The sequence below is a fragment of the Leucopleurus acutus genome (genome assembly GCF_964270905.1).
Source record: "Leucopleurus acutus genome assembly, chromosome: 8".
Taxonomy (NCBI): Eukaryota; Metazoa; Chordata; class Mammalia; order Artiodactyla; family Delphinidae; genus Leucopleurus; species Leucopleurus acutus.
Window position 1 is genome coordinate 100,247,525 of NC_139151.1, and position 65,585 is coordinate 100,313,109.

General features: G+C 48.5%; 1 protein-coding gene across 1 annotated transcript; it reads left to right on the forward strand.

The window, feature by feature from the left end:
* Window positions 1-23,642: 23,642 nt before the first annotated feature.
* Window positions 23,643-50,560, forward strand: INCENP (inner centromere protein; the record flags this gene model as incomplete). Its single annotated transcript, XM_082844048.1, has 19 exons — window positions 23,643-23,705; window positions 26,813-26,963; window positions 27,350-27,463; window positions 28,280-29,073; window positions 33,272-33,323; window positions 34,160-34,217; window positions 34,295-34,412; window positions 35,483-35,534; window positions 35,981-36,098; window positions 36,168-36,299; window positions 36,806-36,817; window positions 43,270-43,379; window positions 43,450-43,570; window positions 43,945-44,067; window positions 45,327-45,457; window positions 47,086-47,164; window positions 47,351-47,458; window positions 48,703-48,853; window positions 50,346-50,560. The coding sequence occupies exons 2-19, from the start codon at window positions 26,824-26,826 to the stop codon at window positions 50,558-50,560; spliced, it is 2,628 nt and encodes an 875-aa protein (XP_082700174.1). The 5' UTR covers window positions 23,643-23,705; window positions 26,813-26,823.
* Between the last annotated feature and the right edge of the window lie 15,025 nt (window positions 50,561-65,585).

Below are 65,585 nucleotides of genomic sequence, written 5' to 3' on the forward strand. Positions count from 1 at the left end.
ATTTTTCCATAATTTTTATAATATTTTAATTAATTAATTTATTTTTGGCTGCGTTGGGTCTTTGTTGCTGCACGTGGGCTTTCTCTAGCTGTGGCGAGTGGGGGGCTACTCTTTGTTGTGGTGGCTTCTCTTGTGGAGCACGGGCTCTAGGAGCATGGGCTTCAGTAGTTGCAGCACGCGGGCTCAGTAGTTATGGCACACGGGCTTAGTTGCTCTGTGGCATGTGGGAACAAACCCGTGTCCCCTGCATTAGCAGGCAGATTCGTAACCACTGCACCACAAAGGAAGTCCCTATAATATTTTTAAGCACACAAAAAAGCATAGATAATGATACAATAGACATTCATGTATTTATGATTCAGTTGAACACCTAAAATATAGATTTATTTGAAATCCCAATCCTATTTCCCTTTCTGCTTAGAGGTAAAAATAAAACTCAGGATAGTGTTTTTCAGACCCATGTGTGTATTTATACTTGTACAGTCTTTATTAATGAACACATATAGTGTTGACTTGTGTGTTTCAATTTTTTTCAGGAAATTGGCATCATATGGTATCATTCTGAAGGTCTTGATTTTATTGATCAACATTGTCTTAAGAGTTATTTATGTTAATACATATGTATGTATGCACATATGTAAATGTGTATATATGTTAATACGTAGTTGATTCATTTTTTTTTTACTGCTGAAAAGTTCCCTATATAATTCTGCCCATTTTATTTACCTAATCTCCTTACAAAAAGTAATGGTAATTAGATAATTCATCTTTTTCTTTTTCTGTTTTTTTTTGAATTTTATTTTATTTTTTTATACAGCAGGTTCTTAGTTATCCATACACATCAGTGTATACGTGTCAATCCCAATCTCCCAATTCATCACCCCACCACCACTTTCCCCCCTTGGTGTCCATACGTTTGTTCTCTACATCTGTGTCTCAATTTCTGCCCTGCAAACTGGTTCATCTGTACCATTTTTCTAGGTTCCACATATATGCGTTAATACACAATATTTGTTTTTCTCTTTCTGACTTACTTCACTCTTTATGACAGTCTCTAGATCCATCCATGTCTCTACAAATGACCCAATTTCGTTCCTTTTTATGGCTGAGTAGTATTCCATTGTATATATGTACCACATCTTCTTTATCCATTTGTCTGTCAATGGGCATTTAGGTTGCTTCCATGTCCTGGCTATTGTAAATAGTGCTGCAATGAACATTGGGGTGCATGTGTCTTTTTGAATTGTGGTTTTCTCTGGGTATATGCCCAGTAGTGGGATTGTTGGGTCATATGGTAATTCTATTTTTAGTTTTTTAAGGAACCTCCATACTGTTCTCCATAGTGGCTGTATCAATTTACATTCCCACCAACAGTGCAAGAGGGTTCCCTTTTCTCCACACCCTCTCCAGCATTTGTTGTTTGTAGATTTTCTGATGATGCCCATTCTAACTGGTGTGAGGTGATACCTCGTTGTAGTTTTGATTTGCATTTCTCTAATGATTAGTGATGTTGAGCAGCTTTTCATGTGCTTCTTGGCCATTTGTATGTCTTCTTTGGAGAAATGTCTATTTAGGTCTTCTGCCCATTTTTGGATTGGGTTGTTTGTTTTTTTTAATAGTGAGCTGTTTATATAATTTGGAGATTAATCCTTTGTCCGTTGATTCGTTTGCAAGTATTTTCTCCCATTCTGAGGGTTGTCTTTTTGTCTTCTTTGTAGTTTCCTTTGCGTTGCAAAAGCTTTTAAGTTTCATTAGGTCCCATTTGTTTATTTTTGTTTTTATTTCCATTACTCTAGGAGGTGGATCAAAAAAGATCTTGCTGTGATTTATGTCAAAGAGTGTTCTTCCTATGTTTTCCTCTAAGAGTTTTATAGTGTCCCTTCTTACATTTAGGTCTCTAATCCATTTTGAGTTTATTTTGGTGTATGGTGTTTGGGAGTGTTCTAATTTCATTCTTTTACACATAGCTGTCCAGTTTTCCCACCGCCATTTATTGAAGAGACTGTCTTTTCTCCATTGTATATCCTTGCCTCTTTTGTCATAGATTAGTTGACCATAGGTGTGTGGGTTTACCTCTGGGCTTTCTATCCTGTTCCACTGATCTATATTTCTGTTTTTGTGCCAGTACCATATTGTCTTGATTACTGTAGCTTTGTAGTATAGTCCGAAGTCAGGGAGTCTGTTTCCTCCAGCTCCATTTTTTTCCCTCAAGACTGCTCTGGCTATTCGGGGTCTTTTGTGTCTCGATACAAATTTTAAGATTTTTTGGTTCCAGTTCTGTAAAATATGCCATTGATAATTTGATAGGGATTGCACTGAATCTGTAGATTGCTTTGGGTAGTATAGGCATTTTCACAATATTGATTCTTCCAATCCAAGAACATGGTATATCTCTCCATCCATTTGTATCATCTTTAATTTCTTTCATCAGTGCCTTATAGTTTTCTGCATACAGGTCTTTTGTCTCCCTAGGTAAGTTTATTCCTAGGTATTTTATTCTTTTTGTTGCAATGGTAAATGAGAGTGTTTCCTTAATTTCTCTTTCAGATTTTTCATCATTAGTATAGGAATGCAAGAAATTTCTGTGCATTGATTTTGTATCCTGCAACTTTACCAAATTCATTGATTAGCTCTAGTAGTTTTCTGGTGGCATCTTTAGGATTATCTATGTATAGTATCATGTCATTTGCAAACAGTGACAGTTTTGCTTCTTCTTTTCCAATTTGTATTCCTTTTATTTCTTTTTCTTCTCTGATTGCTGTGGCTAGGACTTCCAAACCTATGTTGAATAATAGTGGTGAGAGTGGACATCCTTGTCTTCTTCCTGATCTTAGAGGAAATGCTTTCAGTTTTTCACCATTGAGAATGATGTTTGCTGTGGGTTTGTCATATATGGCCTTTATTATGTTGAGGTAGGTTCCCTGTATGCCCACTTTCTGGAGAGTTTTTATCATAAATGGGTGTTGAATTTTGTCAAAAGCTTTTTCTGCATCTATTGAGATGATCATATGGTTTTTCTTCTTCAATTTTTTAATATGGTGTATCACACTGATTGATTTGCGTATATTGAAGAATCTTTGCATCCCTGGGATAAATCCCACTTGATCATGGTGTATGATCCTTTTAATGTGTTGCTGGATTTTGTTTGCTAGTATTTTGTTGAGGATTTTTGCATCTATATTCATCAGTGATATTGGTCTTTAATTTTCTTTTTTTGTAGTATCTTTGTCTGGTTTTGGTATCAGGGTGATGGTGGCCTCACAGAATGAGTTTGGGAGTGTTCCTTCCTCTGCAATATTTTGTAAGAGTTTGAGAAGGATGGGTGTTAGCTCTTCTCTAAATGTTTGATGGTATTCACCTGTGAGGCCATCCGTTCCTGGACTTTTGTTTGTGGGAAGATTTTTAATCACAGTTTCAATATCATTACTTTTGATTGGTCTGTTCATATTTTCTATTTCTTCCTGGTTCAGTCGTGGAAGGTTATACCTTTGTAAGAATTTTTCCATTTCTTCCAGGTTGTCCTTTTTTTTTTTTTTTTTTTTTTTTTTGCGGTACGCAGCCCTCTCACTGTTGTGGCCTCTTCTGTTGCAAAGCACAGGCTCCGGACACGCAGGCTCAGCAGCCATGGCTCACGGACCCAGCTGCTCCGCGGCATGTGGGATCTTCCTGGACCGGGGCACAAACCCGTGTCCCCTGCATTGGCAGGCAGGCTCTCAACCACTGCGCCACCAGGGAAGCCCAGGTTGTCCATTTTATTGGCATAGAGTTGCTTGTAGTAGTCTCTTAGGATGCTTTGCATTTCTGCGGTGTCTGTTATAGCTTCTCCTTTTTCATTTCTAATTTTATTGATTTGATTCCTCTCCCCCTTTTTCTTGATGAGTCTGGCTAATGGTTTATCAATTTTTTTCATCTTCTCAAAGAACCAGCTTTTAGTTTTATTGATCTTTGCTATTGTTTTCTTTGTTTCTATTGCATTTATTTCTGCTCTGATCTTTATAATTTCTTTCCTTCTATTAACTTTGGGTTTTGTTTGTTCTTTCTCTAGTTCCTTTAGGTGTAAGGTTAGATTGTTTATTTGAGATTTTTCTTGTTTCTTGAGGTAGGCTTGTATTGCTATAAACTTCCCTCTTAGAACTGCTTTTGCTGCATCCCTAGGTTTTGGATCGTCATGTTTTCATTGTAATTTGTGTCTAGGTATTTTTTGATTTCCTCTTTGATTTCTTCAGTGATCTCTTGGTTATTTAGTAACGTATTGTTTAGCCTCCATGTATTTGTGTTTTTTACGGTTTTTTTCCCTGTAATTGATTTCTAATCTCATAGGGTTGTGGTCAGAAAAGACGCTTGATATGATTTCAATTTTCTTAAACTTACTGAGGCTTGCTTTGCAACCCAAGATGTGATCTGTCCTGGAGAATGTTCCATGTGCACTTGAGGAGAAAGTGTAATCTGCTGTTTTTGGATGGAATGTCCTATAAATATCAATTAAATCTATCTGGTCTATTGTATCATTTAAAGCTCTTCTTTCCTTATTTATTTTCATTTTGGATGATCTGTCCATTGGTGTAAGTGAGGTGTTAAAGTCCCCCACTGTTATTGTGTTACTGTCGATTTCCTCTTTTATAGCTGTTAGCAGTTGCCTTATGTATTGAGGTGCTCCTGTGTTGGGTGCATATATATTTATAATTGTTATATCTTCTTGGATTGATCCCTTGATCATTATGTAGTATCCTTCCTTGTCTCTTGTAACATTCTTTATTTTAAAGTCTATTTTATCTGATATGAGTATTGCTACTCCAGCTTTCTTTTGATTCCATTTGCATGGAATATCTTTTTCCATCCCCTCACTTACAGTCTGTATGTGTCCCTAGGTCTGAAGTGGGTCTCTTGTAGACAGCACATATATGGGTCTTGTTTTTGTATCCATTCATCGAGCCTGTGTCTTTTGGTTGGAGCATTTATAGATAATTCACCTTTTTCTTACTAACACGATTGAATTCTTTTATACTCTGAATACTAATCTTTTGTTTGGTTATCTGATTCTCAAATTACTTCTTTCAGCCTGTGGCTTATCTGTTCTCTTTGTTTATGGCATCTTTTCAAACACAAGATTTTTACACATCAAAGGCAAATGTATTACCTTTTATGGTGTATGCATTTCGAATCTCATGAGATCCTTCCATATCCCAAGGTCATGTGGTAGTTTTTACCTTTTTAACATTTAGATGCTTAATCCCCCTTGGTTTTACGTGTATATTTGGTGCCAGGTGGATGTCTCTTTGTCTGTGTGAGTTTCTCTCTGCCAGAGTGCACATTAGAATAGCCTTGGGAGCTTTGTAAAAAACCATTTTCTGGGCCTCATCCCAGAACTGATGAAATCTTAATCCCTGAGGGTAGAGCTGAGACATTAGCACTTAAAAAAACCCCAACTCCCCCAGGTGGTTCTAACATGCAATCAGGGCTGAGAACTTCTGCTCCAAGGTCAGACCAAGAATAGAATTGCTGGGGTGTCTATCATGGGGTGGGTATTACACTGTTAGCTATACTGGATATTGCCAGTGCTCTGTAAAGTGATTATAACTATTTACGGTCCTTCCAGCAGAGAGGTCCAGTTGCTTCACATCTTTGAAAACACGTGGGCATTATTATCCCAATTAAATAATAAGGAAGCCACACCCAGAAAGTTTAGGTCATTTGGGGACTTGCCTAAAAATCACACAGCAGGTGCAGCTGTGTCTCCACCACCTTTGACATCCTGTCTCTCTGTTTACACATATTGCTTCTGTCCAATGTGCTTCCTTCACTAGCATCCCTGGACAAGGACGCTGGCAATATTTACGGTTCTGTATATACCCCCATTTGGCTCCTATTTGGACTCCAAATTCAACCTCAGCGTGGAGAGATTCACCCTACAACTGACTTCTCCTAAAAATCTTACGGAGTCAGCCACTCCCATAAGCCCCAGCTTTCAAAACACACAGAAACATCAAATTAAGAGGGCGGGGTGGGGGGGGGCTGGATATTAACCAATGTGTTACTCTTCAAATGCCCGTTGACAATTTGTCAAGTTTACAAAAATGTATGTATTCCTGACTCTGTGCCAAGGAGCAGGCGAGATGTCCTAAGAGCTTCGGAAGCACAGGGCAGGGTTTCTGCTCCTGGGAGATACGAGAGGCTCTAATGCAAATGAGACAAGGCTTAGGCAACTCAGTTTTAAATTATCAGTAGAGAGTTTTAGGTGATATGATTTCAAAGATGTGATTCCTGTGAGCTAGATGTTTGGACTAACCTTGGCATTTCCTTCCTACTCTGCCTCTCTAGGGATCTATGAGATAAGGAAGGCTTTAAGGCTGAAGACTAGATAGAACCTTCTCCTTGGTCCTGGTAGGCAGCCTCTAAGATAGCCCCCCAGTGGTCCTGTTATTCATGCCCTTCTATAGTCCACTCCATGCTGAGCAGGGCTGACCTGTGTAGCCAGTTGGCTGTGTGGACACGATACTACGTGACTTCTGAACTAGGTCATAAAAGGCCCTGTGGTTTCTGCATTGCTCTCTCTTGAACTGCTTGCCCTGTGGGAAGCCAGCTGCCAGGTGGTAAACACACTCAGCAGCCCTATGGGGAGATCCTTGAGATGAGCCATGACTTCCTGCCAATAGTTAGCACTAACTTGTCACCCATGTGAGCGAGTCACTTTGGGAGTAGAACCTCGGCCTTAATCAAACTTCAGATCAACCGCACCATATCCGACACCATGACCACAACCTCAGGAAAGACTTGGGGCCAGATCTACCCAGACAAGCTGCTCTTGAAATCCTGACCCACAAAAAGGATGTGAGATGATGTGAGATAATAAATATTTGTTTTGTTTTAAGTCACTAAGCTTTGGGGTAGTTTGTTTTGCAGCGATAGATAACGTATACAATGGTTTTCTTATAGAAGCATCACCAATCTGATAACAAGAAAACAATTCTAATTGCTTAAAAGCCTTTAAATATTGTTATTACTCCCACAAACTCTGAAAGAGGCAGACAGTGAAAAGGGAAGTCTTAGAGAAGGTGAGTTATTTCTTTAATTCACAGGGACTAGATGGCAGGGATAAAAAGATAGCTCAGATTTCAATTATTTTTTGTCCAGTACTTGCACTATCAGGTTACAGCTATTTCGAAAACAGTCCGGCAATTCATTTATGGCCGTACAATGTTAGGTTTATAGGTGCATACATGGTATATGTGTAATTTAGAAAAAACTTTTTTTAAAGTACTTTAAAAAAAATGCTGAAAGTACACTAGCTAGCATTCTACACACTCCTGTCACTACCAATCTGTGTTCCCACTTTAATAAATGGTCACCACTTATTTCTAGAGAAAGGGTCCACTTGGGGGCAAATGCACGGTTGACAGTCTTTCTCAGCTCCACACACAGAAAAAGAGGGGGAGGTTTAAAATAATCAAAAAGAAAACAGAGCAGCAACATCAGAAAAACAAAGATAGTTTCCTATTACTGCTGTAACAAATTACTGAAAACTTTGTGGCGTAAAACAACACAAATTCATCTTACAGTTTTGGAGGTCAGAAGTGCACGTTAGGTCTCACTGAGCTCAAAATCAAGGTGTCATCAGGCCTGCGTTCACTCTGAAGGCTCGCGGGGAAAATCTGTTCCCTTGCAGCCTCTAGAGGTTGCCTGCATCCCTTGGCTCTGGCCCCATCCTTCATCTTCAAAGCCAGCAGTGTAGCATCTTCAAATCTCTTTCTCTGACCTCTGCTGTTTCCATCGTCACATCTTCTCTGACTCTCCTGTCTCCCCCTTTTCGTTATAAGGAACCCCTGTGATCACATCAACCCACTGGCAGAATTCAAGACAATCTCCCCATGTCAAGATGCTGAACTCAATCCCATCTGCAAACTCCCCTTTGCCATGTAAGGTAGCATACTCACAGCTTCCTGGAATTAGAATGTGGACACCTCTACGGGCCATTATTCTGCATATGGGGGGCTCAGAACCACGGATGAGAAGCAGGATGAAAATGCACTGCAGTAAGTGGGCTGAAGAGCTCCAGGCCCAGACATTCAGTGGGAGCCCCAATTTTCATTCCTGGAGGGGGGGGTCATGGGAACTAAAAGTCTCAAATTAGATGGGGGATGGAGTTGGATCCCTGCTTAAAGTTGTGGGCTGGGCCAGGCTAGGCTAGGGGCTGAACTAAATTGTTGCTGAAACCTGCCTGGGCTAAGGTGTATAACAAGCTGCAAGTCCAGGGACGTGGGTCGACCAGGATTCAGCCTGCAGTCCAGGGAGTGAGCCAGGCTGCCTGCTGGCTCAGTGCCTGGATCTGTGTCATCCTTAATCGCTCATTGGGCAGCCCAATTGTCATAATAAGAGCCAGTTCTGGACTAGAGCCTTGAGGATGGGAGGGAGGCAAATGCAAAAGCATAGAACTGGGAGGGGTGAGCACAGAAGGAGAGAGACAAAGAGAAACACACCAACTCTGAACATGGTCCATAAACCAGTATTAGAAAACACGGAGGGGCTTCCCTGGTGGCGCAGCGGTTGAGAGGCCGCCTGCCGATGCAGGGGACACGGGTTCGTGCCCCGGTCCGGGAGGATCCCACGTGCCGCGGAGTGTCTGGGCCCGTGAGCCATGGCCGCCGAGCCTGCGCGTCCGGAGCCTGTGCTCCGCAACGGGAGAGGCCACAACAGTGAGAGGCCCGCGTCCCGCAAAAACAAACAAACGAACAAGAAACACTGAAAAGATGTAATACTAAGGCAGTCAACAAAATCAGTAATTAGAATATGAGTTTATTTCAGATGAAATTAGTCTAATAAAATAATCTGACAAAGACTTTAAACTGAGCACGTTTAGTTTTTGTTTTTCATTTTTTAAAATTTTGTTTATTATCCTTGTTTACCAATGGGGAGACGCAGTTTATTTACACCAGCAGTCATAGGGGCAAGGGGAATACACAGCAGTTAGCAGCCTGTATAGGATGGACTACTTATGCAAAAATAAGACTCTCCAAAACAAAGGACAGTGGTGAGCTCCACTGCCTTTTAAACTGAGCATGTTTAGTTTGCCCAAAGAGATAAATGAAGTGGTTCCAGGGGACCCCAGGATGCTGAGGTCCTGTTTGAGTTTGGCAGGAGGTTACCAACACTGCAGTCTGGACTTTGTTAGGGAAAAGGGGTATGTCCTTACCTTGGAGCCCGTTTGTTAGGAAGATCTCACTGGGATTTTAAGGTCCAAGCTTGAAAAGGTGGTCCCTTTGCCAAGTGTATAAAAATGTCCTGAGAGGCCACATTACCCACAGACAGACCCAGATGTGTCAGGTCCAAACAGGGAAGCAATTCGGAGGCTACAACATGAACATCATTTCACCTAGAAAACAGGACAAAATTTTGTCTTTGCAAGTTGAGGGATGTTAAGTATCCTACCCTTGGCTATATTCCCACTACACAGTTTATCCACAACTTATTGGTTTTTCTGTACTAAAGAGTTTCTCAGGTCAAAAATTCTGTTCTATTCTCATTCAGGTCATTCCAAAGACTCAGATGCTCTAGTCCACTGCAGCCCCAAGGAATTTTCCTATGAATCCTCAACGATGAGTTTATAGTTTGTAGAGAGGCAGAGAAACTACCTCGTTTGGAGACATAAAATCTTTTATTTTTTTTTCATTTTTTTGGAGACATAAAATCTTTTAAACAGGTAGATCCTCTTTTTACTCAGCAAGGATTTTTAAAAATAAATTTATTTATTTATTCATTTATTTAATTTTTGGCTGTATTGGGTCTTCGCTGCTGCACGCGGGTTTTTTCTAGTTGCTGAGAGCAGGGACTACTCTTCGTTGCGGTGCGCAGGCTTCTTACTGCGGTGGCTTCTCTTGTTGCAGGGGCTCTAGGCACGTGGGCTTCAGTAGTTGTGGCTCACGGGCTCTAGAGTGCAGGCTCAGTAGTTGTGGCGCACGGGCTTAGTTGCTCCGCAGCATGTGTGATCTTCCTGGACCAGGGCTCAAACCCATGTCCCCTGCAGTGGCAGGTGGATTCTTAACCACTGCGCCACCAGAGAAGCCCCTCAGCAAGGATTTTAATGAGCATCTACTATGTACAAGTGTTCGGCCATATGGCGTGAGATTTCAGAGTACAGTACTTTTTCAGGACCTTTGGGGTTAAACTGCAGGTTTGAGGTGACATGTTTTAGTAGCTCTAGAATCAGCACCTGAGTTCAAATCCCGGCCACTCCCCAGGCACCTCCTCTGGGTCCAGAGCAAGTTGGCTCATCTCTTTGAGACTCTGCCCACATTTGTAAACTGGGAATAATACTGGTAACTACCATATAGGGTGTTGTAAAGATTAAATGAGTAATGCCTGAAAAGTACTCAGCCCCATGCCTGTACCAATAGAGGTCAGTTAGTAATATAAAACAAATAGCCATTATCTGAGAAAGAATTTATGGTGCTGATAAACTGAAAAGGTGCAAACAAAGGTGACAATGTGGCAGAAGAGTGATGTCAGAAATCTGAGGGTCAGGCCAGTCAGACAGCCTTCAAACCAGACGAAGGACATTCAACAGCAGCAGAAAAGGACCTAGGATTATACCTTTGGAATCTTTTTTTTTTTTAATTAATTTATTTATTTTTGGCTGTTTTGGGTCTTCATTGCTGCGCGCAGGCTTTCTCTAATTGCTGCGAGCGGGGGCTACTCTTCGTTGCGGTGCACGGGCTTCTCATTGCAGTGGCTTCTCTTGTTGCGGAGCACGGGCTCTAGGTGCGCGGGCTCAGTAGTTGTGGTGCACATGTGGTGCATACGTGGGATCTTCCTGGACCAGGGATCGAACCCGGGCCCCCTGCATTGGCAGGTGGATTCTTAACCACTGTGCCACCAGGGAAGTCCCCTTTTGGAATCTTTGAATATGTGAATCTTTTATTCAGAGGGGCCCTCAGTTAATAGCATTGTATGTAACTGCTTTCTGGTCTTCACTGACCATGAGAGGAAGTAGACAAAAAACTAACTAGTTCAATTCACATGGAGATGCATTGAACGTCAAGTATATGTGCTGAACCAAATTAAAACTACTCTGAGAACAAAGAGGGGGAGGTGTTTCAGTCTTTCATTTTATTTTATTTTTTAATTTAATTTTTATTTTATTTTATTTATTTATTTTTAAAATATTCATTTATTTATTTGGTTGCACCGGGTCTTAGTTGCGGCAGGCGGGCTCCATTATTGTGGCATGTGGGCTCCTTAGTTGTGGCATGAGAACTCTTAGTTGTGGCAGGCATGTGGGATCTAGTTCCCCGACCAGGGATCGAACCCAGGCCCCCTGCATTGGGAGCACAGAGTTTTAACCACTGCGCCACCAGGGAAGTCCCTAACTTTTATTTTATATTAGAGTATAGTTGATTTACAATGTTGTGTTAGTTTCAGGTGTACTGCAAAGCGATTCAGCTATACATATACATATATCCATTCTTTTTCAGATTCTTTTCCCATTTAGGTTATTACAGAATATTGAGTAGAGTTCCCTATGCTATACAGTAGGTCCTTGTTGATTATCTATTTTATATATAGTAGTGTGTATATGTTAATCCCAAACTCCTAATTTATCCCTACTCCCACCTTTCCCCTTTGGTAACCATAAGTTTGTTTTCTAAGTCTGTGAGTCTGTTTCTGTTTTGTAAATAAGTTCATTTGTATCATTTTTTTATATTCCACATGTAAGTGATATCCTATAATATTTGTCTTTCTCTGACTTACTAGTCTTTCATTTTAAAATAACATTTCATCTATTTATAATTGTATTTAAAGTAGAATATTTGATAATTACTATCATGTATTTTAGCCCTCTCACTCTCACTCTCTATGGAATGCTCCCCCTTTGAACGTTTACTGCTAATCTCTAAAAGATTATCAATGGGAATCATCCTTCTAATTGGTTCTGCCTGAAGGACTTAACCAGGATGTCACCAAAACACAAGGTGTGGGCTTCCCTGGCAGCACAGTGGTTAAGAATCCGCCTGTCAATGCAGGGGACACGGGTTCGAGCCCTGGTCCGGGAAGATCCCACATGCCACGGAGCAACTAAGCCCATGAGCCACAACTACTGAGCCTGCGTGCCACGACTACTGAAGCCCACGCGCCTAGAGCCTGTGCTCCGCAACAAGAAAAGCCACCACAATGAGAAGCCCATGCACCTCAAGGAAGAGTAGCCCCCGCTCACCGCAACCAGAGAAAGCCTGCGCACAGCAACGAAGACCCAACACAGCCAAAAATAAAAAAATAAATTAATTAAATAAATAAAATTTTTAAAAAGACACAAGGTGCAAACAAAAGAATATGGGAAAGTGTTCAACTTCACTGGTAATCAAAGAAATATGTATTAAACATGAGCTGCTATTTTCATTCAATTAATAAAGATTTTGAACAAAACAGTGGCTAACATAGACAAGGGCCTGGCAGAATGAACACTTTCATAGATTTCTGGTGAGTAAAAACAAAAGCCATACTGTCCACAAGCTCAACAAGGAGATATTTAACTAAAACGTGCCACCCACAAGAAGGAATTTCACAGCCAGTGAGACTCATGAAGTGGTGACATGGTAACACACACACACACATACACACACACACACACCAAGTAACAGAAGAATACGAGATAGTTAGGATGCCATTACAGCTGCACCTAAAAAATACCCAGGAGTCATAGGAAGAAATACAGCCATGGTGTGATCAGACGGGGAGATTACAGTGATCACTTTCTATTTCTGTTTGTCTCAAAGTTCTTATAATGAGGACATATTATTTTTAAATATTTTCGTTTACTTTACAGTTTATCTTAAAATTTATTTTAATTATTTAAAAATCTAGTGGTCAAACATAATCTAGTGGTGAAACATCACAGCTCTCAGTCCCCGGTTCATATCCAGTTAAAAAAAAAAACAAAAACAAGCAAACAAAACATCACAGCTCTCAAGGTGACAAAAGGCCAGGTTGCGGGGACAGTAGAACTATCGATACCATTCTCCTGAAGGATTCTAGAACATTTCTAAGAGCCTCAGAGCCTACCTGGTGAAAAAGTCTTTACTAGTAATCTGTACTTATCTTTGGGGAAAAATGCACTGACCCACCAGAGCTTCACAGTGTAGCAGAGACTATAATCCTCAACAATTTGTCTTCTTATTTCACCTTCTCCCCCTTGCTCAGTTTTTCCGAGGAAATAAGATCTTCAGGCACAACTTCAAGTTCTGGAGAGATGTCATGGCAAGAACCCCTCTCCATTCCAGTGGTTATGGTTTCCTATTTTCCTGTGGGGAGAAATTCCCTGGGCTCCTACTTTTTCCAGGAGCACACAGTGCCTAGGGAGCATCCTGAATGCCCCTACCATCTGGGAAGAATCTTAGATTGATTTTTACCTGTCTCTTTGAAAAAGAGAGGCAGAGTATATGAGAGAGAGCAAAATGGGGTATTATTGGTAAAGCAGAACATAGGTACAGTCTTATGACCTAAAGGAATGTTGGGAATTATACTCTGACTTGTATATACCCAGGAAATCCCACAAAAGGATGAAGGTTGTTTTTTGTTGTTGTCGTTTTGTTTTGTTTTTTAAAGTATATCTTTTCTCAGACAATATAATTTAAGAGACAGAAAAAGTGAAGGGCACCAATTGCTGTGAAGAACACGGTTTGTTAACCATGGAACATTGTTTAAAAAGAAGAGCCAGGACCTCCCTGGTGGTCCAGTGGCTAAGACTCCACGCTCCCAATGCAGGGGGCCCGGGTTCGATCCCTGATCGGGGAACTAGATCCCGCACGCATGCCTCAACTAAAAGATCCCGTGTGCCGCAACTAAGACCCGGTGCAGCCAAAATAAATAAATAAATAAATATTAAAAAAAAAAAAAGAAGAGCCAGCATTATCTGAGCGAATATTGCTAATAATTGTATGATGTCCTTTTTTTTTTTGGCCGTGCTGTGCTGCAAGAGGGATCCCAGTTCCCTGACCAGGAACTGAACCCGCGCCCCATGCAGTGGAAGTGCAGAGTCCCAACAACTGGACCACCAGGGAAGTCCCTGTCCTTTAAAACTGTGGACTGGGATTAGATTGTTTGCCAAAGAGCCACTGAGTAAACAAAAGCAGGAATTCTGATTTCTCTTTGGGATGATTACCTGTCCCTTAGCCACCTTCTCTGCATCTGCTGACTCTGAGTGTGAGGGCCCACACAGCAGCTGTCTATACCATCGGACTAGGACTTAACCTACCTCTAACTGGTCCAGCAAGTTTACATGCACAGAAGGAAACGTTTTCTCTTTTTCCCTCCCCCCACCCCCATTCAACTTCTAGTGCAGTTTAAGTCTCAGGAGTGTTTTATCATATAGAAACCGAAGTTACAAATCTTCTCCCGGGAAGTTCCTTGCAGGTTCAGCTTTAGAAGACCTACTTTCCCACCTTCACTGTTTTCTCTTGCAGCTTGGAGATGCCTTCAGCCTCCAAGACCTCTTGAAGGGAGCCATTCAGAGGCAGAAGAACTCTTTTGTAGAGGAATTTTGGTCACGTTGTCTAGTTCCTTAAAGCAGTGGTTTCCAAGGCTGATGTGTAGGCTGGGTTTGGTGGGTGACAAGGATTCTACTGATTTGTGCAAAATGAGAAAAATAAGAACAATGCAGGAGTTTTTCAAAGAGGAACTAATTTATCCGGCAGTGATGTATTCTGAAATTGTGTACTCCTTTAGTTTTTGAGTTAAAATGTCTTTTATAGTAGTAGGATAATAATAAATTGTAGGTTTCAGATAAAAACATGCATATTTACTCAGTAAAATTAACACAATGTAGCTGCGCAAACATTTTTGTTAATTTTACACCTTTGTGAAATCCAAAAGTCCAGAGAACCATCACTTTAATAGATTTAATCAGAGATTTAACTTGAGATAATGGACTTAATGAGACTTAATTGAATTTCATTCTGATGAGGAAAGTTTTGAATAATCTGTCTCTGGACACTCAAAAAGTCAACCAACTTGAAAGCAACCAAGGTGTCCTTCAGTAGGTGAATAGATAAATAAACTGTGGTCCATCAGACAATGGAATATTATTCAGCAGTAAAAAGAAATGAGCTATCAGGGCATGGAAAGACATGGGGGAAACTTAAATGCATATTACTAAGTGTAAGAAGCCAATCTGAAAAGGCTACGTATTCTGGGATTCCAACTATATGACATTCTGGTAAAGGCAAAACTTTGAAGATGGTAAAAAATACCAGTTGCTGGCAGGGAGGAATGAATAGGGAAAGACAGAGGATTCTTAGTGCTCTGTTTGATTCTATAATGGCAGATACCTACCATTATAATTTTATCTAAATCCATAGAATGTACAACAACTAGAATGCGCCCTAATGTAAGGTACAGACTTTGGGTGATAATGATGTGTCAATGCAGGTTCATCAGTTGTAACACATGTGCCATCTGGCAGGGGATGTTGACAACTGGGAAGGCTATGCATGTGTGGGGCAGGAGGTATATGGGAAATCTCTGTATCTTCCACTCAATTCTGCTGTGAACCTAAAAATGCACTTAAAAATAAAGTTATTTTTAAAAAAAGTCAACCTACCAAGCAAAATTAATGATTAGTTAGAACCATCATGCGGGAGCAAAGATCACTGGCCAGATAATGAAGACCAATACATCAGTCTCTTAAGCCTAAAGCTTTAGAACTTCAGAGATCACCTCTCATATAGCTGAGAAAACTGATTTCGGTGGCTTCTAGTCCTGGCCCTACCACTAAAATTGTGATATGACCTTTAACTAGCCACTTACCACTCTGGTCAGTTTCCTCGACTGTAAAGAGCCCCTTCTGGGTCTGAAATTCTGTGACTTAACAAGTTTGTGATCTCCAAGTTCAACATGTTAAGAAAAACAGAGGGTTCCTCGTGGGTAAAGGGTCAAGTCTGGGGAAATTCAGACTGATTGCAGAAAGCAGCAAAACACTCAGTGAAACAAACAACTGAGAAACACTCAGTTTTTCTTATTGCCTTAAACGGCCGACTTATAAGTTGTTATTCTAGAGTGGTTTGATAGTGAGGGGGAAATTAAGAAGAGATTCCTACCCCATCCCCTCTCTTTTTTAAAAAAAATTATTTATTTATTTTTGGCTGTGTTGGGTGTTCGTTTCTGTGCGTGGGCTCTCTCTAGTTGCAGCAAGCGGGGGCCACTCTTCATCGCGGTGCACAGGCCTCTCACTGTCGCGGCCTCTCTTGTTGAGGAGCACAGGCTCCAGACGTGCAGGCTCAGTAGTTGTGGCTCGGGCCCAGTTGCTCCGCGGCATGTGGGATCCTCCCAGACCAGGATTCGAACCCGTGTCCCCTGCATTGGCAGGCAGATTCTCAACCACTGCGCCACCAGGGAAGCCCTCTTTTTTTTTTTTCATTAACTGACTTCTGTAAATGAGGCATCCTGCTCAAAGGGCAGTGGATCCAATGCAGACAGTCTCCCGGCCTCCTAGCAGGCACACAGCATGGGATTCGTCTCTAGACTCAGAGACTACCACCCGATTCCCCAGCAGCTGCAAGAATCATTAATACTGGAGGGACCTTAAAAAGCTGCCTGTTTTACCTCCTTTACTTTGCAGATGGGGATGTTGACACTTGAAGTCACACAGTGGGGCCCAGGGCGTTTTGTCCCAAGTCCAGGGCCCATGCCCCTACATCACACAGCTGCTTAATTAGGCTGCACGGACTCCACCTATTTCTGTCGACGTCCTGAGAGCAGGGGAACTACTATTCATTACCTGTGGCAGGAAAAGAAAGATCCCACCCCATGTCAGTCGGCCTCCCACTGGAACATCGGCAGCAGGAGGATGTCTCAGACACAGCCACGTGACCTAATAAGGCTAGCACAGAGGGAGGAGGTCATGGAACATGAAGACTGAGATGGGGTGTGCCAGGATGCCCGGCAAACCACCCGGCACTAGGAGAGCAGCAGGGAACAGATTGTCCCTCAAAGCCCTCGGAAGGAACCAACCTTGTGGACACCATCTTGAACTTCTGGCCTCCAGAATGGTGAGACAATAAATTTCTGTCATTTAAGCCACTCAGTTTGTGGTACTTTGTTATGGCATCACTAGCACAACAGATTTTGCAGCTTTCTCTGTCAAACACCTTCCATTTGTCAAACAGACTTTGATTTTTGCAGAACCAAACGAAGTTGCCTTTTCTCCAAAGTAGCCAATGACTGTGAAATTTCAAAATGTGAAAAGGGCATGCGTATTTAGAATTTCAGAATCATTCATTGGAAGCGACACAGTTCAACCACTCATTCTGAATAGGAATTCCTTATACAGTATCTCCTTCAGCCAGGGGCAGAAAAGAGTGCTATACCCCTAGGGGAGGGGTCCCCAACCTTTTTGGCACCAGGGACTGGTTTTGTGGAAGACAATTCTTCCACAGAAAGGGGGCGGGGGGGACTGTTTCGGGATAATTCAAGCACATTACATTTATTGTGTGCTTTATTTCTATTATTATTACATTGTAATATATAATGAAATAATTATACAACTCACCATAATGCTGACAGGAGGCGGAGCTCAGACGGTAATGCAAGCGATGGGGAGCGGCCGTAAATACAGATGAAGCTTCGCCTGCTCACCCTCTGCTCACCTCCTGCTGTGCAGCCTCGTTCCCAACAGGCCAAGGACCAGTACCAGTCCATGGCCCGGGGGTTGGGGGCCCCTGCCCTAGGGCACAAACAAGGCAGGGCAGCCCAGATGAGATATTCTGTAATAGAATATTCTGTAGTAGAATAGAGGTGTCACCTTAGAACACAACAAAGGATTAGTGTGCTCGACTACCTTCCATCCTTGAAGCTACAGAGAGGAGGGCCTTGCAAACCTTAAATGAGGAAAATGGGGCTGCCGTCTGTGAGCTCAACTCTAAGACCACTCATAAGGGATCAGAGCGGAGACAAGCAAAGTCCCCCAAGCAAAGCAAAAGGAACATAAGTGGCCAATGCTTCCTATTCCAGGGCTGTACGCTTCCTATCCAAGGAAGGATGAGTTTTAGTCACCAACTTTAAGCATTTCCTGTTCCAAAGGAAAGGTTCTCTCTGTTGACCTGAAACAAACAGACTGCCAGATATCTTTCCAGCTAGGATGGGTTTATCCGGGATAGCAGAGAATTGCGATTTAGCGTCGGCCTCGATGGTGAGCTCTGTGCAAGTCCCCACACAGCAAGGGAAAAGGGATCATCTTTATAGGGAAGGAAAGGAAGTTGGGAGGGCTAGTGTAAACAAAGGGTCCGTGGCTTTTCATTGGCTGAGTCCTTGCCAGGAAAGAGGAGTCTTTCCTTCTTTCTGTTGGGCTCCGCTGTTGCTGCAGGGTGTGAGAGCTCCCCCTGCTGGTCTCCCAACTCTATTTAATTGAGGTATGTATTCAGGGAGTATGGCGGACCTTCTGTATTTCTGAACCCGCCAGCAAGGCTCTCCCTGTGATAAGCTGGATGCCTCAGGCTGCCATAGCTGGCTGCCACTAACCATTCGTCTAATTTCCCGTGCTGATTGCATTAGCAGGACAACTTTCGGGTTACAACGTGGCTTCTACTGTACCTTAGAGAGAGAACGCACTCGATTAACCTCCAGACTAAAACTGGCTACCCAAGACCCCGATTCCTCATACTAAATCCTCAATAAAAGAGCTTCTGATTGTGATTTCACTCAGTGCCCTGCTAGGAGGGAGACTGCACAGATAACACTTACACAAGGATTTCGTTTGGTGATATTTATTCTTCACTGCACGTTGATTGAGAGGTACTCTTTCAATAAGTTTTGGTCTGCACATTTCTTATTTCACATAAATGAGTTTCTCAGCCATCAGGATCAGAGAGCAACAACAAAAAAGACTGATTCTTTGAGACTTTAATATATAGCACCCCCCCCCCGAAAAAAACACAGCATGGAGGACTTCGGCGTCCAGCTATGACGGAGGAACTAGTACAGAATAAGCCCTGCTATGGTAAACAGCAGTAAAGCTGGAGTCAAAAATATAAGCAACTCTTCTTAGGTGTTAGACCACAGGAGAAGGCAGACTGTAGTCCCGGAGAGAAGGGGCACAGCTGGGGTTGAGCCCCAGGACCACTCAGCCTCTGTCTCCTTGGGGTGCAGCCAGCTGGAGCCCCGCTGAGCTGAACAGGCAGGTATCAGACCTAGGGCCAGCTGGAGCGACTGGAATTTCAGAGCAGGGTCAGAAAACTGTGGGGTCTTCTACGAAGTAGGGAAGATGGGGAGCAAGTGGAATATGCATCGACTGCTTGTGGAAGTGTGAAATGGCGCAACAACTTTGGAAAACTGTATCTTATAAAGTTACATATACGTTAGCTATACGCCTCAGCAATTCGACTCCTACATATTTACACAAGACAAACATAAACGTAAATCCACAAAGAGTTCTCTATGAATGTTCGTAGCAGCTTTCTTCATAATAGCCCCACACTGGAAACAGCCAAAATGATGAATGAATAGACACGTTGTGGTATATTTACACAACTTAATATTATTCAGCAATAAAAAGGGAACCAAATACTGAGACCCACAATATGGGTGACTCCCCAAAATATAAAGCTGAATGGAAGGAGTGAGACACAAAGCCCATTTTGCAGTACGAAGCGGCAGGGGGGACATTTCTGAGGGGCTGGAAGTGTGCTTATTTTGATCACAGGTGCCTACATTTGCCCAAACTCACTGAGCTGGACATTTAAAATATAGTCATATAAACAAGGTCCTACTGTATAACACAGTGAACTATATTCAGTATCCTGTAATAAACAATAATGGAAAAGAGTACAAAAAAGAATGTATATGTATAACTGAATCACTTTGCTGTACACCAGAAACTAACACAACATTGTAAATCAACTATACCTCAATAAATAATAAAATTAAAAAATAAAATATAGTCATATATAATTATACCTCAATAAAGTTGGTTAAAACAAAAGAACAAGGAGGGCTAGCCCCTGGCATTGGTAGCTGATCAGAGGTCCTCCCTGACAGGTGCTGCTAACTTCCACACTCCTCTAGTAACTTCTACACAGAAAGATTCTGGAAGCTTCTCAGGAGGCAGAGTCTGCAGTTAAAATCTGACTCCCCCACTCACTAGTGTCATAGTCTTGAGGAAATGACTTAACCTTTCTGAGATGGTTTTCCTCAACCCTAAAAAGGGATAATGCTATTTTTTTTCCCAAGAGCTGTTGAGAGTGTTAAAAGATTTATAGCAGCGCTATTCATAATAGCAGAAATTTGGGGGGAAAAAGCCGTATCCCAAATATCCATCATCAGTAGAATGAATCAAAATTGCAAAATACTCATAAATTGTACTTTTATACAGCAGCAATAAGAATGAAGGAACTAGAGCCACGAACAACAGCATGGATGAATCTCACATAATATTGAGCAAAAGATGCCAGACACAAGAGCAAACTGTGTAACACTTTATTTTTTTTTAAACACAAACAAAACTATAATGTTGAGAGATGCATGTTTTGGGGTGGTAAATCTATACGGTAGTCCCCCTTATCCATGGGGGATACCTTCCAAGATCCCCAGTGGATGCCTAAAACCTCAGACAGTACCAAACTCTATATATACCAAGTTTTTTCCTATACATACATACCTATGATAAAGTTTAATTTATAAATTAGGCACCGTAAGAGACTGACAATAATAAAATAGAACAATTATAACAATATACTGTAATAAAAGCTATGTGAATGTGGTCTCTCAAAATATCTTATTGTACAAATTTAATGCTTTTTCCAACCTAACTAAGCAGTTATTGGGCACTGTGGCTGTAACATTTGCACTTTGAGGTGTGACAGCAAAACTAGCACGAGTTCCTTTTTCCTTCTTCACAACTTCACAGATAGAAGATTCATTCTTACCATAGATCTTAGTAATCTTAGTATACGATTTTTTTTTCTTATTAAATTGAGAACTTTCACCTTTCACTTAAAGGAAGCACTTTATGGCTTCTCTTTGTCATATCCGAATTGCTCGCATCACTACTCTTTGGGGCCATTATTAAGTAAAATAAGGGTCACTTGAACACAAGCACTGCGATACCTCGACAGTTGATCCTCTAACCAAGACAGTAAGTGACTAATGGGTGGGATACACAGGACAAGGGTTGATTCTTGTCACCAGCTGGATAGAGCAGGTGGTGTGAGATTTCAACACCCCACTCTGAACACAGCACAATTTAAAACTTATGAATTATTTACTTCTGGAATTTTCCATGTAATATTTTTAGACTGCATTTGACTCCAGTAATTGAAACACGGAAAGTGAAACCATGGATAAGGGGAGACTACTGTACAAGCAATACAATACAATGATTACCATACTTTTTTAAAGGTTTTACTTTGGGGGAGGGAGCAGGGGGGTTTCTGGGAAGTTGGCCAAGCTCTATTTCTTGACGTGGGAGGTGGTTTTTAAGGAATGATTTTGAAAAACTAATAAGCTGTATATCTCAGTTTTGTGCCTTTTTCTAGATGTTTATATTTCACAATTAAAATGTTGGAAAGAAGGAATGGAGGGAGGGAAGGAGGTTGGGAGGGAGAGAAAAGAAAAAGAAACCCTCATTCAGAATAATCTGAGGTGTCCAAGAAGCCAGGGCCTGTCCCCAGGTCCATCCACCACCCGCAGCATGAAGACCCATCAAGGGTAGCCCGTCCTTCGCTGGTCGCCCGATCCTCCGGCACAAACAGCCTGGAAACTAAACTGCCTGGAAACTAGAGCGCCTGGAACGTACTCTTGGCACCTCAGCAGTCAGGCTCCCAATCAGCGGCTTCTCACCACCTGCGCCTGCGCTGACGTGCCTGCGGGAGGCTCGGCTGCGCGTGCGCCGTCTGCCCCGCTGGGCTTTAACTCCAGTCCAGCAGCCCCTCGTTGGCAGCTGCTCGGTGGGCAAAGTATCATTACGTGGCTAGGAGCTGCGGTCACGTGTCCCCTGGACTGAGTTGCACGTTCCTAAGGGGGTACCCGTGTTTAGTTCCAGAAATGTTGTCCTTGCGTAGGGATAAGCAAACTTCTATAAAGTCTAGACAGTAAATACTTTCAGCTTTTGTGGGCCAAGAGGCAAAATCTCGGATATTACGTAGGTACTTACCTAACAAGAGAGGAAAAAAATATCTACAGTTTAAAAAATTGATGTAGGGCTTCCCTGGTGGCGCAGTGGTTGAGAGTCCGCCTGCCGATGCAGGGGACGCGGGTTCGTGACCCGGTCCGGTAAGATCCCACATGCCGCGGAGCGGCTGGGCCCGTAAGCCATGGCCACTGAGCCTGCGTGTCCGGAGGCTGTGCTCCGCAACGGGAGAGGCCACAACAGTGAGAGGCCCGCGTACCGCAAAAAAAAAAAAAAAAAAAAATTGATGTAATTCAAAATATAGTAATAATAATTGAATATAATTTTTAAAGGTATATGCCTACTAATAACAATAGAATTCTATTTTGGGGATAAGGGTGAGGCGTGGAGGATAATATTTTCTTAATTGTGGCTCAGTTAGTGTTTCCTATCATTAAAACTCGATTGCGATGTTCATCTGTTAATGCAGATCTACAGTGAGATTTTTACCCACTTCCTTTTTGAAATGTCTTTTCACACAGATATGTGCTGCCAGATGCTGATATCCGCCCCTGAGCAGATGATTTCAATCAATCATATTCATCAGCAGGAAGACATTTGTAGAATCTGTTATATTCTTCTCTTGATATTTGTCTTTTAGCAGGTCATCACATTGCAGATTAATCACTCCCAACTGGAGATTAGGTGGAAACTCCTGGATCGCACAGTTAAATGGATTTTGAAATAATGGAAATTTCCTTTGCATTTGCATCAAAGTCTGAAAAACTATGCTGGAACTGCAGTTTGAGCTTGGAAAATATACCTGCTGCAAATTTGTGTGGGAACAGAGATCTGGATTCTTGTTTTAACATTTGACAGCGTGGGAAGCATATAAGCAACTTGGCTTTACCTGTGACTCAAACATTGTTAATTGTCATCGAAATGATTTCACTGTATCATAAATTTTGCATGTAAGTGCTCTTTCAGTTTGTAATTTTAAGTTGAAATCATTAAGAAACATTATCAAGTCTATAGCAAGTATTATTTCTCAAAAGTGGCAGAGTCTCGTATAGAGGACAAATTGGGTGAAGTAATGGCAATGGCAAAGCATAAGACTCCCAGAAAGAGCACGACCTCCAGGTCCACGACTTAAGGACCCACGCACTTCCCACGTCCCCTAGGGCACTCGCAGTGCACGCTGGGACGTGTAGTTCCGGCGTGCGAGGTCCTGCGCGCGCAACCCCCACCGCGGGCGACTTACTCTCTAGGCCGCGCGCCGCCGTTCCCGGAAGCTGTTCGGGTTAAAGTTTCAAAGCTTCCTTTCCCCGCCTCTTAGTCCCGCAGATTGCCAATCCAAGTAGCCAATAGATGGCCGGACTGGTGCTTCCTTTTACTTGATTGGCTTAGGTTTCTGCAGCCGCACAGACAAACTTGCCGGGGATTGGTCGAGCCTTCAGTTTTGAAAATCGTAGGTTTGGCCCGCGCTGCACCGCCCCGTTGCTTCCTTGCAGCCGCGAGCTTTGGAGGCCGGGAGCGGTGGGACTTGGGCGGGCTGAGATTTGTGCTGGGAAGGTCGTCGGACTTGGATCGGAGCAGCACTTAGGAGACGCGGTGCAGTCGAGTGAGTGCGCGCGGGCGGCCGGCGGGAGTGGGGGGGTAGTTAGCGATTTGTTACCCCTTCCTCCAGCCCCGGACCGGGGGCGTGACCCTCTACCCCCCGTTGCGGCCTGGCAGTGGATGGATCACCTCTTCCAAGTGACGAGGTGACCTGCCTTGGTCCTGGGGCCAGAGATGACCCCCACCCTCCATCCTAGAGAATAACCCCGTCCCTTCCCCCTCCCGGTGCCTAGCACCTTCTTTTGTGCCCAGGAGGCCCTTTGTTGATCTGGACGCGCAGGAAGCGCACACCGACCGGGTTGTGTGACGGAATTATGCCAGATGGCATTTCTGTACAGTTAACTCTCGCTCAACACCTGCCCCATCGGCTGAGCAACATTTTAAAGTGACCATTTCTCGAGTCCACTGCTACCCCTGATCTTGTCATTTCCCAAGCACGTTCACTGACAGTGGCCTTCTCTGGGGCGCCCAGAGCCAGAACTTGGCCCCTGCCTTCCCGAGGTTGAAATGGAGTAGGCGGCAAAGCTTGTGGTTAAGAGCACAATTTACATCCAGGCCTTGCCCTTGACTTAACTTCTCTTTGCCTCGATTTGCTCATCTGCACGAGGGTCTCCTTGAGGTTGTGGTGAGAATTCAATGAGACGATGCTCCGTCCAAGCACGGAGTAGGACTCTTTAAAGAAAGCAACTGTTGTGACCCTTCTTTGCTGAGGCGAGGTCACAGTTAGGTGCCCGACTTCCTGCACCCTCAAAAGAACAGGTATTGTGAAGGAGGGCCGTGGGGCCCTCGTCTGGTGTATGATGTGAGAGAAGTATTGGGAGACGAAAATGAACAAGCAGCCTTCGCCCTTGGTGGGATGTAGGGTGCTCTGGGTTTGTGCCCAGGTTCTTGCAGGGGCTGAAGAGATTTTTGCTGCTTTTCCCAGGACCCTCATTCTTACACTGATCCCTCCTTTCACAGGGTCACCTCTGATCTAATGACAATGACCCTTTCTAAATACCCAGGCTGAGGCTGCTGAAAACAAACTTCCTCATGGAAGAAGCCCAAACACCTTTTTGCACTTTGTGAAAGAAGCTTTCGCCCATTTTGCCATTTTGAACAAATACTTTAAAAAAAAAAGCAAGTTGTTGATTTCCATAGCAACAAAATGTTTTGTCGTCCTTTAACATTTTTCTCTTTCCTAGCCTCAAACTGGGTTCCTGCCCTTAGCCAGGGCTGAGCTCTGGGACAGAGGGACTGGGGGGATCCAGAAGGATGGCAGCCGAGAGGCTGTGTCGGTGACTGGCTGGCTGCAGAGCTGTCTCTGCCCAAAGCCTCTGCCGTCCTGCCCGATTGGCCCTGCCCCGATGAGTGCTGCCTTTGGCATCTAGGAGTAGGCCTTTGGATGAGTAAGGCATGCCCTAACCTGTGTAGAATGAGTTCATTTGGTGTCCCTGTACGTGTGTATGTGTTGGGGTGGGAGTACCTGTAGAATGTTTATTTCTAGGTATAGAGTTGATAGATGGATGAATTCATTTAACAAGTATCCCTTTTGTGCCAGGCACTGTGCCATACTCTGGGCTTTCAAAGCTGCGAGCAAGACAGACAAAGGCTTGTCCTCAGGGAACAAACGCTTAGTGGTCAGAGACAGGCAGCAAGCAAACAGATACAGTCACCCAAGTGCCATGCGGAGAATTGAAATTGATGGATAGGATGGTAGCTGGTGGTCAGGTCCTCCCTGAGTTGCTGAGAGCCAAGTGCTGAGGAATGAGCTGCACAAAATAGGAGACAGAAGGTTCCAGACAGAGGGCAGAGCTTGCTCAAGGAACAAAGGCTCGTGTGCCCTGGAAATCAGCCCCCAGGAAGTCCTGTGAGGCTGCAACAGGACCTGGCATTAAGCTCTGTAAGGGGTGACTGAGCCCCTCCTTCCAGGAGTTCCCATCTCAGGTGGGAGGCTGAGCTATGCGTGGTTCTTGGTTTTGAAGTTGTAGATCAGGGTGGTGGGTTACTGCCATGGCATGAGACATGCAGTCTGTTATTGTGGCTAACGACTGTCACCCATTCATTTGTTCTTTCATTCACTCTACCAGTCGGGATATTTATTGAGCCCCTGCTATGACCAGAATAGAACACTTCTTCCTTGCCTGGGGCTTTGGTGATGATTTTATAACTGAGTTTTGAGGAGAATATCTGAGTTGCCAGTTGTTTTTTTGTTTTTGTTTGTTTATTTGTTTGCTTTTTCGAGTTCCTAGTTTTTTAAGAAATTAAGTGAAGACATAGAACAAATATAGTTACCAAGGGGGAAGAGGGGGAAGGGATAAATTAGGAGTTTGGGATTAAGATATACACACTGCTATATATAAAATAGATAACCTACTGTATAGCACAGGGAATTGTGCTCAATATCTTGTAATAACCTGTAATAAAAAAGAATCTTAAAAACAATAAATATATATGTATAACTGAATCACTTTGCCATACACCTGAAACTAACACAGCATGGTAAATCAACTATACTTCAATAAAAATTTTTTTTAAAGGAAATTAAGAGAAAACTAATTTTGTATTTTCCACTGCCTGATATTTCTAGACAAGTTTTCCTAAAAACAAGACATTGCTTATCCGCTCCCCTCGTGCTCCCTCATGCGTCTCAAGGGCATTTCAGCTCAAGGGAGAGGGTTGTAGGGGCCCCTTAGAGAAGAGCCTGTCTGTAGACCCCGCTTTCTTACCCACTACTTTGGGACGCAGAACCCCTTCCAGCCACTGGCCTCCCGAAGAGGCAGTTGGATTTGATGTTCTCTGGCCTGATGCCTGGGGTCTGCTCGTGGGTAACTCACCCTCCGACAGTAGGAGAGGAGCCCTTCAGAGGGTAAGAGCAGGCCTTTGGGCAGGTCAAGGGGTCCTACCTGGTGGGACCACAGTTTCTCCTGATCCAGGAAGGCAGTTGGCCGTGCCCTGTCATTTTAAGCCCCAGAGACAGCCATTTGTAAGGAGATCCATTGACACCACAATTGGCTGGTCATTGTGGGCTTCTGGGGACAACGTGCTGTGTGGGGTGGGGATGGGGCGGCATTGAAGAGTGTGAAGATTCCAGCCCTGAGCCCTCATGCCTCTTATCTCTGCTTTCTCCAGACAGAGCCATCATGGGGACGACAGCCCCAGGGCCCATTCACCTGCTGGAGCTCTGTGACCAGAAGCTCTTGGAGTTTGTCTGCAACGTGGACAATAAGGACATGGTGTGGCTGGAGGAGATCGAGGAGGAGGCCGAGCGCATGTTCACCAGGTGCGGGAGGGACGGACCCGGGGCTGCCGGAGGCCCCAGCGGGGGCCGCTTCCCCACCTGACAGGCAGAACAGACAGGCTGCCAGCAGTCCCTGCTGAGTGCGCGGGATGCTCAGGGCTAGGGTGATGGGAAGCAGGGGGAGAAGTGCTGGGCTGCACCTCAGAGGGTGGGGCTGCCTGGCAACCTTGCTCCCCTGCCATGTCTGGGGGGGGCGGAGCCCTGAGTGCCTGCGGTGACTCACGTGCAGCCTTGGAGAGCTCGCTTGGTGCTGGTCACCCCAGCTTGACCAGGCACTGCCAGGAAGGGGGCAAGGGTCGGGCTGGGTGGGGAAGGGGGACCCATGGTTTCCAGGCAGCCTCGAACATCACCCTCTTTGTACCAAACAGAGAATTCAGCAAGGAGCCCGAGCTGATGCCCAAAACACCTTCTCAGAAGAACCGACGGAAAAAGAGACGGATTTCTTATGTTCAGGATGAAAACAGAGACCCCGTCCGGAGAAGGTAGGAGGGGCCGGAGGCTTGGGGCCCACGTGGAGAGCTTGATTCGCAGGTATTAACTGACATGAGGAGCCGCCCAGGGGAAATGAAGCGTGACCCGAGGCCGTGGAGTCCAGAGCTTGTGTGTGTTGGAGGTGGGGATGGTGTTTGATCTGAGCCTCTCCTTCCAGAGGTAGGAGAAGCAAGAGAACCTGACCTTCTGCTTGGGGGAGAGTGACCAGAGGTGTAGACCGGGCGCTGTTCCCTAACCCCCTGTTGCTGTGCTGGTTATAACTACCCTGGTAACGACCATGGGCTGCAGAGTACCAGGGGAAAGAGGCTGGGTCTTGGGGGTCAGGTGGTCTTGGGTGCACACCCCAGCTCTGCCCCTTAGCAACTGTATGTCCTTGGGTTAATTTTCCACGTCTCTAAGCCTCAAGTTTCTGGAGTCTAAAGTGAGGATAATGGTCCCTGCCTCTCAGGGCTGTCTGGTGGTTTAGGCGACAGCATGAGCAATGCCTCCAGCAAGGTGTTTGGCCCAGTGTGACCCCGGTCAGTGGGAGGTTTAGGGGAGTTTAATCTTCCCAGTGGTTCTGAGAGGACAGGCATCATCCCAATTTACAGATAGGGAGACTGAGGCCCAGAGAGGGGCAGCCGGGGTGTCACGGCTAGAGGCAGCAGAGCCTGGACCAGAACCCCGGTCTTCTGCCTCCTAGCCCTCCGCTTCAGACTCCACTTGAGCTGGCGGCTCCTGGGGAGGCCGGTGCCTGCAGCTGGAATTTTGGGGAGCCTCCCCGCCCTGCTGGGTCATCTCAGCTTCTGCTCCACCTCCTCCAGCAGGTTGTCCCGCAGAAAGACGCGGAGCAGCCATCAGAGCTTCCGGCGCCTCCGCAGCAAGGACAAGGTGGAGAAGCTGGCCACAGTGGTGGGGGAGAACGGCTCCGTCCTGCGGCGGGTGACCCGTGCTGCGGCCGCAGCGGCAGCAACCTCCACGGCAGCCACGCCTTCGCCCACCCCTGAGTCTCCCCCGGTGCTGACCGAGAAGCCCAAGGAGAGCCCGGCCCAGTGCCAGCTGGTACCCATGGTGGAGATTGGCATCAGCGAGCGCCGGAGCGCTGAGCAGCACCTCAGCCAGCTCCAGTCTGCCCAGGCTCCACCCCCCACCCCGGCTCCGGCCGCTGCTCTGGCCTCCCAGATCACCTTGACCTCGGAGGAGGACTCTACACCCCAGAAGCCAGAGGCCGGGAGACTGGAGGCTGTCACCGTGAGCTCCTTGATAACTACACCCCAGGACCCCAAGGGCCGAGGGGTTGGAGCAGGAAGGTCCGCCTCCAAGCTCAGGATTGCCGCGACCTCCCCAGGCCCGCAGGACTCGCCCAGCTCTCCGGCCTCCCCGTGGCGGGAGCGGGTGCTGGCTCCCATCCTGCCGGATAACTTCTCCACACCCACGGGCTCCCGTGTGGACCGCAGGTCAGTGCGGCGCAGCCTGATCGCCCCGTCCTCCCCGGGTCCCCAGGTCTCGCTGGCCCAGAATTACTCCCTGGTTTCCAAAGAGGAGAGCACCGTCCGAAGATCAAGCAGAAGGATTGCCAGGAAGGCCACCAAAGAGCCGGCCGCCTCCGCCCGCATCATCTGTGAGTCTGGGGCTCAGCTCTGGGCAAGGCTGCGGAGGGTGGTCCTTCATGCCTGGCTCAGCCAGAGGGGCTCTGGGGACCATTTAGCAAGGAGCTGTCCACAGAACTTTCTGCGGTGGTGTAAGTGTTGCAGATCTGTGCCGTCCTATACTGTAGCCACTAGCTAGCCACGAATGGCTGTTGAGCCCTCAGAATGTGGCTCGTTTGATCGAGGAACTGAATTTTTAGTTTTATTACATTTTACATAGTTCAGATTTAAGTTGCCGCACGTACCTAGTGGCTACCACGTTGGACAGGGCAGATCTGGTCCAACGCTCTTGTTTTACAAATGAGGAAACTGAGGTCCGGGGCCGTTGGCCGCAGTGTCCCTGCGGTTAATGCCATGCTGAGCTTGAACCTGGGCCTCTTCCCCAGGGCCCGCGTGTTCCCCTTCCTTCCTGTGGAGGCTCGCTTAGATTCACCATGTTTGTGGGCCACCTCCTGTTAACGTAACTGTTTGGTCTGGCCCCAGCTGTACATTTAAACTGAGGCTTAAGGAGGCTACCGAGTCTGTAAATTGGGAAGAGCCCCACATGTTTCGTCCCTTCTGGGATGGTGGCCGCTTGCTGAGGAGGCCAGGTGGAAAGCCACAGGGCGGGCTTGTCAGGCAGGTGAGGACACCTCCCTGGGCCCGGTTTCTTCCCCGCCTGGGGAAGGGTTTACTCCAGGGCCTGGGGCTCAAGGACACACAGTCGGGGGCCTGTGCAGACATGCGGTCTGGCACACTGTTCATTTTTGGATTCTCAGAAGGGCCCCAGTGATTCTGCCCTGCCTTGGAGATTTCCTCAGGTGTGAATCTGATCCTGGGCAGGGGCCCAAGGGGGCGGGCAAGCCTGGAACTCTAGAGGGAGGTTTGGGGAGAGACCCTAGAGGCCCTCCCCATGCTTCTGGTCAGACATCCAGAAGCTCTTCTTAAGCCAGTCAGTGTGCTCGGCCCCCTGCCCTGCACACGGGTGGGCTTCTGATTTGATTCGCCTTTGACCCAGTCCGGTGGAAGGAAGACAGTCAAACACAGTCGTTAAGCCTTGGAGTCACACAGAGCCTGGGGGGCCTGGGGCACACCCTTCTCCGAACCTCAGTTTCCCCATGTGTTAAATGGTAAGAACACCTGCCTTGAATGTGGGTAGAGGACCCATCTTAGTGCTTGGCTATGGTACAGCTCAGTCCATCTAAATCAAAACAAAACTGGATGATAAAACTGCAGACGGCCTGGGTCCCTGAAGCTCAGTGGAGGTGTGGCTTGGGTGACCCTCCGGGGCGCTCAAGGGTGTGGAGCAGGGAGGGGAGAGGGGGCTTCCTGGAGGCCTTCCTGACACCCAGGCCCTGGGGCTTGGCTGGGTAGGCAACTCAGAGGTTGGATTTTAGTTTGGGTTACCCCAGAAGCAGCCCTTGATATCAGGATTTGAGTGTAACTTGTTACTGTGGGAGGGGAAGGAAGCACCTGCAGCAGGGGAGCGGGGAGGTGAGCCGGGGAGAGAGGACCGCCAGTGACGCCCATAACAGGCCTGGGGCCTCGGGGGAGCCTCTGGAGCCAGTGTGGTGCCCCTCGACCCCCTTCCAGGCCTCCTCCCTGCCCCCAGACCTGTTCTGAAGCCTGAATGGCATGCAGGTGGCACTTAACATTCCAGAGCAGTCTTTGCGCTGGTGGAATAGTTGTGCGGTCACATGGGCATCTTCTCACCCTTCTGCCCCCTCATCAGCGAGCCCTGAGCTGGGATGGGAGGCAGGGGATGTGAGCTGTCTCTTGGCTACAGACCCCTCAGGTGGGAGCTGGCCCTCCCACACCTCCAGGCCTGCCTGCCTCACCCCAGGAAGGTCCCTGCTTCCGGCCTCGGCTCCCTCAGCCTTAAACCTCTGGCCACGCACCTGTGGCCCAGATGCTCCAGCCGAGCCAGGCTTCTTCTGTGCCCAGCAAAGCCTGCTCTTTCCTGCCTCATGGCCTTTGCAGATGCTGTTCCTTCTGCCTAGACTGGCACCTCTCAACTTTTGGCCTCAGCCCCTGCTTCCAGACTTCAAAATTATTGAGGACCCCAAAGAGCTTTTGATTATGAGGACGCTATCTATTGACAGTTACTGTATTAGAAATTAACTTGAAGGATTAAAAAATTCTTAATATTCATTAATATTTTATTTTTTATATTAATACTACTTACTGTTTTGATATTAAAAGTATTATTTAATACTTTAATATAAAAATAACAAGCCAATTACCTGTTAAGGTTAGTTGTGTTTATTTTTGTTGGGTTTTTTTTTTTAAGAAAAAATAACTGTTTTCCAAACAAAAATGTGATGAGGAGACTGGCGTTATTCTGCAGTTTGCAGATCCCATCCATGTGTGGCTTAAAAGAAGACAGCTGGGTTCTGCATTCACTCTGTTGCATTGTGTTGCTTGGGTTCAAGTATATGAAGAAAATCTGGCCTTACACAGATACGTAGTTGGAAGAGGGCAGAGTGCTTTAGAAGCCTTTTCAGATAATGGCACATATTCTTTTTTTTTCCCAGATAATGTGTGCGTACTCACAAATATGTGGCGTTACGCACATCTTCCAGATGTCGACACACTTCATTATGTATTTTTTTAAAGGAGCACATTTGCTTTCTGGTCTCATCAGAAACATCTTTAGGTACTGGGAAGCTATGAAGTTCATGGTGGTGGATACAAGGTCCAAAATTCTATTTTTGGCTTTTTTGTGGGCTCAGTTTTTTATTCTTGGCAACAAATACTGTTCGTTTTATTTGAAGGGACAGACTCCCTTTGTTCTTTTTTTTTTTTTTTTTTTGCGGTATGTGAGCCTCTCACTGCTGTGGCCTCCCCCGTTGCAGAGCACAGGCTCTGGACGCGCAGGCCCAGCGGCCATGGCTCACGGGCCCAGCCGCTCCGCGGCATGTGGGATCCTCCCGGACTGGGGCACGAACCCGCGTCCCCTGCATCGGCAGTCGGACTCCCAACCACTGCGCCACCAGGGAAGCCCCCTTTGTTCATTTTTAAGAACATGTCTGCCAAATACCCAAGCTCGATTAGCCATAGTTTGTCAGTTGTCCTTTGACTTAAAAACAGCATTCCGTTAAAAAAGGGGCCAGTTCAGCTGAGACCTCAGACCCCCTTGCTTTTCAGAGACTTGGCTATGCAGCCCAAGGGCATTTTTGCATACTTCCTACTTTATCACATAGTGTATTAGAAAGACATGTACTTAAGTTTAGATTTAATAAAATTAATAGTTGTCATTCCTTCACCAAGGACATTCTTAAGTGAAACCAGACGTTTCCGTCCCGAGTGTGGGGTGCAGTTTGGTACCCAGGCTTCGTACTTTACCTCCATTGCTTTCACTCTCTCAGGGCAAATCTCAACACCATGAAAAGGGAAGATAACATTTTGGTGTTATGGTGGAAATAGTTAGGACCTCGTGGGTCCCCCAAAAGGGTCCTCTTGGGCACTCGGCTTCAAGAACCCCAGAGTACACTTTGAGAACCACTGTACACTTTGAGAACCACTGTCCAGGACATCCTCCTCCCTCCCCTTACTCCTTTGCGACCTTCTTACCTTCTTATCCTTTACGTCCCAGCCTCCAGACCAGCTCAGCTTCCCATTATAGGCTTTTCATGTCCTCTGCTGTTTCCGTCATGGCACATGTCACATGTTGGTTACAGGATTATCTGATGATTATCTAGACCAGGTCGTGGCCCAGTCTGGTTTGCTCTCCATTGGGTCCCCAGGACCTGTGCATGGTATAGACCCTCGACGTATGTTTGTTGAATGAATAAGCTGCTTTGTGTTGGCCTGGGCTGGGAGTTGGAGGCTCAGAGCTGGACATCGTCCCTCTTCCCAGGATACTCCCAACCCAGTGAAGGAGCCAAGACGCGCCCTCAGATGGGCATGTTACCCTCTAGGGGGTAGCAGGAGACTTCAAGCCAGCAGCTCTGTTGAGGGTGTTAGGAGTCGAGGGAGTGCTGACGGCAGGGATCTGCACCCAGGGAAGGAGGAGAGGTCTGCGGGGTCAAGAGGGTCTATGTCTAGTGAAAGGAGGGGTCTGCAGGTGGAGAGGGTCTGGCTGCAGATGAGAAGTGGTGGAGCCCCCGTCAGAACCTGGTTCCCTGGACCTCTTGGAGGGGCACCTGGCTGATTCTGAGGGCATCTCTTGTTCCTTTGTTTTCCTGTCAGGCCACAGTTACCTGGAGAGGCTCCTGAATGTCGAGGTGCCTCAGAAAGTGAGGTGAGTTCAGTTCCAGGGCTTGGGGACCTTCCCAGGGCTGGGCAGGGCACACGGGGGGCCCTTTCTAGGTAAGCCCCACAGGTGGAGGCGTTTCCTGTGCTCGAGCCTTCCCTCATCACAGGGACTGCCCCTGGGCTGTCCCCCGCTGCCCCCTGCCCCTGCCCCAGTCTTACCAGGCAGTGCCACCCGGGTGTCAGGTCTTCCCGAATTGCTTGTCAACATCGCTTGTCAGTCCTGGCCTCGCCTTGACCCCTCCAAGCCTTACCCTGGGGCCTGGGCTTCATTGCTTTGTCAAATCCAGAGGACTGTGGATGAGCCAGTGCAGCCTTGAGGAGCCAGTTCAGACTGGGGTGGGTGGCATGGGGGTTGGTGGGGTGCTTCCTGCTCCAGGCTTACACCCCAGCACTGCTTTGAGCCAGCGCTCCTTTTCCTGGAGGCCACGTCCTGCCGTCACTAAAACTATTCCACCACCACCACGCCTCCCTGCTCTGGAGCAGAGGGGCAGTGCTTGGGACGGGGAGACCGGTGACTTTGCCGGCGGAGAATGGAGAACGGGCCTCAAAAGAGACGTGGCTCATTCAGGCCCAAAGGGTCGAGACGGAGCTGGGAAAGGGCCGACCTCCCGAATCAAGGCCTTGGTGGAATACAAGCGAAGCCAAATTCAGAAGCCGGCACTGCTCGTCTGCCCAGGCCGCAGACTTAAACCACGGGGCCACTGGCTCCGGCTGCCCATCCTCCCGTCCCTCCTAGGTCGCTACCCTAGGGCGTAGGGGAGGGGCTTCTGCGGGGAGGCTTGGGCTGGACGGCTCCCACAGTGCCCCCTGCTCTGCTTCCAGCCCCACGGCGGAGGAGCCCAGCGAGGAAGCTGAGCCAGAGGAGGCAGCTGAGCCGGAGGTGAGATGGGCAGGCCAGGGAGGGGCGGGCCTGCGAGTCCCACGTGCAGACCCCTAAAGCCATGGCTCTTCCCTTAGGTCCCCAAGAACAGTGGCAGCGCCTTGCAGCTCCGCAGTACCACCAAGATCGCCATTAGCACGCCCGGCTCGCAGCCTGCAGCCGGCGGCCAGGGAACGCCCTCTGAAGGGCGGCCGGGTGAGTCTCCTGACCTACAGATCGTCAGGGCCACGCAGGCCATGGTAGCCTCGGCCTGACTTTCTCTTGGAGGAGAGGCAAGCGCGGTTTTCTGGGCTGATAGGCCGAGGGAAAGTGAGACCCAGGGTGCAGCGATCTCCTTCGAGTCTGCACGTTTCATCTCCCACCTTTTGGCTGGAGCCACTGCTGAGTGCCACTGGGTGGCCATGGCTGGTTGGTGCGGGAAGCTGGGGGTGGGACCTGAATTGGGGCGTTAACTGTGAACGTGCCAGGTCAAGGCCTGGAGCCTCACTCCCCGGGGTATAGGAGGAACTGTGTCCTGGGGTGTGAACACCTGGCCTCGTGTTCTGTCTCTGTCGCTGGCTCACTTCTCTCCTCTGTGGGTCTCCTGGCTAAAGGGCGTGAGAGCTGTGGGCTCTGGGGCCTGGCCTGCATCTCCCTGGTGGGAGGAGCACCGTAGCCGTGAGAGCTTGCACACGGCTCCCCCAGCTGCTGGACGGGGTTAGCACAATGGCCATGCCAGCCGCATAGGCCCCAGGGGCTGCCGGGACCCTTTGGAGTAAAGAGTGTTGGAGAGCCGGGGGAGAGATCGGCGCTTCCTCCTGGCGGCGAATTGAAACGTACAGACCCGCACCCCACACGTTGGCCCTGCTCAGGAGGCCCCGCCCCCGTGCCAGCCCCAGCTGAAAGGGCCGGGAGGAGGGGGATTTCGAAGCCGCTCAAGGGGCCTGTTAGAGCTTGCAGCTTGTGTAGGTTTCTGCCCCCGGCTCTCAGTGTTAGAGGTGGGTGGGACGTGGTTAGGGCCACCTCGATGGGACTGTCCTGCTGTTCTCGCCCCAGAGGCCAGGCCTGGGGGCGAGGGATCTGCGGGCTGCGGGCCGCGTGCCAGCTCTGCGCGTCCACAGAGGGGTCACGGCCGGGCAGTGCTAAGCCTGATGCTTCTGCTCCTGGCTACCCTGGGGTCTGCCGGGAAGAGAGCCTCGCCCCTGCCACGGCCACTGCCGGTGGGCGCGTTCCCCTGACCCCTCCGTGCTCTCCCGATCGCCCCCCTGAAACCGCTTTCTCCACAGAGGCCAAGACTGACCAAGCAGATGGCCCCAAGGAGCCGCCTCAGAGTGTCAGGTTCGCATGCGGGAAGGCGTGTGCAGGCGACCATTTTGAGGGGCCCAGAGGGGCACGAACCTTGAGTCCTCCCTCGGGAAGGGTGGGCGTGTGGTCAGGGACCTCCGTGTCCTCTCAGCAGGGGTGGGGACTGGCGCTCTCACTTAATAACAGAGGTGGCTTCAGGCTGTGGGAGGAGCCTGACCTGGGGGTGGGCCACGGGATCCCAGACCCCCATCCTCCTGTGTCCTGGCCGTGTGACCTTGGACTGGTCACTCCCCTTCCTCTGACTGGGCGGCAGAGGGTTGGTCAGGGAGACCCCACCTCTGCAGTGCCTTTCAATCTGGAGTCCCGGGGGCTGGGCCCAGTTCCATTCGCAAGGGGGACCTTTTCTGGGGCGTGACAGGGGGCGCTGGGGGGGACGCGAGGGCGGGCCCTGTGACACTGCTGCGCCCGCACGCCGGCAGGAGGAAGCGCAGCTACAAGCAGGCCGTGAATGAGCTGGATGAAGAACAGCAGCTGGAGGATGAAGAGCTGCAGCCCCCCAGGAGCAAGACCCCTTCCCCGCCCTGTCCCGCCAGCAAGGTGAGTGTGCGTCTGCCCTCCCTCCGCCCCCTGCCCCGCCCACGGGCTCTGACCCTGGTCCCTCTGCAGGTGGTGCGGCCCCTCCGGACCTTCCTGCACACCGTGCAGAGGAACCAGACGCTCATGACCCCGACCTCGACCCCTCACAGCAGCGTGAAATCCTTCATGAAGCGCAACACTCCCCTGCGCGTGGACCCCAAGGTGAGGGCAGCCTGGCTGAAGGCTGCAGCATGTCCCCAGGCTGCTGGGAGCAGCGGGGGCCTGGGCCAAGGCGGATGTGACCTGGCACTGGTCAAGAACCAGCTTGAGCCTCTGTGGCCCTGGGCTACCTCGACATCTGGGGACTGTCCTGACTCCTTGGGCTCTGCACTGCAGCCTAGAGGCTCGGCCGGCTCAGGGTGACCTCCCGGGTCTGGGATCCGGGGCTGGGAAGTGGCAGAATTGGCCTGGCTGGCCACCGCCGTGGCCATCCATCCCCAGGCACCGCCCCCTTTCCCTCCTGGCGGCCTGAGTAGTTAAGGTGAGGGACTCACGTGGACGCTGACTTGGGGATGAGGCCTGGGTGACGTGAGAGGAGTGGTGGCGCTGGGAGAGGGCGCAGGCCCCAAGCAGACTCACTGGCGTCTTCAGGAGGGCGGCCTGCTTTCCAGGATGCCCTCCACCTGGCATTAACTCTTGGCTTTTTCCTTGTCTCCTCTCCTCCACAGTGCAGCTTTGTCGTAAGTAAAGCCTTTCCCTGTCCTGTAACCTAGCTCCACCCAGCACTTACCCGCCGTAGCCCTGTCCCTGCAAAACTGACAGCACTTGTAGAGGCACTAACATCATCAGTGGGAGCGTTAAGGGGGCCGGGAGGTGGGAGGTGGGAGGTGAGCTAGAGTTGCTGGCTGGCTGGCCCGCCAGCCCTGCAGTTCTGGGGCCGATGTCCTCCCTCTGCAGAGCCTGCCCAGGAGGATGAGAGGGGGTGTGGTCCTCAGGCAGGCGGAAGCAGAGGGGGTGTGACCTGCAATGGGTCACCAGGGCCACATCTTGCAGTGTTCCCCCCCAGCCACGTCCCTCCCACCTCCGCGGTGCCGGGCTTGCCCTCAGGGTCTGGGGCTGCAAAGAGAATAGACAAGGCATCTCTGACCCCAGGCCACCGAGATTTACAGGATCGCAGACCTAAGCTGCTGCCTTGAGGGGTGGGGCAGCGGGGAAAGGAGATCTGGGTCTGCTGGGTAACGGTGGAACTGTCGGTGCCATCCTCCAGAAAGAAGGCCACAGAAGCTGTTCTCTTCTCAGATACCCCAGAGCTGAGCTGGACCACCGGCTGCGTGCAAGGAGCCATGGGGGCCTGGGGCCTGCTCGGCCCACAGTCCCAGCTCCCAGGGTCTCCCGAGCAGCTGCAAGGTTGCATCCCCCGAGTCCTTTAGTGTCCACTGGCACTTTGAAGGCCACCTACCTGGAGGGCTTCTGCCTCCAGCCAGGGGTCTTAGGGCCCCAGGAGCACTGCCGTGGAGCTTGACAGATCAAGAGGCTGCCCAGCAGCTGGACAGGCAGGTCCTGAACTGGCCTCTCCTGCAAGAAGGCTGGTCCCATCTGGGTGGACAGGGCCATGGCGTGTCATCCAACATGCCAGCAAGCAGGCTGTGTGGTTCTTATGTACCTGTCTTTGTGCCAGGGCCCTACTAGGCACCTGGGCCCACAGCAGTGAACCAGCCTTGGACTTTTTCCTCCTACAAGGAACTACCTGTGCCCCACCCAGACTGATCGGGGCCTTGCAGGAATGACCAAGAGGTTCAGGAAGCTGCCCTTTCCTGCTTTGGGGAGCCCAGGTCCCTGCATGCGACATCTGTGTGGGTGGGACAGTCCTCAGGAGGCCAGGGGACCTACCTAGGTAGGTCGCTGTGGCATTGGACTGGTTTCCTAACCTTTGGGCCTAAATTTCCTTGGCTACAAAGTGTGGAGACAGAGGTTCATTCAGGGAGATTGGATGAAGCAGGGAGCAGTAGCGAGTGTCAAGCACCCAGCACGGGGATCGGCATGAAGGGGTTGTTTGATGGATGGCAGAGAGGCTGCTCATTTGAGACCCCTGGAGGCAGAAGGGGCTGCACAAGCTTTTGGATCCCTCCCACCCTCTGCTTTGGGCTTGATGGTGGCCCCTGGGGAGCAGCCCACCTTCCAAGGTTGGGGCAGAGAGGAAGCACGGATTCTACGACCTAAGAAACTCTTGTTTTCTTCTATAAAATTCACAGTGCAACAGGATAAATTCTCTGACCTGGGCTGGGAAATCCTCATAGTCAAGCTTCAGGACAAAAGCCTGTTTTGCGGAGCCCTGCTGAGAGTAGGAATCTGGGGGCAGGACGAGAGGGTGGCGAGCGCTCTGGGTGCCACGTGGCCTTTGTTTCCCAGGTGCTTTCCTCATAGGCCAGCGGGCAGTGTGGCCTCTTGCTGGGTTTCCCTGGGTTCGTGTGCTTGGAGAGCACAAGGCCACCTGCTCCCTCCCTGAGGGGTCCTCCCAAAGGCCAGCATCCTCCTCCAGCCTGGCTTCCTACCCCAGCTTGGCTTCTATGACTCATGATCATCTCTCTCCATTTCTCTTTCCATCTTTAAAAAAAAAAAAATTATATTAAAAAACATTTTACAGTAAAATTTATGTTAAAAATTATCATACAGTGAAATCTATCCTTTGTGAAAGCATAGGTTTATGTAACCACTACAGCAGTTGGGATGCAGAGCGGTTCCATCACCCCACAAGACTCCCTCCCCCACCCCTACCGCCTGTTCTTCATCACTGTAGTTTTGTCTTTTTGAGAATGTCACATGAGTGTAATCATACGACAGGTGACCTCTTGAGATTGGCTTACTCAGCATAACGCTTCTGAACTCAGTCGTTACACTTGAATTCAGTTTCCTGTAGACAGCATATAGTTGAGTCAGGGTGGTGGTTTTGTTTCTTTTTAAAATCTAACAGTGTCTTATTTGATATATTTAGTGGTATGTTTCAATTTATGTCTACTGTTTTATTATTATTGGCTGTTACCTTTGTTTTTTTCTTCTGTCTCCCCTTTCTTGCCTTTTTTGGGGTCCCTTGACATTTTTTAGTATTCCATTTTAATTTGTCTCTTGCGATTTGGACTATATTATTTTTAGGGTTTTTAATGGTTGTTTTGAGGCATTACATACTTTAGCATCAGTATCTTTTTTTTTTTTTTTTTTTTTGCATTACGCGGGCCTCTCACTGTTGTGGCCTCTCCCGTTGCGGAGCACAGGCTCCGGACGCGCAGGTTCAGCAGCCATGGCTCACGGGCCTTGCCGCTCGCGGCATGTGGGATCTTCCCGGACTGGGGCACGAACCCGTGTCCCCTGCATCGGCAGGTGGACTCTCAACCACTGCGCCACCAGGGAAGTCCAAGCATCAGTATCTTATCAGTTGAATTGGAATGTAGAAACCTTACCACCTATAGATGCTTTGACTTCCCACTGTGTGTGATCCTTGTCTTACATATTCCATCTCCATACATCGATGACTCCAGCAGAAAAATTTTTGTTTTCAACTGTCAAACATTTTAAAGAAACTCAAGAGGAAAAGAAGTCTTGATATTTACCCAGATATTTGTCATTTCTGTTCTTCATTCTTGAAGCTTCACCTTTCCTTCTGGTATTATTTCTCTTCTGTCTGAAAAACTTCCTTTAGCAATTCTTTGAGAAGTCTGCTGGCAACAAATTCTTTAGTTTTCCTTTATTTGAGAAAGTTTATTTCCCTTCATTTCTGAAGGATATTTTCACTGCGTATAGGTAGAGTTCCGGATTAACAGTTCTTTCCTTTTAGCAATCTTAAAATGTGCTCCTTCCGTCTGGCGTCCAAACTTTCTGATGAGAAATCCCCAGTCATTCAAATCATTGCTCCCTGATAGATAATGTGTCTTTTTTCTTCTGGTGCCTGCTTTTCAGAATTTTTTTTCCTTTGTTTTAATAATAAGTTTTTAGCAGTTTGATTCTTTTGTGGCTGCACATGGGTTTCCTTGGGTTTATCCTGTTTGGGTTTTGATGACCTTCTTGAATCTGTAGATTTTTATCTTTCAGCATAGCTGGACATCTTCAGCCATTATTTCTTCAAGGTTTTGGGGATTTTTCAGTATTTCGTAGACTTTTTTTTTTTTTTTCCACACCACACAGCTTGCGGGATCTTCCCCAACCAGGGATTAAACCCAGGCCACCGCAGTGAAAGTCCAGAATCCTAACCACTAGGCCACCAGGGAAGTCCTCATAGAACTTTTGTTGTCATCTCACAGTTCCCTCAGGCTCTGTTAATTTTTCTTCCATATATTTTCTCTCTGTGTTTAGATTGGCTAAATTTTGATTTATCTTTATGTTTTCTCCATTCTGCTCTTGGATCTGTCCACTGAATTTTTTTTTTCAGTTATTGTATTTTTAGTTCCAAATCGCCATTTGCTGCTTCTTTAGATCTTCTAGTTGCTGAGATTTTCTGTTTTTCCAGTTGTCTTAAGAGTGCTGTGATTATTTGTTGGGGCATTTTTGTCAGAGAATTCCAACCGGACATCTTGGCATTGGTGTCTGTTGATTGCCTTTTCCCGTGGGAGTTGAGATTTTCCTGGTCCTTGTATGCTTAGTAATTCTGGATTGCAGCCTGCACATTTTGAATATGATGTTAGGAGACTCTGGGTCTTGGTTAAATCTTATTGAGACTGTTGATAGTTTGCTTTGGCAGTAACCCACTGGTTCTGGCTGTGGTTCCAACCTGCTTTCTGTGGCCTGTGGTTCCAATGTCCATTCAGATTTCAAAGCCTTTACAGTGCTCTTTGGATCTGTCGTGGGTGTGCCAGTCAGCGGTCCGTCTGGGATCTGGCAGGTGACCTGTGAGTTTAGTTCTTAAAGTTTCAGGTGTGATAGTTCGGGTCAAATCCAAACATCTCCAGTTTGGTGCTGCGCCCAGGAGTTCATAAAAACCTTATGGTATTACTTTCTCAATCTATCCAGTACTTTCCTCTTCTCTGGGGCTCCCCCTTTCTGCCCCCCAGCCAGGAAGCTGGGGCCTTAGTTCTTCTGCTCCGCTGTGTGCTCCCCTAACCACGTGGAGGGCCTCCGGCTGGGAGACAGAAAGAAAGGCAACAGTGTGATCACACAACAGTGTGATCCCCAGCATTTGGGGATCACAGCTCCATAGTGTGGCATGGAAGGTTCTCCTCCTTGAGTTTTGACTCTGCAGGTTCCAGTAACTGCTGCTGTCCCTGTTGCCACAGGATTGCTTGTGGGCCAGAGCATGAGAGAAGGGAGAAAAGAGGGAAAAAACCATAGTGTTTTGAGTCAGAACCAGAGGGCTCTTCCCGGAGTTCCGTCAGCACCACGGTGATCTCTTTGGGGTCTCAGGCTTCACTGAGTTAGGGCTGGAGGGAAAAAAAAGCATTCAGCTCATTGCTGGTTCGGAGATGCTTCAAAGCTTGGTCTCCTTCCCCAGTCTGCCTGCGGCTGTTTACCTTGCAGAGGCCTCAAATAACTGCTCCGTGCATTCTGTTAGGTTATACTGCCACATGTAGTGGGAGAGACAGATGGGAGTGTCTACTCCATCTCACCCAGAACCAGAGCCCTTCTCTCCATCTTTAGGATGGTATTACCTCGGGGCCAGATTTCTAGGTGGGAAATCTGTAGTCAAGGTCAGTGGCCAAGGAGCAATGGACAGTAAGGCCGATGGGTGGCTTAGCCCAGAGGTGGTGTCTAATGGGAGCCAGGTTGGGGTGAGGGGTGGGCCTCTAGTCCAGGTCCCAGCCTCTACCCTTATCCCCTGACCGTTACTGGTAAAGCACCAGTCTTGTCCTTGGCCAGGGAGGGCTTGGAGGCCCCACCTGTCCTGCTGGTTGCCTACTGCTATGGCCATGCCCCTGGGGCTTTCTGGGCCTATGGAGGAGGAGGGTACCAGCATCGATCTGCTGAAGCAAGTAGGACTTTTAAAAAGTTGTTTTTGAAATTTGTATGTAGCCGTATCACAAGAAGTTTGGAAAATGAAGGGGAAAAAAATGCCATCCCTAATCAGTGTCACCAGCCTATATAGTAACCACTGTTAGCATTTGACAGTATTTTCTTTTTTTTTCAGCTGTTAGGAAAGAGTCGATACACTGTGTGTGTGTGTGTGTGTGTGTGTGTGTGTGTGTGTGTATACACTCGTAAAAGTTATAAAGCATAATAATAAAAAATTAACACATGTGTACCCATCCACCCCCTTAAATAGAACATTAACCATAACTTTCAAAGCTGCCTTTCTGTCCCTTCCCAATCTGGTTCTTTTTTTCTTATTATTATTACTTTTGGCTGCGTTGGGTCTTTGTTGTTGCATGCGGGCATTTTCTACTTGTGGCGAGCAGGGGCTACTCTTCCTTGCGGTGCGTGGGCTTCTCATTGCGATGGCTCCTCTTGTTGCAGAGCACAGGCTTTAGGCACGCGGGGTCAGTAGTTGTGGCTCGCGGGCTCTAGAGCGCAGGCTCGGTAGTTGTGGCGAGCGGGCCCAGCCGCTCCGCGGCGTGTGGGATCTTCCCGGACCAGGGCTTGAACCCGTGTCCCCTGCATTGGCAGGCGGACTCTCAGCCACTGCACCACCAGGGAGGTCCCTCGTTCTTAACTCTTTTATCAAATATAACTTTTTATATAGTTATAACCTCTGCTAACAGAGGTTACTATAGGCTGGTGAAGTAGATTAGGGATGGCATTTTTTTCCTTTATTTTCCAAACTTCTTGTGATGTGGCTATATAATAATTTCAAAAACAACTTTTTAAAAGTACTAGTTGGGGGCTTCCCTGGTGGCGCAGTGGTTGAGAGTCCGCCTGCCGATGCAGGGGACACGGGTTCGTGCCCCGGTCCGGGAAGATCCCACATGCCGCGGAGCGGCTGGGCCCGTGAGCCATGGCCGCTGAGCCTGCGCGTCCGGAGCCTGTGCTCCGCAACGGGAGAGGCCACAACAGTGAGAGGCCCGCGTACCGCAAAAAAAAAAACAAACGAGAAAAGTACTAGTTGGTTCAGCAGATCAATCTGAATCATCCAGTCTTGAGCCTGACTTTTGTGTCGCCCACACCTTGGCAGGGCTCAGGTGAGGGCACTCGTGACTCAGGCCCTTGGGAGGCCTTTGGGGTCGTCCTGGCCCAGCGCGGGGCTGCCCTCACTCCCCCACCGCCACCCCCCCAGGAGAAGGAGCGGCAGCGCCTGGAGAACCTGCGGCGGAAGGAGGAGGCCGAGCAGCTCCGCAGGCAGAAGGTGGAGGAGGACAAGCGGCGCCGGCTGGAGGAGGTGAAGCTGTAAGTGCCCGCCCCCCCCCTCCGGCTCCCCCGGCCTTGCTGGGCCCCCGTGACCACCCTGTGCCCGCAGGAAGCGTGAGGAGCGCCTCCGTAAGGTGCTGCAGGCCCGGGAACGGGTGGAGCAGATGAAGGAGGAGAAGAAGAAGCAGATCGAGCAGAAGTTTGCTCAGATCGACGAGAAGACGGAGAAGGTGCAGGCCTCGGGCTGTGGGTAGCAGCTTCCGCGGGCTGTGCCCTGGCGGGACCCAGGCCCGTCACACTGGGTGGCCCGAGGGTTAGGACTGGACCCGTCGGGAAGTTACGGGTTTGATGCCCTATATCCCTCTCGTGGCCGTCCGTGGGGTCTGTTCTGAGCCATGTGGAGGGTGGAAGGTCTGCCCGGGACCGAGCACAGCCCTGTGCTCCTGGCAGGTCTGGGTCCCGGGTGCCCCCTCCCCCGGGCTGTGGGGAGCTAGCCGGGGACCCAGGGACATGGAGTATCTGCCCTGCTGCGTACTGGGCCCCACCCTGTACGGCTGAGTGGCGGGGGGCTGCTCCAATGGGCGTCTGTGGGTGGGCTCCGCAGGCCAAGGAGGAGCGGCTGGCCGAGGAGAAGGCCAAGAAGAAGGCGGCGGCCAAGAAGATGGGGGAGGTGGAGGCGCGCAGGAGGCAGGAGGACGAGGCGCGGAGGCTCAGGTGGCTACAGCAGGTACGCACGCCAGGCTCACGCAGCAGGACGGCACTGTCTCCGCGCCCCTGGACCGCTGGGCTCACCCCCTGTGTCGGGTTGATCTTGGTGGGCCTTGCTGCCTTGACCTCACAAGGAGGTTTAACAAAGGCCATGGAGGTGGGGACGGGGACGGGGACCCGCCTTGTTTTCTGTAGAGGCAGCAGTTTGAGGGTTAAGTGCGCGGACTCTGGAGCCAGACTTCCAATCTCAGTTCTGCCATCTGTTAGCTGTGTGACCCTGGGTGGGTTATTTGACCTCTCTGTGCTTTGGTTCCTTCAGGTAGCAGTGATATCTACTCGATAGGGTTGTTGCGAGGATTAAACGTTCTGCCTCTAAGATTACGGGCCCACCTCTTCCTGGGAACACAAATCTGCCATTAGGGGGTTATAAGACTAATGGCTAAAGTTTATGGAGTATTTACATGGTGCCAGGCACTGTTCTAAGTGCGTCATGTGTATAAACTCAGCAGTCTTAGGAGGCGTGGGCGTGACTGTTGTCCCCATTTTATCAATGAGGGTAAAACCGAGGCCAGAAGGCTTCTGTGACTCGCCTCGTGTCACCCAGCTCACGAGTTTGGCTCCGTCCAGTCTGTACCCTTAACTACTAAATCCGCCACTGCAGCAAAAGAAGTTGTCGCAAGACGCGCCTCAAGCCGGTTGCCGTGGTCCTTGTGGGTGGAGCCTCGTATGGGGTGTCCCTGGGCTCAGCCCCTGCTGTTCTTTTTTTTAATTTATTTATATTTATTTCTTTAAATTTTTGGCTGCGTTGGGTCTTCTTGCTGCGCGGGCTTTCTCTAGTTGCGGCGAGCGGGGCTACTCTTCGTTGCAGTGCACGGGCTTCTCATTGCGATGGCTTCTCTTGTTGTGGAGCATGGGGTCTAGATGCATGGGCTTCAGTAGTTGTGGCACACAGCCTCAGTAGTTGTGGCGTGTGGGCTCAGTAGTTGTGGCTCACAGGCTCAGTAGTTGTGCTGCACAGGCTTAGTTGCTCCGCGCATGTGGGATCTTCCCGGACCAGGGCTCGAACCCGTGTCCCCTGCATTGGCAGACGGATTCTCAACCACTGCGCCACCAGGGAAGTCGGCCCCTGCTGTTCTTGACGGGAGAGGAGCTTCTGGGAAGGACAGGCCCTCCGGCCAGCCGCTCCTCCCCCCACCCCCCCTTCCTCCCTCCCAGACCCGCTCTTGCCTCTCCAGCCCGGGCTGGCCTGCGAACCCTGACCTTGCTCTCTGGTCACAGGAGGAGGAGGAGAGGCGCCACCAGGAGCTGCTGCAGAGGAGGAGGGAGGAAGAGCAGGAGCGGCTGCGGAAGGCGGCCGAGGCCAAGAGGCTGGCGGAGCAGCGCGAGCTGGAGCGGCTGCAGGCCGAGAGGTGAGGCGTCGCGGAGGCCCGGCGCCCAGGTGACTCTGTGGCGCCTCGCTGTCACATCAGCCGTCCTCCTGTGCGCGTGTGTGGCTGACACACAGATGTAGCCGTCACCCAGAGGCAGCTCCCGCCTTCACTCGGGAGTTTGGAAAAGGAGGACAGGCTTTGTTCCTGGCTCCAGACGCGGTGTGTCGGCTGCTGGAGATTCAGGGAGTAACGGGCAGGGTCGCTCAGGATCGTGTCTCTGTTCTGCTTCCGGCCGGATGAGCTGAGCCCTTTGGTTCATTCTTTTCTCAGCTGACATGAGGGGGCGGTGGGGCCGCAGGACGAGCCAGCATTTCTCAGCAGCCACTGAGGGCCTTTGGGTGGCAGAGTCAGGCCACCACGTGCTGTGATTCATTGCAGGGCCTTCGGCACCCCTGGCTCGTGCCCACCGCGCGTGCTCCTCTGGGGCTGGTGATGACTCGGGCTGCCCCCCCACCAACATTTCCAGACTGTCCCGCCTCCCCGCAGCTGGGGACCGTGGCAGATGAGCCCTCGCAGAGGCAGTGGTCTCTGCGATAGGCGAGAATTCCACGTTTAGTTCCACAAGCGTTTATCCAAGGCCAGTCCCTGTGCCAGGTTGTGCTGGGTCCTGGGAATGCCAAGGAGGGTAAGCCTCTTCACCACTGGCCAGGAGACATGTGGGATCCTATGCCCGTGTGCAGATGCGGACTCCCCTGTGTGCGTGTACACTCTCGGGTGGGCCCAGGCCCAGGCCTGGCCTCTCTCCTGCTTCCACCCACTGGGAAACACCAGGCAGCACTTTTTTCCGTGTCCGTCTTTGTGGGTGGCTACAGGCCCAGTGGAGAAGGAGGTGGGTCACAACCAGCGGGCTGACTGCGTCAGGGCCATCGTGTTGTTTGGCACAAAGGGGTCCCTGGTCCTGTGGGCAGAATCAGAGACAGGAGTCTGGGAGGGGGACAGAGGGCGGCAGCTGATGTAGCTTTAGAATTGGATGTGTGTCGGGCAGCGCCAGGGGCTTCAGGGGGTGGCGACGGTCATAACGTTTGGCAGCTTGGGCGGGTACCGAGCCACACGCTTTCCACACATTTCCTTGTTTAATCCTCACCTGAAGACACCTGCAGCGTGGGTACCAGCTGCTCCACTTCCCGGAGGGGGACACAGGTCCAGAGAGGTTCCGTGACCTGTTCAGGGTCATGAGCGAGTAAGTGCAGGTGGCTCTGAGCCGTGAACGGCCCCTCCCTGCTTCGTGTCGGGCTTGGGGCCGGGTGTTGGCCTGTGGGTCAGGACGAGTGGCGGTAGCTCAGATGACCTCATTTTGTTCTCGTGGCAGCTCTGGAGGAAAGGTGTTATGTTCCCCATTGCACAGCAGGCAAGACTGAGGCCCGGAGGCCTGAGTGGTGTGGAGGGCGGGGCCCAGCTTGGCGGGCCTCGGGGCTGAATGCTCCCGGACCCTCAGCTGAGCGCTCCTAGCCCCTTGGGCGCCAGCACAGCTGCTGGCTCTTCGCTGGCATGCCCGTCCTGCCATTCCCTCCTCTGCGGCATGTGCCAGGGTCCTGGCTTCCCTGGCAAGGGTGGAACGGGGCTGGGCCTCAGCTTCCCACCCTGACAGGCTCTTGCTCGGTCCTCAGGGAGCTGCAGGAGAGGGAGAAGGCCCTGCGGCTACAGAAGGAGCGGCTGCAGAGGGAACTGGAGGAGAAGAAGAAAAAGGTAAAGGGGAGCCGGGCCTGTGGCTCCCACAGGGTCTGCCCTGAGCTTTGCGCTGGGAGGCCTGGTCCAGGGGCCCTGGTGCAGGAGCCGCCCTGCCTGCCTCGCTGCCTCGCTGCGCGGCGTTGGTGGGGGGGAGGGGAGAACGCACACGTGGTCTGTGACATCCCGCCGTCCGCCGGGTCCCAGGAAGAACAGCAGCGCCTGGCAGAGCAGCGGCTGCAGGAGGAGCAGGAGAAGAAAGCCAGAGAGGCCGCGGCGGCCGGCAAAAGCCTGAACGTGACCGTGGACGTGCAGGTGAGGCCCAGGCATCAGGGTGGAGAGGGCCCCCTGGCTCTCATTATTCTCTTCCCGGTAGCCAGAGGCACAGGCTGTTGTATGTATTAGGACCATAAGAAAGTGGAAGCATACAGTTGTTTTTTTAACTATTTTTGAAATATATCTTCTTCCTTATTCTGAAAGTAGAATTTGTTGTAAAAAAAAAAAGAAGAAAAGAAAAGAAACTAAACTTTATAAAAGAATATAAAGCAAAAGAAAGGTACCCCCAGAGGGAAAGTCTAAGTCTGGTGTCTATTTTTCTATACTTTACGTGTAAATACATTTTATACACACACTTTCTCTCACACACACATATGCATAGTTTTAAATGGGCACAGACTACCCATACTGTCGTAGTCTGTTCGTGCTGCTACAACAAATTACCCTAGACTGAGTGGCTTAAACGACAGACACGCTGGGAAGTCCAGGGTCAAGGCGCTGGCAGATCCAGTGTCTGATGAGAACCTCCTCTGGTTCACAGACGGCCATCTTCTCGCTGTGTCCTCACATGGCCAAAGGGGAGAGGGAGCTCTCTTTTCTAAGGGAACTAATCCCGTTCATGAGGCCTCTGCCCTCATGACCTGAGTACCTCCCGAAGGCCCCACCTCCAAATACCATCACATCGTGGGTTAGGATTTAACATGGGAACTGGGGGGATACATTTAGTCCACAACACATACCATTTAGCAGTTTGATGTTTTCTCATGTTTTTCCTTTCATTTAATGTATCCTAATCGTCTGTCTGTTTCACCGCTTGTAAATCTCTTACTTTTGACCGCTGTGTTCCAGTTAGTGGTACCAGAAGGTCTTTAACCAGTCCCTGATGACAAGCATTTAGGCTGTTAATGCTGTTACAAACAAAATGTAATATAAGGTTTTCATTGCAACACCGTTTAAGATGTTGAAAACTTGGAAGTTAGCTGAACCACATGGTTAAATTACAAATCGTGGGGTTCCCAGTGAACTGCCCTGCTGCGGGTCACAGGACACACACTGACACACTAACCTAGAAGGATGTTTACAACATACTTTCACATGAAAAAGGAAGACATGGAGTCATGTATATGGTGTGATTTTTTTTTTTTTAAATTAAAAAGCGACCCCTGAACCTTTCTCTTTTTTCCCGTGAAATGAGGGGAGGTGGCCAGAGCCCCATGCTCCTCAGTGGCGGGAGCTGCCAGCCTGCAGGGCAGGCAGCTGACGGCCTTGTTCATCTTTTCCAGTCTCCAGCTTGTACCTCGTATCAAATGACCCCACAGGGACACAGGGCGCCCCCCAAGATCAACCCGGATAACTACGGGATGGATCTGAACAGCGATGACTCCACCGATGACGAGGCCCATCCCCGGAAGCCCATCCCCAACTGGGCCAGAGGTGTGCAGGGCCCGGAGTTCCCCAGGAGAGCCGGGTCCCCACTTGTGACTTCGAGCCCTGGAGGGGGTGGCTCAGCGGCTGCGGGGGTCAGGAGCCCGTTGTACCCATGGGCTGGCAGCTCGAGTCGTTGGCCGACACGTCTGCATCGGGCCTCGGGACACGCCTGGGGAAGGGTGGGCGCCCTGTGGCCAGCGGGCTCACCTGAGGACCAGACCTGGACGTTGGGCGCTTCCATTCTCAACAGATGCATTAGATTTCAGCTGGCTGCTGGCGGGCGTGGTGCTGGGTGTTCCACCTCAGACTCTATCTGGCTGCCCCTTTGGAGTCCCACCCAGCAGGCCACAGGGACCTAAATATGCTGCCCGGGGGTGGGAATAGAGCTAAGCGTAGTGGGGTTTCAGCAGCGCACAGAGCTGCAGCAAGGGGTTCCAGCCAGCTGGGGGAGGAGTTGGAGACGGGGATGGGGGTACTTGAGGCCCAGCAGGATGGGACGCTGAGCTTACAGGCCTCTAAACAGGAGTGTGGGTAAGTGTGAAGGTGCTACCTCAGGCCTGGGTGCAAGGCCTGCGGGGAGTGAGCAGGGCCAGTGCATGCAGCGGCTGCCTTACGGAGTTGGCCGAGCTGGGGGCGGGGCGGGCTGCAGTCTCACTCCCCGGAGGAAGGGCCAGAACCCTGGAGGGGATCGGCGCTGTACGGAAGAGAGCTTGCTTTTTGAGTTTCACCTCATCTGAACCCCACAGTGACTAGAATCCGACTTCGTCTCCTTAACGTCCAGTCATTCCGGAGGTGGCAGCGGGCAGGGGTCAGCGTGGCCGGGGAGCCCTTGACCTTTACCAGCCTACTTAAACTCACGCTCAGTTTTCCCATCTGTGGAATGGGGGTGCTTAGAGCACCCAGCTGAGAAGGGCTATCGAGGATGAAGTGAGTTAGCGTAGGAAGGCCTGGTGCAGGGCAAGTGCCGGGCACACATTCTGCTTCCCGACCCCCCCGGGGTCCTCCTCAGCCTCGCTGGCCGGGCTCTGAGCCACCGGCAGTGTCAGCCTGCACCAGGCATCGTGGGGCTGTGGTGCTGATGAGATGAGTAGCCAACCAAGGCAGTCGAGGATGGCATCAGATGCTCTGGTTCTGGAGCTGGACTTGTCTTCAAATCCCGGCTCTGCCAGTCTCTAGCTGTGTGCCTCTGGGCAGATCTCACCCTTGTAAACCGGGGCAGGTAGAGGGCCTGCCTCCGAGGTGGCTGTGGGGATGAGGGGGTCATGCAGTGACCTCAGCCGAGCGCCTGGCTCCCGTGAGTCGCTGGAGAGCAGCTGTAGGAGCGCGCAGTGAGAGGTTATCCGTGTTTGGTTGGGGGGGGCGGCTGGAGGAGGGCCCTGAGAGGAGCTGATTTGACAGGAGGTGAAGGAATGCTGAGGTGGAGAGGGCGCCGAGGGCTCTCTGTGGGGGGCAGGGGGAGCCCCAGGGTAGTGACCCAGCCCTTGGTGTCCTCCTGCAGGCACCCAGCTTAGCCAGGCCATCATCCACCAGTACTACCACCCCCCGAACCTTCTGGAGCTCTTCGGAACCATTCTGCCACTGGACTTGGAGGACATCTTCAAGAAGAGCAAACCCCGCTACCATAAGCGCACCAGCTCTGCCGTGTGGAACTCGCCGCCCCTGCAGGGCACCAGGGTCCCTGGCAGCCTGGCCTACAGCCTGAAGAAGCACTGAGCCAGGCCCTCGGGCCTGCTGGGCAGCCTCAGCCTTCATCTGTGTCTGTATGTCTGTGTCTCTGTTGGTCTGGTGCCGTCCTGCCTCGTATCCTGTCGCTGAGGGTTCGGTCAAGTGTATATAGACGTCCTCTGTGGGCTACGGGGGGAAGGCGGCTCGGGCCTGTTGGGAGGCCAAGCTTGTTGGGTGTTCGGGGAAGACCCAGGGCCAGCCTTGCCTGGTCTGCTGACAGCACTCTGTAAATAGATTGTTAGAGTTCAACTGAATTTTAGCCTCTAGTGTTTGAGAGCTAGATTAATAAAGTCTGTTCCTTCATGCCTGCTGTGAGTATCATGAAGACTGCGCTTCTCTGCAGAAAGCCCCGGACCCTGGCCCCATCTCGGGCCGCTGGATGGGCTGGAGGAATAGGACCTGCTTTTTCTCCTGGGATGTGCGTCAAGGCCACCTGGGTCCCACCCCCAGAGATGCCGACGGAGTGGGTGATTCTGATGCCACCCTGGACCACCCTGAGAAACACTTCAGTTACTTTCATGTTGGGGCAGGTGACGCTACTTCCTGTTTTTCTGGGGAGCGCCCTGCCTGTCGAGGGGGGCTCATTCAGTGGGTAAGACCTGGAGTTGAGGTCAGGGGAATTGGGCTCTTGACACAGCTCTGCCGCTTAAGAGAGGCCCTCAGCCCCTCCACGCCTCAGGCTCCACCCACCCTTGCTGCACGGATGGTGAAAGGACTTGAGAACGTGGACATGCTGCTGAAGCAGGAGATCTGGGTTAGGAAGGGGCCGTCTCTTGAAACTACCTCGGGACCAGTACGTGCAAGTAGTTGAGATGTTTCTCCAACAAATCCAGGCAGCTGCTAATTAAATGCTTAGTGTCCATGGAAGCTGGCCCTGCCCCATCGCTGCCAACCATGTTCTAAACGTGCCACATCATCATCTCCTACTCCAGCCCCTGGAATGGGGGTTGGTGAATTTCGGCCTATGGGCCAAATCAAGTTGCAGTCCATTTTTGTAAAGTTTCATTGGAACCCGCCCAGTAGAAATGAATGCCTGTTGTCTCCGGCTACTCCGCTGAGGGCAGAGTTAAGTAGTTACAACAGAGGACTTATGGTTCGCAAAGCTGAGAATATTTACTATGAACCTTTACAGAAGATGTTTGCTGACCCTGCTTTAGGACAAAAATCAAGGCTGAATATAAGAGAGCTTTTTAAAATGAGTAAAGAGTGAATGCACACAACAGAATGAAATCTAGAAGATTCCACCACGCAAAGAAAAACATTTTACAGTTCATTCAAATACGGTGCGAATTTAAATTTAAATTCCATGTGTTCTCTGATGAGAAACTGTTGTGTTGAGTCAACTGGTGAATGTGTCTTTGCCTGAAACCACAATGTCAAAATATTACCTCTTATAAAAGCATATTTACATAGTGTGTTTGAGAAAAAAATTGTTATTCAGCAAAAAGGTAGTTACAGGTTGCACTGCATCTTCACTAGTACTTGATATTGTCAGTGCTTCTTATTTTAGCCATTCTAATAGACGCGTAGTGAATTCTCATTGTGGTTTTAATTTGCATTTCCATAATAGCTGGTGATGGTGAACATCTGCTCACGTGCTTACTTGCCATCTGTGTATCTTCTTTGGCAAAGTGTTCAACTCATTTGTTCTTTTTGTTTTTTGGTTCCTTTTTTACTGGGCCACGATTTCTTTCTTCATGTGCCTTGTGGGTTTTTTTTTTTTTTTTTTTTTTTTGCCATGCCACGTGGCATGTGAGATTTTAGTTCCTCAACCAGGGGACCAGGTATCAAACCCATGCCCCCCTGCAGTGGAAGCACAGAGTCTTAACCACTGGGCCACCAGGGAATTCCCTCATTTGTTCATTTTTAAATTGAGTTGTTAGTTTTCTTACTGTTGTGTTTAGAATCTCTACGTATTATGGGTACAAATGTGATGTCAGATACGTGCTTTGCAGTATTTTCTCCTAGTCTGCAACTTGTCTTTTCATTCACTTAACAGTATTTTTCATAGAGCACAAATTTTAATTTTGATGAAATCCAGTTTATCAGCTTTTTTTTCCTTTTTATGGGTTGTGCTTTTTTGGCTTCATGTCTAAGAAATCTTTGTCTAGCCCCAGTTCTCAAAAGATTTTCTCCTATATTTTCTTCTAAATAGTTTGTAGATTTATATATTACATTTAGGCTTATGATCTGTTTTGAGTTAATTTTTTTTTAATGTGAGGTTTATGTTTTTTGTTTGGGGAGCATATAGATAGATGGATGTCCAGTTGTTCTAGAACCATTTGTTTAAAAGACTATTCTTTTTCACTGAATTTCTTTTGTATCTTTGTCAAGAGTCAATCAGCCATATTTGTATGGGTCTATTTCCAGACTTTGTATTCTCTTTTGTTGATCTATGGGTCTGTCCTTTTACCCATACCACATGGTCAAGATTACTGTAGCTTTTATAAGTCTTAAAAATCTGGTAGTGTGATTTCTCCATCTTTATTCTTTGCAAAATTATTTTGGCTTTTCTATCAATTTTGCTTTTCTGTATAAATTTTAGAATCAGCTTATCTATACAAAAACACTGCTGGGATTTTGATTGAAATTACATTAAATCTATATATTATAAGTTTGGGGAGAATTCACATGTTTATGCTAGTGAGTCTACTAATCCATGAACATGATATATCTCTTCATTTATTTACATCTTTGGTTTCTTTTATCAGCATTTTGCAGTTTCAGCATGCAGATCCTGTATAAGATTTGTTAGATTTAAAGCTAAGTATTTATTTTCTTGGAGCTGTTATAAATGGTATTGTCCTTCTAATTTTGGTTTCTACTTGTTCATTGCTAGTGTGTAGAAATGCAGTTTCTATACTTTGATGTATTGACCTTGTATCTTGTGATGCAACTAAAGCAGTACTTAGAGGGAAATTTATAGCACTAAAATGCCTATGTTAGAAAAACAGTGTCAAATCAATGACGCTAGCTTCCACTTTAGTAAACTAGAAAAAGAAGAACAAACAAAAATATAAGCAGAATAAGGGAAATAACAAAGGTAGAGCAGAAGTCAGTGACATTGGAAAGAGAAAAATGATAGAGAAAATTTTATTAAACCCAAAGCTGGTTCTTTAAGAAGCTCAAAAAAAAAAAAAAAATGTAAACCTCTGTTGAGGCTAATAAGGAGAAAAAGTAAACAAATGACCTATGTCAGGAATGAGAGGAAACACCACCACAGATTCTACAGATACTAAAAGAGAATATTATGAACAACTTATGGTAATTTGACAATTTAAATGACATGGACACAAATTCCTTGGAAGATAAAAATTATCTCAGTTCACTCAAGAAAAAATATAAAATCTAAACAGCCCTATGTATGACAGAAGTTTAATTTGTAGTTTAAAATCTCACAAAAAGGGTCTTCTCTGGTGGTACAGTGGTTAAGAATCCACCTGCCAACTCAGGGGACATGGGTTCGATCCCCAGTCCGGGAAGATCCCACATGCCGCGGAGCAACTAAGCCTGTGCGCCACAACTACTGAGCCCGTGCACCACAACTACTGAAGCCCGTGCGCCTAGAGCCCGTGCTCTGCAACAAGAGACGCCACCACAATGAGGAGCCCTCGCACCGCAACGAAGAGTAGCCCCCGCTCGCCACAACTAGAGAAAGCCCGCGCACAGCAACAAAGACACAATGCAGACAAATAAATTTTTAAAATAAATAAAATTTCACAAAGAACCCTCTAGGCTTAGATCATTTTAGCGTTAAATGTTCAAGGAAGAAATAACACCAATTCTACACAACCTCTCCCAAGAAATCAGAGGAAAAAATATTTTCCTGCTCCATCTATGTGGCCAACATTGCTCTGATCCCCAAACCAGACAAAAGACGTTGCAAAAAAGGAAAGCTAGAAGATTACCTGCCATGAACATCAAGGTTCTTTGAGCTTTAGCAAATGAAATCCAACAAATGACTCATATAAAGAGCATAATATATCTTAACCAAATAGGGTTTATCCCAGCATTGCAAAGTAGGTTTAACATTTGAAAGTCAATGTAATTCACCATATTAATACAGGGGGAAAATCATGTGATTAAATTGATAGATACAGAAAGTGAGCTGGACAGTTTAACACTGATTCATGATAAAAGCTTTAAGCAAGTAAGAATTTTAAGGGAATTTCCCCAGTTTGAAAAAGCCCTTCTACCAAAAAATCTTCAGCAAGCATGGTGAATGGATGTATTCCTCCTACTAACAGGTCCAATGCAAGGATGCCCACTGTCATTACTTCTGAACATTTTACTGGAGGTTCTAGCCAGTGCAAGAGGGCAGTAAAGAAAAAAGGTACGAGAAAGAAAGGATTAAAATTATATTCAGAGATGACTTGTAGAAAATCTCACAGTGTCTACAAAAGGATTAAAAAGTGAGTTTAGCATGGATGCAGGGTACAAGATTAATATATGAAAACCGATTGTATTTCTATACACCTGCCTTGCACAATCAGAAGTTGAAATTAAAAAACAATGCAATGGATAATGTCCAAAGTTATCAACATCTTAGTAAATTTGACAAAAGATGTGAAAGACCTGTATAGTAAAAAAAAAAAAAAAAAAAAAAAAAAAATTGCTGAGAGAAACTAATGAAGACCTAAAAGGGATATGTATAATACAATGTTCATGAATTGGAAACTCAATGTTCTTAAGATGTCAATAAGAACAAATTTGAGGGGGCTACACTGCATAACTTCGAGACTATTAAAAAGCTGCAGTAATCAGGATAGTATTGTATTAGTGTAAAGATAGACACAGATCCATGGAATAGATCCGTGGAACTGTATAGAGTCCAGAAATAGAGCTACATATGTATAGTCACTTGGTTTTTGACAAAGGTGGAAAGGGACTTCAGTGTGGGAAGGATAATGTTTTTCAAAAAATTGTCTTGGGACAATTGGATATATTTAAAAATCTCCCACCCTTCTCATACCATCTATCAGGTTAATTCATGGTGGATCCTAGGCCTAAATGTAAAAACTAAAAATATAAAACTAGAAAAAAAATGGGACAAAATCTTATTATCTTTGTATTTGGCACAGATTTCTTACACGACACAAAATGTCTGAACTATAAAAAAAGTCAAAATTTCTAACTTTCTGCCTTTTAAAAGTCACTGCTGCTAACCATTCCCTGCCCCCATGCGTGAGGCGGTGCAAATAGCCTAGCCTACCATATTCCCAGGAACGGAGCTGGGAAAGGTCTTCAACAGCTAGTCAGAGCAAAGAGGAACAGAACAGGTTTATCTAGGCTCTCTCTTGCTTCCGTAGGACCCACCCATGCGTGCCAATCCCACCCCTCGTTGTAGCCCTCCATCTCGCCTCCCTGACAGTCTTCCTCTGGCCGGGCCCCACGTGGTTCCCTGCCCTGGGAGACTTTCCCCATATCCCTCAGGTAGACTAAGGCACAGCTGCTTTCTGGCTCCATCCAGGATGGTGATGCCACGGGTGCCCCTGCAGCTCAGTCCGCCGAGCGGCAGTGAACGCTGGGTAAGCTCCGCTTGGGGAAGAGCCACAGCAGCCTCTGCTCCCTCTGGGCTCCCCCCAGAAGCTTCGGGAAAGAAGGAAGAGCAGGCATCGGAAGGGAAACTGGCCATAGCCTGTGTTCCAAAGGTTTGCAAACTTGATCTCAGGTTACTGTCCTGTCTGTCCTTTTGGAGCTCCATTCTGAGGTTCTCATGGGTACGTATGGAGCAGGCGGCAGCAGCCAGAACTAGAGCAGCTGAGTTACTCGAGGCCTGAGGCCCCTGCTTTGTATCCTTACTGAGGAATGCAACCTTGGTTGTCCCCAACCAGCAAAGCAGAAAATAAGTTCCATGGCCCACCCCAACCAAAGCTCCGCTCCTGCCAATAACTTTGAACTTTCTCGACCAAAGCCATCTGTCCTGCGTGCCGCAAAGAGGAAGTGAACTCATTTTCTTATAATGCGGAGCTTTGAAAACCGTCACGCCTTCGTTTGGTACTGGCCTTGATTGCAATTTATTAACCCTAGAAAAGGGGACATGAAGGTCCAACCCTTTCATTCAGATTTAGTTGCCTAAATCCACGAGCCTTTAATCTTATTTGCCCACAGATACACACACACACACACAACTGCCTACATTACTTTCCTCTTTAAACATTCCCCTTCCTCTGCTATTAAGATCTAGGAAAGCTGATCCTATCAGATTAATGTCAAGATAATGAGTCTAGGGTTACACGTCAGGGGAGAGGAGATAATAACCCATGAGAGCTGTGATGTTTCTTTGGGTCTCTATCGTCCCTGCCAGCCCTGCCTCTGGCCTGGAGGGATCGGTGAGGGATGGGAATCCATCCCACAGAATCAGAGCAGGAGAATTTGAGGGGTATATTTGTGTCTTTGAATTGTGATTTGAGAATAACAGAGGTAGGGGCCCCTGGGATTCTGTAACAAAACAAGTACAGGGGCTTCCCTGGTGGCGCAGTGGTTGAGAGTCCGCCTGCCGATGCAGGAGACGCGGGTTCGTGCCCCGGTCCGGGAGGATCCCGCGTGCCGGGGAGCGGCTGGGCCCATGAGCCATGGCCGCTGAGCCTGCGCGTCCGGAGCCTGTGCTCCACAACGGGAGAGGCCACAGCAGTGAAAGGCCCGCGTACCGCAAAAAAAAACCCCAAAAAACAAGTACAGGATCACCTCCTGTAAGGGATTGCTTGTACTCAGAAACCTCATGGGGGTGCTGGGAGCTGCAGGTAGGGCTTGGGAGGGTGCAGTCTGCACTGCAGGAATGGCAGGGAAACACGCCAGCCTAGAAGATTCCTGCCCCAGGTATCTTGGTCATGATGTTATTAGAATGTTTGTGATCCCACTGGACTAAATTGAGAGCAGATACAATGGCAGAGAGAGAGAGACAGAGATTCGAGGCGATGCAGGAGAAATATAAGCTCAGGGCAGAGACAGTAGTTCTGTGTGGTCAGCGTTTCATCAGAGACCCCTTCAGGGCTGAAAAGGACCTGACAGTAGCCACTTGAGAAGCCCTGGTTTGATCTAGGTGACCATCACGCTTCCTGGATGGATACCTTTTGTGGCCCCCAAACCTGTCCCTCTTACCCCGGTGCCCCTTACCCCTGGCTGCCATGCCACCCTCTTCCACCCCCAGCACCCAGCCCCTGCTGGGTCTGCCTCTGCAGCGTCCACCTCTGCAGGAGACCCCAGCAGGGAGGACCCTCACCATGAAGGCAGTTGCAGTGATTTTACTGAGAGGGGCCGAGACGAGGTGGCAGCGCCAGGAGGGGGGAGGGTCCAGATGCAGCTGGTTACACTCCTGGGAGCAGGAACCTGTCCCCTCTCTGGCCCAGCCCAGCGGGCTGCACTGGGAAGAGCACTGTCTCTTGCACTGCCGTCCTCAGGACCACGTGCCGCTGGCCCTTTGGCAGTTGTGTCTTGTGTTTTGCTGAAACAGATCAAGAAGACTGACTCAGGCAGATACCACAACATGGCAGTAAACTCTTACCGTGTCAGGGTCAAGGGTGTGGGCTTTGTATCCAGCCCCAGATAACTGCTCCCCGGGGAACTAGTTGGAAACAGGGATAATAACTGTCAATTACAGATCACCTACTGTGTGCGAGGCACCGTGCAAGGTCTCTGCCTTTGCCGTGCTTCTCGATCACACCGGCTCTCTGTGCCGGGGAGGGGGTGGTGGTGGTGTTATTTTCATCTTCGTTTTAAGTTTATGGAAAGTGAGACTCAAAGTCATTACCCAAGGTCATGTAGGGTGTGCAGTTAGGTCAGAATCTGACTCAGAAGGTGTTGCTCTAGGTCAGCTCTGCTGCACCGCTGTCCAGACATGAGGAAGGAAGGTAAGGGGAGGCCCCCCCCCATGGCCTCTAGTTGGCACCCAGACTTCCGGACGCCCGCTGGCAGCAGGGCATGGTATCTGGTATCACCCACAGGGCTGGCAGATGACATAGGCTGGAAGTGCAGGGACATGAAGACTTCCTGGGGTGGATTTCTTTTTTTTACTTTTCATTTTACATGGGAGTATAGCTGATTAACAATGTTGTGATAGTTTCAGCTGCACAGCAAAGGGTGTCAGCCATACATATGCATGTATCCATTCTCCCCCCAGACTGCCCTCCCATCCAGGCTGCCACATAACATTGAGTAGAGTTCCCTGTGCTATACAGTAAGTCCTTGTTGGTTATCCTTTTTAAATACAGCAGTGCGTACATGTGCACCCACTGGAGTATAGTTGTTTTACAATATTGTGTTAGTTTATACTATACAGCAGAGTGAATCAGCCATATGTATACATATATCCCCTCTTTTTTGTATTTCCTTCCCATTTAGGTCACCACAGAACACTGAGTAGAGTTCCCTGTGCTATACAGTAGGTTCTTATTAGTTATCTATTTTATACATAGTATCAATAGTGTATATATGTCAATCCCAATCTCCCAGTTCATCCCACCCACCTCCCTTTCCCCCTTGGTATCCATACATTTGTTCTCTGTGTCTCTATTTCTGCTTTGTAAATAAGATCATCTATACCGATTTTTTCAGATGCCACATATATGCGTTAATATACAATACTTGTTTTTCTCTTTCTGGCTTACTTCACTCTGTATGACAGTCTCTAGGTGCATCCATGTCTCTACAAATGACCTAATTTCATTCCTTTTTATGGCTGAGTAATATTCCATTGTATATATGTACCACATCTTCTTTATCCGTTCCTCTGTTGATGGACATTTAGGTTGCTTCCATGTCCTGGCTATTGTAAGTAGTGCTGCAGGGCTTCCCTGGTGGCACAGTGGTTAAGAATCTGCCTGCCAATGCAGGGGACACGGGTTCGAGCCCTGGTCCGGGAAGATCCCATGTGCCTCGTGGGATTGAGCCCACACGCCACAATTACTGAAGCCCCCGCGTCTAGAGCCCGTGCTCTGCAGCAAGAGAAGCCACCGCAATGAGAAGTCTGCACACCGCAAGGGAGAGTAGCCCCCGCTCGCCGCAACTAGAGAAAGCCCGCAGGCAGCAATGAAGACCCAACACAGCCAAAAATAAACAAATTAATTTATTAAAAAAATAGTTTTTCAAACAGTGGCAATGTGGCAAAAAGCCATTATAGCAAAAAACCTTTATAGTAAGAAATCATTAACGAGACAGTGTTTTGTGAGGCAAGTCTATTTCCCTTGGACCAGATCCCTGTACTGAGGCAGCTGAGGCTTTTGTGTGGGTTCCAAGCCTTCTAGACGGAAGTCGCAGATATTTTCCCGATGGCCATTGGGCCCTGGGCCTGTGACATCCGGAAGCTGGTGGTCACTCCTCCCTCCCGTGTGGGAGTCTGGCTGGGAGGAAGGGGGCTGTGCTGGGGGAGCATGGCCAGGTGGGGAAGCCTGATGCAGAGGCTCAGAGCAGAGCTCATCCACGCAGACGTGTGTCCACTGCGTGTGGAGACGCCAGTGGTCAGGGGGCCCGTCCTGCCTCAGCCTGGCCGTCAACCTGCAAGATGACATTGCCCTCTTTGACCCCGGGTTCTTCGTCTGCTATGTTGCCGTGAGCACACCGTCCTGCCAACCTTATGGGAGCGCCGTGCCAGATGCTGTGTGCTAGAGGTTCCCAAACTCTGCTGCCCGGTGGCACCCCGGGCATTCTGATGTCATCAGCATGGGAAACCGCTGGAGCACAGGAGCTTTGAGAGTTCCCGAGGGGATTCTAGTTGGGGCTTGCTTGCCTGCCTGCTTCCCAAGGGGGGCAAGCTTGTTCCTTCTATGGGGGGAGGGTAGGGGTGTGTCCAGGGATCGGGCCGGAGGGGTGGCTTAGGTGGCCTGCCCACCCCTTTGGTGGCGTTGTGTGCGGGGGACATGAGCAGTACCCTGCTTTTCTCCCGACCCCCTGCTTTTGCTCCCGGTTCTTCAGAAGTGGCATTTGGGTTTTTGGTCTTTTTGTATCTTGTTGTCCATACTTTGCCCCAACTGCATGCAGTTATTTTTAGTCCCTTATAGTTTCTTTGTGTTTTGTTTATCCAGGTGCAAACGCTGCAGCAAAGTGTCCCAGGTCCCAGCCTGTCTCCATCTGAGGAGCCCGGGCTTGGGCTTGCTGGGACTGGAGCATCTCCAGGTTCTCAGAAGAGCTGCCATGTGTCATGGACCATCGTCCCCTTTTGTCTGCTCAGCGTCTGGATCCTTCCTATTTGATGGGAATCTGAAGGCAGGTGGGAGACAGGACCCCACCTCACACTGTAGAGGCTGAGAGGGAACAGAGTCGCATTTCCAGCTCTCCGGCACAGAGAGCTTGGACGTGCAGCCGGCGGCCCGGGTTGACCAAAGGCGTGTTCGTATCCAGGACTTTCAATTTTGAGGGAATGATTAATCACGATTAATCACGGCAGCCGGGGTGAACATGGGAACCCAGTGCCCACAGACTCCACTGGTGTGGCCACCAGCATCTGATGGTGCCAGCCCCAGGGGCACATCCTAAGAAGATGGTTCCTGTGGCTGGATCCCAGTTCTGCCCGGCCTCGCTCGTTCCGGCATGTTAAACCCAGTCCTCCCTCCCCTTCACGAGTTCCCTTTTTCTTTCTTTTTAAACAGCTTATTTGGGGGAAGATACAAATCACACGCTCCACAATTCACCCATCAAAATTGTGCAATTCGGCCGCTTTCAGTACATTTATTACAATGTTGTGCAACCATCGCCACTCTCCAGTTTCAAAACATTTTCATCACCCCCAGAAGAAACCGCACCCCATTAAGCAGTGTCTCTCCACTCCCCTCTGCCCTCAAGCCCCGGCAACCACCGCTTTGCTTTCTGTCTCTATGCATTCGCCTGTCCTGGACATCAGTGCAGTCACACAATATGTGGCCTCTCATGTCCAACTTCTCTCACCTATGTAATGTTTTCAAGATTCATCCACGTGATAGCCTGTATCAATATTCCACTGTATGGACATACCATATTTTTAATCTTATTCATCAGCTGGTGGACAATTGGGTTGTTTCCAGTTTGGGGCTATTATGAGTAACGCCGCTATGGACATTCCTGTACAGGTTTTTGTTTCCACTTTGGGGCTGTTATGAGTAACGTTGCTACGGACATTCCTGTACAGGTTTTGGTGTAGAAGAGCGGTAGAAGGTAGAATCGCGGTTTCCAGGGGTTGGATGGTGAGGAAAATGGGAGTTATTTAGCAGCTATAGAGTTTCTTTTTTGCAAGATGAAGACAGTCTGGAGATTGGTTGCACTGACTGCGGAGTGAATATGGTGTTAGGCGTATTTAAAATGGTAAATTAGATGTTATATGTATTTACTAAAATTTACTGAATAATCCTTACAATTAAGGATGATGGGTTTTTTTCCTTTAAAAACGTAGCTCAGACAAATCATTCTTAGTGCACAGCCTCAAGATTTTGTAGGCCCCAAAGTCAAAGGTAAAAGGCAGCAGGCTACTTTCTATATTTCTGACAGTAAGGCCATACAGGAACTCAAAAATGTCATGGAGCTGAAATTTTCACCATTCTGTGTGGAAAAATGAAAATACATGCAGCAGAGTTATGGATAAGTTATTTCAAGGAACAAGAAATGTGCAGAAAAAAACTTACTCGAGGGATCCCTGGTGGAGAAAAGATCTGGAAATACCAGAACTTCTTTGACGTTAATAAATGTCTCCTGAATGATCAAATACATGATGCGATCATTCTGATTTTACTCCCAGCACTAATTCTCTTGGATGACAGATGTGTGTGGACAGATTCAGGAAAACAATAAGAAATGTTTATTCTGCAAGATTTTACTTTACAAGAAAGAGTTGAAAATCTAAGTGATGTTTATTTTTGTTTTCCAGGAAATTATATATAATAGTATTTTCTGTGAACCGTTTTAACTTTCCATAAGATCTTTGACTCAGAAGACGTCGACTGGCGATGGGTATAAACCACAAGCTGTCTTTCCTTGTGTGTGTGTGTGTTTGTCTTTCTTGTCTTTTGATCTACACACTGCAAGACAATTGTTGAAACCTCAAATACATTTTCATTTCAATAAAGTATCTGCAAACCTGAAGTTCTTTTTTGTTGTCTGATTAAAATAGAGGCTTCAAAGAGCTTCATATCTCTCTCTCACACACACACACACACACAATTATTCATTAAAGAACTCATGGGTGAGATAGCTAGTGGGAAGCAGCCGCATAGCACAGGGAGATCAGCTCGGTGCTTTGTGACCACCTAGAGGGGTGGAATAGGGAGGGTGGGAGGGAGGGAGACGCAAGAGGGAGGGGATAAATGTATACGTATAGCTGATTCACTTTGTGATACAGCAGAAACTAACACACCATTGTAAAGCAATTATACTCCAGTAAAGATGTTAACAAAAAAATAAATTAATCCCTTGTCTGGAAACTGGTTTTCCTCCCCTCCCCACCCACCCCCTTCTCCCCAGGAACCAGAGGGCAGGTTCTGGCGGTTGAGTCCTGCCCCAATTCCCTGATCCGCCACAGTCTTCATCTTCATTCTGACCCCTGCTGGCCACGGCCGGGCACTTTTCTCAGCTCTCTTTGTCTCTGCCCCAAGTGTGCAGGGCTGGGAACAGAGCCAGTGAGACAGGTGACTCAGGCAAAAGCCAGGGTGAATCCTGTCTTGATTTTAAAATTTGATATATGGCACTGATCTTGACTTTTAAAAATAGTTCACAAAAATATTATTTACCCCACTTCCTGAGATGTTTGGTGCCCCCTTCAATTGTGTGAATCTCCCTAGTCGTGTCCCTCAAGTGGCAACATGGTCCATCCGCTCATTCACACAATGACGTACGAAGTCAGGAGGGTCACGGGAAAAGTGTGCACTACATCGGAATAAAGCAAAGCAAGAGATTTTAAAAAATATTTATTTATTCATTTAGGCTGCGCTGGGTCTCTGTTGCGGCATGTGGACTTCTTAGTTGCGGCATGTGGACTTCTTAGTTGCGGCATGTGGACTTCTTAGTTGCCACATGCACACGGGATCTAGTTCCCTGACCAGGGCTCGAATCTGGGCCCCCTGCATTGGGAGCGCAGTGTCTTACCCACTGGACCACCAGGGAAGTCCCAAAGCAAGAGATTTTTAAATCAAACCTTAGCTCCCCTTACTTTTACCAGTCCCCACAATCTTGTAACCAGGGATAAGTTATTGCCACTTCTGCTCACACCTCCGAGGGTCCCTCTTCCTTCTTGGGCCATCCCCTCCACCAGGTAGACCTCTGGCCCTTTATCAGGGCAATTCAGTTCCCACCAGGTTCAACTCCTCTGTCAGGTATAACACGGACAGGAATGAAACACAAGAGAAGGTCCTGCGTTGCGGCACCAGAAGGCCAAACGGGACTGTAGTCAGTGAAATTCCCATCTCCCAGTCAGACCGGTCACCGGCTTGGAAGGGAGGAGGTCTCAGGATTCCGAGCAATGGCAGCTCCCAGGAGGTACCCTCCTAGGACTGCAGAACCTGATGTCAGCCTCTAGACAGGGCAGGCCCAGAAAGCCCCTTCCTAGCCCCAGTCTCAGCACCTGGACAGCTTGGGCCTCCATCTGCCTCAGGACATCACAGAGCTGCCCCAGTGGAGTGAGGGTACCCATTCTCCATGGTCACGTGTTTGCCCGGCGCACCACCTGGCCAATGATATAGCCGAAGAGTGTCTGTTCAAGGGACTTGTGCCTGGAAATCCACACGGAGTTCAAGAGAATGACAGTGGACCGTGCCGACAGCGCCAGCAACTACCAGATGTCCAGAGGATGGGAGTGTTGCAGGGACACTGGAGACGGGAGCAAAGGATGTCCACGCCAACACGTCATTCGACTAACCTTGACAATGGCAAAATAAGTGCAATCGTACAAAGTATGTTCTCTGACCATCGTGGAATCAAACTGAAAATCAAGAAGAGAATGATCATAGGAAAATCTCCAATCACTCAGTAAAAAAACACCACGCTCCTAGAAAATATAAATCAATGAATCGTCAAATACATACCCAATATATTTATTTTTGGTGTCTTTCTCCAGCACTGGGCTGTCGCTCTGTGGAGCGGAAAAGGCTTCAACCTGGGGTCCTCATTACCTAATAAGTAGCTTCAGCACTTAGGGGATAGGGAACGGAGAGCAGACGGTAGGTACGTGAGGGCTACGTGCCCTGCGGAAAATGCACTGGTAACAAACTCGGGTGGAAAGAAACAGGAATCACAGACCAGGGAGGAGGCGAGAATCCTTAGTGTCGTGTTAGAAGTTTATGGCGAAATGAGGATGGAGAAAAAGACCTCATGGAAATATTGCTCGTAGTTTTCCTTCTAAGTACACTCTGTAGGACTCTTATTACCTGGAGCTGGAGACAGGATAGTAACATCTGTCCAGGCAGAAATGCATCGTTCTAGCTGTACTTCTAACACATGTCTTAGACTAAAGCAAATATTGCGTCTCCTGGAAGTAAACACTCGAGTTAAAACACTTCTCACAAAATACATGAACAGAATGGAAAATAATCTGAAAAAAAATATGTATATATAACTGAATCACTTTGCTGTACACCTGAAACTAACACAATATTGTAAATCAACTATATTTCAGTTAAAAAAAAAAAAAGAACAGGATGGCAACTGCCTGGGGATGTTAGTAAAGATAAACGTGTTTCGTCAGTTTCTGACTAAAAGGGTTCAGTGAGGGCTAAGATAGATGAGTGAAAAAGACTGATGTCTGAATAAATCCTAGTTTCCGTGAACTTTCAGAAAATCAAAGTTGAAAAGAAAAATCTAAACTTTTCCCACAAAATAACTAGAATTCACAACAGACTTTTCATCAGCAACATTAAAAGAGAATGGAGACAGAAAGTAGATTACTTATTGCCTGAGACTGAGGGAGTTATTGGGAATGGGGAATGTCTGCTGTCTGGGGGGTTCTTTTGGGGGGGTGATGAAAAATGTTCTACAGTGGATTGTGGGGATGACTGCACAACCCTGAATATATTGAAAACCACTGAAGTGTACCCTTTGAATGCATGCATTCTATGATATG